We start from the raw sequence: 72,089 nt of genomic DNA on the forward strand, positions 1-72,089 counted from the left end.
TTGATAAAGTGCCTGGATTCGATGGGGATTAGAAATCTTCCTAAACACACACATCAACGTTTACCTTCATTTAAAATGGGGGTGGAAGTCAGAGGAAACTTCCTCCAAGTTCTGTTGACAGTTCATTCCCCAAGGAGTGCTTTCTGTCCCTGAGCTGTCTATTAAATAAACCGAAAAACTGAGAGAAACTAATCTTGCTGAAAAATCTTTCATACAGCCAGAGCAAGAACAGCAGGGTGCCAGGGAAACCATTCTGAAATAAGTGTCACTTCAGAGGGTACAAAATTTAGAAACACCTTTTTTTTTTTTACCCAAGGGTCCGTTTTTCTTCATGGGTTAAAATGGACAGTGGAGCTGCTTACACATTGCAATGCGTGACAGCAGCCCTAGGATATTCAGAATGTTACATACCAGTTTCAAACAACAGACAATGCAACATATTAATTTAGGGCCAATAATACTCTTTTAAATGTTTTTGCTGATACAACGTTCATTCTAGTTGTCCCAGTTTAGCTATAGATACGAAACAAATATGTTCTACATTGACTAATATAGGATAAGCACATTGGGATATTTGTAGAGATAATGTTCTTATTTTTAAAAAGAATGTACAGTATATTACCTGAAGTGTACAAGAGCAACATAAAAAATGCCAAAGCATGACAAAGAAATATATACAGTAACAACCCCTACAACAAGCATATAGTTTGTAAAATAGCTACTCAAAGTACAGAAAACAGAATTATGTTTTCCTTATAGTTGTTTTTTTTACAAGACACACTTACACTATGTATGGACCTTTGATATTCCATTTGGATATGTGTCAGTGAAAGTAAGAATCTTCCTTTATAAGGCTCTTTAATATTGAATACAATAACAATAATAATACATTTTTTCCTGGTAATGTGCTGTACCTATGAAACATACTGAGTTCGACTTTTCAAGATATTAGCAATAAAAGATGAAGGTTGTCCCTATTTTTGGCACTGTACTGTAGCTTGTCTTTTCTTCTTGGTATCATTTAATTGCTTGGCTTCTGCAGTATTTGGTAATGTGTCTTTTTTATGACAGGACCTTTATAAAGAAAACACTAAAATTGCTCTTCGGTATATGACACACACTCACTCCAATTATGTTAGGTAGCCAAGTTATTTCTGAGAGGCAGTAACAAGATCTATTTTACTACCTTTCAATTTGTCCAGTGCCACCATAAAACTGTCCCAACCTCTGTTACCATGGCTACTACCAGAGACTTAACTTGTAAACTTTCAAGTTAAGAAAATAATGAATAAAGGACAAAGAGAGTAACACTCGCATAGAAATAAGTTATTGTATTTAATTAGGACTCACATTTATTCACTATAAAAAACACGTAACTAATACAAATGACTAACCCAAAAGATTCGATATAACATACTCTTACTGTGTTTTATGCATCAAAACACAACATACAGTACATACATAAGTGACAGAAATATGTCAGTTTTCTTAGCAGTTCACAAACTATTTTTTCAATTTTTACAAAGAAACTATCCAACTATTAGATCCTAAGGGGGGGAAAAAACAAAATGCAGTGGAATGCTGTTACCAAATTTGGTCAGACTCCTATCATATTTACAAAGACATGGCTTAAATGGTGCCCTAATCTACAGTACATTGGCCTCCAGCCTTAAAACAGAAGCATGTCATTTAATTGCTCTTGCTTTATGCTGCTGCCAACATAATAAATGAAAAGTCTAGACAAAGTGTTATTTAACAGCTGAAGTAATTTTTTTTTTAAATAGAATGTATGCTGGCACATCCGTCACAGTAATCGTTTTAAATAAAGCAGCCATCTTCTGTGGCTAAATCAAGCTTTTTACCTTATCAGGAGCAAATGGTTTTTTTAACAAATAGGAATTATTATCAAATGCAAAATAATCCAGTTACTCTTCTGAATAAATGTGTGGGTATGTGGAAAACGTACATTAATGAAGGAACTCTGTCCTAACATTTAACATAATTTGCCCGTGATCACTTGAGAGCATACCGTATTAAATTAAAGTTTAATCTCAACATTTGTTCCACAAAATGCGAAACCATTGTACTTAAGTAAAAAACTGCAGAAAAGTAACATATTTCTGTATTATTTTTGTAACAGAAAATAGCCATTGTAACTGAAGAGCTCGTACTGTAATTGGAGAAGGAGCATTTTCAGTACAATAACTGATTTACAGATCATTTAATATTTTAGAAATGTTTCATAAATGAAAGGGCTAAAGAGGTGTTGTGTTTTAGTATATGAAATAATAAATACATGCATAAATAAATATTCTCTCATTTTATAAACCATAATCCTGGTTTAAATTAATACCAATATTTAATTTCCATAAATTGCAGGTGCTTTCTGCTTTTGAAGATAAGCTCTTAGTTTTCATTTTTGTAGACTGAGAACTCCTTTTATTATCTCCTTAATTATTCTTCTCTGTGATTTGGGGCTTTAATGAATAGACTGTCTGCATCTTAATGTTCATGGCTCAGTGTCGGTTAATGAAGGCTAAATCTGCTCTCTGAGAAGCGCTTTCCATACCTTACACAGCCTTCATTTCCAAACCTAAAAAGCTGTTCAGAAGAGAACTGAAATCCTCTGAGGCTTGGTGAAAAATGCTTGTGATTTTATTTCAAAGGTCTCTTTGTCCAATCATTATGTCATAGATTTGTTCCTATTTGTCCACTTTGATTTCCTTACTCCCTAAAGACAGCAGGCTTAGTTTAAAACGTAACAGACATAGGTTTGTGAAAATAATAATAGATATCAACCCCTACCTCAGTAACACTATGTTTCAGTTAAGCAATCTTCAAGCATTATATTTTGGAAGATATTGAAATCCTGTAATATTATCAGAATGTGCCTCAAGTCCTACTGACGTAGCATTGGTGATCTTCAAAATGACCTTACTTCTGGATGTTTCCTGCACTCAGCTTTTGTCCTCTTTGTCCTTTGGGATTAAATCCCTTTGGCCTTCATAAGTATAAACCATAAGTTTTGTATTGTATTGAAAAATAAGTTATAAGATATAATTTTGTATTCTTAATTATGACTTGCTTACGGTATACAGAACTTACAGCCCATCCTGAAAGGGAATACATTCCAGATGTGTTATGTGTTGGCATCTGCTTTGATCCGGCCAGCAGGATGGATTTTTGAATGTGAACTGTGCAAACTTCATTGTAAATATTTTCTAAAGAGATTTTACATCAGAGTTTCATATAGACAAAAATTCCCTTCTCTGTTCTAGAATGATTTTTGATTATAAATTTAAAGATTTAAAGGACCTAAGTTCCTAATACAAGTTTTCTCTTCTTCACTTCCGTTTGTCAATGATTTTATTGCGTAGTCTCATGTAAGCATGCCCAAGTTTTTTGTTTACAGAAACGCAGCAGCTATTTTTGTGAAAGACAAAACTAGCACTAAGATAAAACTTTGATGCATCCAGCACAAATTGTTGACTAATGCTAACAGACAATTCCGTCCAGTCATCTGTTCTCCCTGTTCAAGTGATTATTGTTCTTGGGATCAACATTCAGAAATATGTCACTCTTCAAGACTGTGTATTATTGTATCTGACATGCCACAAGAAAGCAAGGCCAAGAGGTATGGAATGGGTTCATGACTTTATTAAAGTGGATTTCAATGTAGATAAAAATATTGACCACTGTCTAATTTTCTGTTCTTTTTATGATATCTAAAATGTACTTGACAGTGAGTGACAGATTGTGATGCTAACTTAAAGCTCATTCTGCAATAATTGAGATGGGTTTATACAAAGGACTGTGAGCATCTAGAGCAAGCCAGCAGGTCATGCTGATAAAGCTGATTCCTTGACTTTTTCCAGGAAGAAAAGATCAAGCAAATTGTTAAGCAAATGAGCAAAATTGGCAGAAAGGCCTCCTCTCACCGAAGTGACAGATTTTTTTTAAATGTACAGCAGTTGTTGTTAATTGCTATGGGGAAGCAATGATAAAATTTGCTTCAGAAAAGAATGGTTTTCTTGAATATACAATAATTTGTATTAATTTAAACACATCTTGGAGAACATTTCACATTAATTTGGTGGAAGTTTAAAATATCATTTTTTTCTTTATTAATTTCTTTTGGATGAAAAATTAATGAAAACATTGAATATATAGATATGAAAAGTTTAATGTTAAGATTAATATTAAACAGCTGAAATTGGAAGCAGAAGGACCAGAGAATTATGAGGCTGTGATTCATGTTTAGAATTTCTGCATGTGGACATAGCAATGGTAGTAGTTACACAATGAGACAGAAAAGATTATATTATCCAAAATGTGTAGTACTACATACAGTAAATAACTATAGAACTGTGGTGTCCAATTTTGTGAAATTACAAAATGATGCATACACTTTGTTTTAAACTTTATATTTTATTGAAAACCTGAATGCCCAAAGTCTTCTAAAAATTAAATAAGTTACAGTTAATGTCAGCAAAAATTAAGAAGAAAAAAAACTGATGTGTGTTGATTACATAAGTATTCATACCTGTGATCTCAATATTTGTTGGAACCTGCATTTATAGCCAAACGTCTTTTTGGTTAAATCTCTACCACTTTTCTACACCGACTTGGTTTAGTTATTGCCCATTCTTCTTAGAAGATTTGCTCTCCCTAGATGCCTGGGGATCACTTATAGACAGCAGTTTTGAAATCTTTCCACAAATTTTCAATAAGATTCAAGTCAGGATATTGACTTGACCACTCAAGGATATTCACTTTCTTATTCTTAAACCACTCCAGTGTAGCTTTGGCCTTGTGCTTTGGGTCACTGTCTGGCTGAAAGATGAATTTTCACTGCAGTTTTAAGTCTTTAGAAGATGGAAATTTAAAGAACATAAGGAAGTTTAGAAACAAGAAGAGGCCATTTAGCGCATGACAAGCCAGTCTGTATGGAGTGACCAAGATATTATGGACTTTTTTGTCCACATCTCAGCCGTTGAACTCTGTACCTCTTTTTAAATTGTTATTGGCCCCATAGGAGCCTCCCTCCCCATTTTCATCCCTGTCCAGCTGCTCAGTTAGCAGGAGTACTTGGTTCTGGACAGTGTCTGAGTGGCATGATGCAGCTTCCAGTTCTTGATGGCTGAGTAGATTGTGCTCACAGGCATATTCAGATACTTCAGTATTTCTGTACCTTTAACCTGATCTCTGCCTTTCAATGGCTTTATACCTGACTTGCTTTGAAGGCTCCTTAGGTTTCATGGTTGAGGTTTTGCTTGACATTCATCACCTGACCAAGGGACCTCACAGAGACAGGTATGATTGTGCTGAAACCATTAGTACCACTATTACTCTGCACAGTCCACTAAACTAATTTTGTTAACATAATCTGGTGTACTTGACCTAAAATTGACTACAGCACAGGGCTTAAATATTTATACATTCGTGTCTTTTCCATTTTCCTTTCACATTAATTCTGTGTTTACAGTACTTATTCTGTTTTTTGCTTTGAATATGTGAAGAAGATTGTGTATAAAAGACAAATTCAAATTCTTACTTCATATCATGGCCGCAAGCAACAAAATGTGAAAACTGGGAAATGTCTGAATAAGACATAGTATTTGTACCTTGGGAATCATTGTTACTTCTGAAATGGATTTGATTTCAAGGCTCTTTTGCTTTTGGAACAGTTTCATAAAGGAGAATTTAGTATGAATATGAATACTGAAAAAGTATTGATTTAAACCTCTAAATCAATCATAAAAATCAAATCATTTACATTTCAGGTAACCAACTGCAATAATCCTAGGGTTAGTGTTTTGAATGATTTTATTAAGAAAACCAAAGGAAGCTTCTCCATTTAAATGCTGTGATATGATACTGAATGCAGAGGAAAAATTAAGATGTTTGATTTTGATCCAATAAACTAAAGGAAATGCATTATATTTTACATTTAACTAATTTAATATAACCAGTCATTCATATGCTATCAGGATGACCTTCAAAGGTTATTCATGTAATTTCAGTTTCTTAATGAAGTCTCTCTAAAATTCTAGTCTTACTGGATTGTAACCTTTAAACTTTTATAGTGACTGTCAGAAGATCAGGAACATTCTGTACTCTTTGAAAATTATCCAGCATTTCTCAGAAAAAAGCAGACAGAACAAGATAATACCCATAGCTATTTATTTTTAGCATATAACCAAAACAAATAAATCATGTTTATCAGATTTATTTAACTTGTCAATCACAGTCTGTTATATGCTGAAATGCATGTTTGGAAGCTTTTTTGAGTCATATAGATTTGTCATATGACAATCAAGTAATGTAATTTTGGTCTTGTATGTCTTTAGTCTAAATAGTATTTCCATTAATGCAGCTGCCACTCATGAGATCGAATGCTTTATGCTTGAAGAATTGAATGAAGGTATTCAAATGTTCCAGCTAGCAATGATATTTATTATTCTGCATGTTTTCACTTAATCTTTCAATAGCACCCATTATTTGGCAACAAAACTACAATATTTATAAAAAACACAAAACTGCTTTTCAACTGCTTGAATCAGAGACAATTTAAGGCTTGGTTTTACCATTTTTGTTCTAAGAGGTCATGAACATTTCATTGAATTTTAAAAGGCATTGCATTTGTTCAACGTTAATGTTGATATCCATATCTGCAGAGGAACTTCTGAAGATCCCTAAAATATTTACATGCTTTTAAAGCATTAAAATGCATTTTTTTCCTCTAAAAATAGGCAGCATGATGACATAAATAACACATATCAATCTTGCAGGATTTGAGTACAAGCATTTTAGTTTAAATCTGTTTAACTTAAAATAATTTAACTTATTCATATATAATGTTTAATAGCTTCAAATAATGAGCCAAAATGTTTAATAATTAATAATATAGTAATTTACACATACTATATATTGATGTTTTCAATCTGAGAGACTTCAAAACACTTTAGGAAGGAGTGGACACATCCTATATACATTATGTGTACAGTGTGCTCTTAGTGCCATCTGTTTGGTATAGAATACCGAGGAATCAATAGTTTAGGTGTTTTTTAAACTTTTATGGCCAAGAACCCCTGCGAAACGGTGACTGAATCTGCACAGTCCAGTCACTTTCCTGGTGTATAACAGATGCACTAGTAAACATGGAATAACTACTACTACTTATAACGGAGACGTTCTTTCCGGACCCTGTGCAGATGACACAATCCAGGTTAGGGTGAGGAAAACACGGGGGAAAAACACATGTAGGAGTCAGGAATGAAAACAGGGGGTGTGTCCATGGTGCACAGGTGTTCTGGGGGGTGAGTCCGGGGAAAACAATCCAAAACAGAGTACAATGGGAAATCCAAGACGAGGCAAAAGTCCAAAGCCGAGCGGTCCATCCGAGACAAAGACAAACAGGATTAAAAACTGGAGCAAATGATTATTGCAGCAAATTCTGTCAGCACTGGAAAGCACTGAAGGGACTTTTGGTGGACACAGGTAGCCCAGAATTTATCGATGACTGCATTGGTGCTGCTACATGCTCTAATGACCAGCTAGAGCACTTCCTGCATCAATTCACTAACTCTCACCCATCCCTCAAATATACTGTACAGTTAACATATCTTCCACCACTCTTCCATTTCTAGACATATTTTTATCTATTAACCATCTACGACTCTACCTTGGTCTATTACAAACCCACAGATTCACACAGCTGTCTCCTGTACAACTCTTTTCATCCCACTCACACCAAAAACTCTCCCTTTTTCACAGGCTACGTTGACTCTGCAGTGATGACATGGATTTCCAGAATGAAGAACTCAAAATGCTTTCTTTTTTCATCAACAGAAGATACTCCACCCAGGTTATCGATAGGGCCCTCAACCAGGCCAAAACAGCCCTTGGATCATCAACTCGATCAGGGACTCCCGGTCTCACAACCGCATTCCCTTGGTGCTTCCCTACCAGCCTAACACACTTTCTATCCCCAGGACCATCATTAACAACTACTCCATTTAACAGGACGATCCCTCCATCGGTACCCTTTTTTCCGACCATCCAATCATCTCTTATCGCCGACCACCCAATCTACGTAAACTTCGTGTTCACGGCTCCATCGACTGCACTTGGCAATCATCTGCCAGGCACCTTCCCCTGCAGCAGAACTTGCTGCATCACCTGCAAATACATACTGTATCTAACAACACGTTGATTCAGATCCCCACAGGTCAATTCCGGATCACCCAGACGACATCTTGTATCTCCAGCAACCTCTACTGTATCTCTTGCAAAAACTGCCCAGCTGCTACATTGAGGAAACCAGAAGGATACTAGGAAACCACTTCAGAGAACATGTTAGGACTTTGAAGATTAAAGATTTCTCCAAGCCCATAGTTTCTCATTTCACCTCAGACTGCCATGATCACACTGATCTCTGTCTCTGTTCTCAAACTCCCACAGCAGAAAGACAAATGAAATTAAACTCATCCTAAACCTAGTTTCGCACCTCCCCCCTACTCTCAATGATAGACTTATGTTCATGCAATCTTCGCTATTCTCATGCAAGGTTTGACTTCACACCCTTCTCCACCCCTCTCCACTTTGCACTTCCTGAGTGGCCTCTCTGCCTCTCCCCTCTCCCTCCCCCTCCACTTTTCCAGCTTTCTCCTGTGCTATTTAATCTTTGCTGTCTACCCAGTCTTTCTCGCACTTGAAGAAGGCTGCACAGCCAAAAAATTGTGTTTCCTTTCTTTTCTTTTCAGCATGGAATAAATCCATTACCTGTTCCTTTGCAACACTGAAAAGTGCTCTGCAGGTTTGTGGAGAGTGACACTGAAGAGAACATCCAGAAAGGCTGACTCAGGTATGCACACTTGGGAATGCTATTGTTACCAGAACCAGAATAAAAAAACAGGAAATGCAATATAAACGAATTAAGTTCTTTTGTTTTATTTAATGCTATGATCATGTCGTCCCCTTTGGTCACTTGTTTCTGGAACCATAAAACACCACCAGCTCATCAAAATTAAATTACTTCAGAAATCTAGCAATATGTTATCTAAACTAGATATACTTTTTGTTTGTTCTTGTCTAGATCTTTATCAGAGATGTACACTACTTAAGAACTGTTTTGTATTCTAAGAGCATTTAAAAGTTTTTGCAAATCCAAACACTACTGTATCATCCTTTAGCTGTATGAATCTTGACTTGGATCTCCTTCTGTCATTCAGAATGTAGACTGCATCAGCAGATCTATATCCATGTCTTGAATTAATTGCCTAGGATGGTGTCTTTACAACCCTTTCTGCATATCTTTCTTCCTTATTGGTAGTCTCTCAGATTGCACAGAAAGAATTATCCTTCTTGATTAACATCTTTTAACAACATAATCCTTAATTGGTCCCTTAGTACAAAGCATTTATTTTAAAAACTATGAGCAGCACTCTTGACCTTAAGCTTATCCTATCTCTGGGCTTTGAAAAAACTATTCTTGCAATTCGGAATGCTCATTCCCCTATTGTTCCACAACTGAATCATAAATAAAATTCTTCTAAACTACTCTGTGTAAAATAATGCTCACAGTGATTTTAAAATATATTTAGAACAAAAAACTATCAGCTGTATCAAGTTTAGTATAATCAAAGACTTATTACATACTGTAACATTAAAAAGTGATACATCTTTAGCAGCTGTCAAGTACAGTTACCCAGTATGTAAGGTGATGTGGTGCACACTCCTGTGCAATGCTTTTTAACAACAATGGATGAATGATCAGTATTATGCTACAAGAATAATTTGATTTATACTGTAAAGTCAAAAACAAGAAGGAAAATAGTAATACTTTTGGATGGAACTACAAACATACAACTGTGCTTAAAAATGTGTAAGGAAATATACAGTATAAGTCATAGGAAAAGATCGGCAGATGTGATCTTAAACTTAAAAGCACTCAATTGCCTTAATTACAAATATATAAAATACAGTATATATCATTTTTCTAATCTGTTAAAAATTAAAATATCTACCCTCTGATGTTATGCTTTGTGTGTTTGTTTTTAATATGCAAGCTCATTTCTATTGTTCTACACATTTCCCCCCATATTTAAATAGGTTTTGCTATGTGTGGAAGTTTAAAATTCTTCAGATCTAATGACAAAAAATTCACATACAGAAAGTTTTAAAATTCAAAACCATGATAACTTAAAAAGTACTTAAAATATGCATGGATAGCTTTTACAAATGAAATAAAACAAAATATTAAGCGCATTCTAAGCAAAACCTTGAAAAAACCTTACTGAAACACAAACAAATATGATATTAAACCTTATATAAACAGAGGGCTTGTACGGTATTAACATTCTGGCTAGAAATACCTACAGTACAGTATAAACCTATACCATAAACTATCTGACTTAGTAATAATTCTAATATCTTAAATATTAATAATATCTAATATCTTAAAAAATCCTTTATCTGGCATTGAATGACTTAGATGTATAGTGTAATTCATGAAAAAAGGAGAAATTCAGAAAGACAATTTCTTACACCTTTCAGAATTTTTCTTCAAACCAACAAATGTATTATTCTAGAGTGGAAAACGTGAAGAAACATTCATGTAAAACTGAAACTTAAATAGAAAACAAAGAGCACATTTTAAGGAAGTTTACTCCGCATAGGTCTTAAAATACTGTTTCATCAATAATTGCTAATACTGACATGTTGTCACCGTATTTGGAAGAGAATTTGGACACATCTGTGAATATGAGCCAAGAGCTCCATTAGTTCACCCTGAATGTCTGACTGCACTAACAAGCACAAACCAGGTAGAGCATTCACTCCTTCAGGTCAGATCTATAAAGTTACACTCCTAGTCTCTAAAGCTATAATTTGCCATCTCTCTTAAATATGAACTCTTGCTTGCCTGCTACATACAGTATGTCCAGGAGTCTTTGTGTACACTGACCTTGTTATCTAGCAGTACTCTTCAAATTTTATTTACTTTTTAAATAATTTGTTTTGGCTCCAAAGCATTTGATCAGTGTTGCGTGTACAGTAGCAAAATGGCATAAAGGTCTTTAGAGAGCCTTGAAGGCAGTGCAGAATATCCTTAATGAGTTACTTATCACAGCTGGTACTTTACTGTAATGACACTGAGTTGGAAAGAGAAGGTCATGTATAATATTACTTTTTTTAAAAAATAAATAAATATTGTGCCCAGTGGCTTTATTCCTAAAAGTAGATGTTCAGACAATTACAAAACTTTACCAATAGCAAAATGAAAACTAGCACTGACATTGAATCACACTTGTTTCATTGCTTAATTCACTGTCCATAAAGTGAAAGCTGTTTCACTTGCTTGTGTCTCCTTGTGATTCTTATGCGCCACCTTTGTGATGTGTTCATTTGATAAGTAAAAGAGCGATGATCCTGATGCCTACATTTTTCACAGTAAGCAAAAAGAGGCAGTCTACCCAAGGTGAATTCAAATCCCTTATAACCTTGTCCACTAATAGTTAATCAAAATAATCAAAGCCCTTCACGTTGTAGTTAACAGCTTTCTGTTAACTAACACCCTAATCGTGTCCATCAATTAATTCATTAATTAGTTAATTAATCTAAGAGCTAAAGAATGGGGTTGGAGCAGAATGAGATAATAATGGAATGACAAGTATTTGAACTATGACTGACCTGCGAGATAAGCCTTTAATATAGTCCTCAATGTGGCTCTAGATACCAAAGAGCAACAAATACAATCCTGTTCACATTGTCAACATTCATGTTTAAAAGTGTTATGTTTTTTCATGTTATGACAACTATACATTTGCAAAGCATTGTGTCTCCACCCTGTGTTCTTTTTAGGTTGACATCTGAAAAATACAAAGTAGTAAATGCTGCGGCAATGTGTTGTGAGAGTTGCACATCTCAAGCCTGGCATTTGAACACATTAACATTTAGAATACTTTTTTAGTTCTCATCAGAATTCCTATTTTATTTCATTTCATAAGAAACAATTCAAAATCCATATACAGCATGTATCTACTGTAAATAGAAGACCGGCTGCCTTAGTAACACTGAGGAGTTCTGATTGAGTACATGCACATACAGTATATACTGAGCATTAAAGTGCACTCTGCGCATTTAATATCATCTTATTTTTTAACAGACTGTTATAGATTTTTAGATTAAATTGATTAAATGTCTTTGGCATCACTTTGATTAATTGATCTCTCATGACTGACCAGGAAGCACTCAAGTGACTTTGACCATTGCATAGGTGCTCACTTAGTAGAAGTAAGAAGCTGCATCAACACGTATGCTGTAAAGGAGCAAGCAGAGGTGAATTAACCTTTTCTTGTTTCTGAGTACTAAAGAGCCTCATTAGTGAGAGAGTTAACAGGGCACGGGTGATGAGGTGCTTTAACCTGTTGAATGTCAAGCCTAGTGAAAATAAAAAAAAGCAATCAACATGCTGGCCTATATCAACAGAAGATAACGTTTGTGTTTGTGCTATTAGTGTGGTGGATGCTGTCATACTGTACGTCACCCAGGCAGACCCTCCAGCAATGAAGTCAAGTCTTTTTTAGTGATGTCTTCAAGTGTGGCACAGATATTCCAAACAATATGAAACCTATGTACAACAAAAGTCCAATTAATGTGGAGATCCAATGGCGATAGTGTCTCGGATGTCGGAAGGAACAAACAGTGGAGAGGCAGGAGAGCAGGAAAAGACCCATATGCGTGGCGGCGGAATGGGGGATTAGCCCGGGCTCAGCTGTTCAGGAGTCGTAGAGAAACCATTGCCCTCAGGCAGCGGACGTGGGGGGACTTGGTGCTAGGGGGGTCTCAGGACATCCGAATGTCAATGCTGAGCGAAGGTGAATCAGTGACCCGGAAATATATAGCCCCAGAGACAGAGACACCAGAAGGACAGCAAAGCACAGGAAACTAGGGACAGGACAGAGTAGGAGTGCCCTATGGCTGCAGAGGGCGTGACAGATAGTCAGGGAAGAGTCTCTAGGTACTATAGAAACCAATCTGCTTGTAGTGTTTAATGGCAACCTGACTGCATGGTCCCATTTTAATCAAGCTCTGGGACCTTATTTTCTGCTATTTTTCTGTGGTTTCAGCCTGTCTTAATTTCGTTGCAGCACAAGTAACTTCATTGCAATTAAACTTTCTTTCAAGACGAGAATGTTTCATTTATACCACAGATACTGTACTTTCTAGAAATAAGCTGGGAAAGACTGCCGGATGATGACAAATGTTACTCATTATTATGAATTTGTGTCTTTTTCAATATTTTGTGTTTTTCAACAAAATGTCAGTGAGACTTGTACAAAAATACTTTTTCATTTTGATGAAAAGAATCTTGTGAATTTGTCTTCGTTATAAGTGACATGGTTTTTTTTTACCGTTTGCTTGCTATATTCTTGGATGTCTAGCCTGTTTGGTTGCTTGTAAGTGATTGATCTGAGGATCCTGTCCTTGAGAGAAACCAGGGAGTTAACTTCCATGATGTGGCTAGAGGGCTTTTTCCAGATTTCCATTCTCTATTGTATAAAGAAGTGCCTCCATTTGTCTTAAATGTACTTTTGCATAGTTCCCACTTGTGTCTTCTGTTATGTACAGTATGTCTGAGGTGACTTGCGTTACTTCAGATTAAAAAAAGACTGGAAGTTTAAAAGAATGTTTGAGTTACATTATCATGTATACAAAAAAATAAGCTGCATTTTGAACTGTCTGATTATTGGAGCTGAATTAAACAAGTGAATACATCTTGTGTTTCTTTCTTTTTGAAAACTTGAGTTCTCTGTTCACCCTAAAGAAATCTGTTAGGCTGAGAACACTGATGGACTTTGATCAATACAAGAATGGTCTCATAGAAGATTGGTAGATTAGTATACCGTAAATTAATTTACTCTTTTCCTTACATCATCTTTAGTGCATCAGTCATGTCTAAATTGTCTGTAACAGGCATATAGAGTACTGTATGTTTTGGGCACATTGTTTCTGTACTGGTGCCTCAGATAATTTTCAAACCAAAAACTAGAAGTATTGGTTACTGAAGAGACTCAGACTTTAATCTACTTACATTGAGGAATAAGAGCTGTATATTGCATATCTGTGCAAACATTTAATTCCCCTTTAAAACCTATGAGAATTTTTTGTATTTGGGTGTGTTCTTATACAGTATATCTATTAAAGGCTGTCTACATTTAGCAACAGTTTAGAGTGTGGGCTTACCAATGGATGATAATGTATTTTATAAAAAAAACTTACTTTCATCCAATCAAGCTTTGTCTTCTTCTAATAATAATAATTCCCTACATTTATATACAGTAGCTCTTTTCTGGACACTCCACTCAAAGTTCTTTACATGTAATAGGGACTTCACTCCTCCACCACCAATATGCTGTATGCACATGGATGATGCAGTGGCAGCCATAGTGCACACAGTGTGCTCACCACACTTCAGCTATCAGTGGGGAGGAGAACAGAGGGATGAAACCAATTGATAGATTAATTACATTATTATTATTATTACATTAGGAAGCCTTGATTGGTAAAGGCCAATGGTCAGGAAATTGGACCAAGGAAATTTGGTCAGGATGCCAGGGTAACACCTCTTCTCTTCTCAAGAAACACCCTGTGATATTTAACGACCACAGAAAGTCACAACCTTGGTTTTACATCTCATCCAAAGAACGAGTGCACTGTCACTATACTGGGGCATTAGGGCCCACACAGACCACAGGGTGAAGGCCCCTACCTGCGCATTTAACACCTCTTCCAACAGCACCCTTAGTTTTTCCCAGGAGTCTCCCATCCAGGTACTGACCAGACTCACACCTGCTGAGCTTCAGTGGGTTGTCAGTTGTGAGATACAGGGTGATATGGCTGCTGGCTGGATGGGCTGGTATGGTGATATGGCTTCTGAGTGTGTTAGGTTAGTTATTGTGAACAACTAACAATAACTGATTCAAGTTTGTGTTTCACTAATGATCCTAAAAAGTCCATTGGGTTCAGTTTGTATGAAGGTGGAATGTGTGAAGCTGGATGGAGTGATTTGTCCTGGGGCAGTCTAGACATTTTGCTTAGTGTGCCTTGTGCCTTATGTGTTAGTTGTATTTCATAAAACCTCGATTTTAAGATATTGTTTATTTGTCAAATACCAGACTGTCCATATAAAACTGAAGAAGAGACATAATCAGTCTTGATATTCCCTGACCTGTTAGATGTATTAATCTTTTAAACATTTTAATGGACTGTTTGTGCTGGTGTCAGAAATGACTATCATTTAAATACTGACACCTTTCCTTTTACATAACTATAGCATAAGCTGAGAAATTATTTCCAACTTCCAATGTCCAATAAAGCAATATTATACTTTTTAAACAATGTATTATGTATGTATGTGTACTGTATCTTTGTCTGATAGAGTTGAAATAAGTCTTATTTTGTGGTCCTCTGATAAAAAATTCAGTATCATTTTTTTTTTGTTCGATTAGATCTCTGAAAGGTTCAAATTGCAGTGTAAACACTATAGTTTTTCTGTCCCACTAAAATGTCCTCTGTAAAGATTCATCCACTGAAAAGGCAATAGAAATTAAAATGTTGCTTTATATCTTATCTCAAAATAATCATTTACAGCAATTTGCTCCATTCCATTTCAGTTGCAGGACTATGCCATTCACCTAGAAAAAAGTGAACAACTTGGAATTCGGAGACTGAGATCCAGCAGTAAATGTGACATACCAAATAGTAGAATATTACACTTTGAATGCTAAAGCATGGAGAGTCATGTATTTGGTGAATATTTCTAGACTATTATTACCATAAACAGTTAATAAAGTAACTGGTTGTGTTATATAGCTTACAAAGAGGTGAAAAAAAGGTTTCACTTATTGGTTCGAAGTCTTTTTCATGGCCCACAGACTGACTTTATGAAAATCTTGGCTTTAGCGTTTTAGGCTTTTAAGATACAAAAAAATACTCATGTATTTTTCTATTTTAAACTGGATAGCACATCACATAATTGGAGGTACGTATTCTCTTGTCAACATAAAAGATACATACTGCATAGAATTTACATTTTTTTTAAATTGCAGAAGGCCTTGAAAAGAAAACAGTTTATTTTTTTCCAAAACGAAAGGCTTTTTTACAATCGGTTTACTAATTATGGTAAATTCATAAATGCGCTGATGCCCTAAGTCAAAATTTTAATTTTTGTTCTTTGTTTCTGGCATGAAGAATAATTGGTATTTAAATTGCAATGATTGTAATAGAATATCCTTGTTAATTTCCATAACTGCCCCCTTAAGGAAAGGTAACTGGATTACCCAGTTTCAGATACCCAGTGACAGGAAAAGACCTTATTAATCATCATGTGTTTACCAAAACATCACTGACACAATATGTAAAATAATTAATTGAGAGAGAGAGAGACTGGATTTTTGGCACATACAGTAATTAAGTAATCTAATACAAGACAAACTATCTCATATATTGAGGAATTACTGGTGCAGCTACATGATGGCTATGACACATTACTTCCAACAGTCTACATTCATATCAGCATCAAACATAAATGTTTTTCTCTAATTCTTTTGCATTAGAATAAATGCACCTCTAAGTACATTCCTTGGCAAGCAAGAGTTGATAATGCAGCTGTATATTAATTTGGTCCTACATAAGCAGCTTCTTCTGTGAAAGGTCATACAATTTGAGAGCAGTGTTAGGATGCGTTTTCAATTTTGCATGGTATTTTCCAACTCACAGGCTTCTGATTTTATTTTCTCAACTTAGTTTTTTTTCTTCTAAAGCATTCAAATACTGTACGTTTAAAGGGCTATTATCCAAAATTCCTGAATAAAAATAATTCACCCATAACACCAGCTTTCTTTTAATTCAGAAATGAATCTATGCAGTTTACACTGAGGGGCTTTACTTACAGTATAAACCTGTATTTCTGAGAGTGAGGAAGTGATATGACCATAAAGCCTTCTAAGTTGCACTGGTCTCTTTATATCCAAGAGAGGTTTCTTTTTCAATTACTATTTTACATTTTCCAGTTGAAATATAGTGAATTGAGGCCATGCAGGAATCACAGATGTCGCCATGATGTTATGCCATTGTTATCCTGTTGTGTTTTGCAATAGGATCCCATTGATCTGTTGGACCAGAGACTGGGTAATACTGGAATGACAACAGTCAGCCACTGGAGATTAATCATCTATTTAAAGTATGTAAATAGATATTATTCTTCACACAGCAAGTGAGAACACCAGAGAAAAATGTAATGCTTTGTATTGCCCTGAAATAACATCCTAAGTCAATAAGAATGTAAATTAATTCAATTTCTTAAATAAAACCAATGCAAGTAATCAAAGAATGGACTACACTATGATAATAATGGAAAAAGCTTTTGTATTTACATACATTATAGGCCGTACTCAATTTTCTAAATAATTAAACATTCTGCACAAAACTCAAATAATTTAAAAGCATACACTCGTGAAGAAAAGATTCTTGCACGTATAGCATGCTTTTAATGAACACTGCTAGACTTGCTTCTTCTCTGCCTATTCAAAATTTAAAGGATGACCCAAATTAAATAGCGTGTACAGTTGTTTTAATCTTATTGATGTAAATTCGTTCTTGTTAAGCAAAGATTTGCCAAGCTTCGCACAATCACACATTATCGGGACTGTGTTTTAGTGTTATTAAAACTCTTTATCATTTAATAGCTGAAAATAATTGATGATATATCTGATGTCTCTGAGTCGTTAGCACATTACAATTCAGGGATTTTGTTCCAAAGATATTCACAAATGTGTTATTAGTAATTTGTTAGGTATTGTAGAAACGACATAAAAGAAATAATAACCCCCTATTGTATCACTTTTATTCTGTGAAATATTTTTTCATTCAGATGCCTAATTGTGATGATTACATATACAGTACTGCAAGAACGAAGCTTCACTGTACTGCTGTCTGCTGAGGGAGAGAATCAGTAGCAGAGGGAATACAATTGTTAGAAGAGAGAAGGAATGAATTAGAGTATTAAAATTCTGTTCAGTGTGTTGTTTCTTTGTTTTTCCCCTTTAATGTTTAAGTCATGTTTTATTCATTATGTTCTTCCTGGACAATAAATGAGTTTAAACAACCCCAGGGCATATACAAGCAGTCAAAATTGGGCATGGAACACACATGGAAAAGTCTTGAAATACAGAAACCTTGAAAAGTATTGTATACGTTTTGAAATACAAAAGAATAGGTATTTTTATTTGTTGAGAGTTGTTTAAGGAGTAGAAAAAGGCACAGGTTTGTCTTCAATCATTAGACATATTAGAAATTAAAGGTATGTTGGAAGACAATACACTAAAGGAAGAGATTCTGTAATATTTTTAGAACATACAACTCAAGTATCTTCAGTAAAATCCTGAGAAAGTTATCCCAGACTCCTGGACTAGTTGTGAAACAAGGACCTGAGCACACAAGTAAGAGTTAAAGGTGAGTGCATTAAGGCTGAGAACAGAACACATGCAATTTGTTACAAACATGTCTTTCATAAATTACCCAGACTGAAGGAAGTTACCTTGGTATTTTCTTGATATTCATTTCTTGGTATGAATAATGTAAACTGTGGAAAGACAAAAGGTGTCTTTATATTTCTAAGGTTTAGCTTTGCCCCAAAGAACTCAATGGATACCCACATAGAAGTAAAACTGACAGCTTGCGGAGCTCAATATTTGATTCATCAAGAAAGAAATGAACTGTAAAGTTGTGACATACAGTACAAAATGTCTCTCAGTTATAATAACTGTGTAATACAGGATGTTTGCATTTGTTAAAAGACAGCACAGACAACATTGTGACACATGTTCCTTAATCACAATATAATTATTAGAGGTACAGCACATTAGGCAGTGAAAAAAAGACATGAAAACATTTCTTTGTTTCTGCCAATCACTTTTCTAAATATGATCAAATGGTAACTTTGTTTTAAGAAACTAATTTGAAATAACAATTAAATTAGTTTCTGAAATACATGTTTTCATAATATTGGCAACTTTTCAGTTTCTACAATATTAACCTATGACACAAATGTGTGCATAACACTACTAATTCATAGGAGTTAATCCAAAACCAAACAGAAACATAAGACAGTATTTTTAAAATCAGAACATAACACAGGAATGTTGAAATTAGAAATACCAGAGGAGTCACATCTTGTTTGTTTGATTTCTAGCAACCTACATGTAATGTTCTAAAAGGGTTCTAAGAATTCTAAGGTTCTAGGTAAGAAGGTTCTAAGAATTCTATTGATTCCCTTTTATAGGATTCAGCTTCAAACACGTCTTCCACAATCCAGTTTGTAAAAATGTGTATTCCGTCTTAACTCTAAACATATTTTTCAGTTGTGTTCCTGGTTCTTTGTATTGTTTCTGATCTTAAAAAAGTTTCCTTGGCCAAGCCTTTTAAGTTTTTGAATAACCGAATCAAATTCTAGCACAATATTCTCTGCTCCAGAATATAAAGATTCCATTCCTTTAGTCTGTCTGAAATTTGACATTCTGTTTAGGCCAGGAAGAGACCTGGTCATTCTCCTCTGTGCTAAGAACAGAATCTTTCTTTTGTAACAGTGACCAAATCTCAACAGTGATCTAAGCAAGTTCTCATTAATGAATTATATAATTTCAATTCTACATTTTTAATATCATCTAAGCATTTTGTTGGTCTTTATTATTGCTCAAATTCTGATTATGCCTATAATGGATATAACTCTTGGACAGCATTTCATTCCTCTGAAAAAAAATATCTACAATACAAAATATATTTTATATTTAGTCAGTGTAAGAACAGTTTCTTTGAGAGTGTCAATTAATTTTGCAATTATTTTTTATCAGTAAATCTTAGAATTAAGTGCTTTTTTTTAGCCTGACTTGGCATTTTCTTCAAAGATATGGTCAATTTTAATTAATATTTCCTTTTTTGATTCCACAGAAAAGAATGAAACACAGTCAGAGTAGTTAGTAGTAGCAGAAAACCATTATTTTAATAAAAGGCTGGTATTGATTTTCTTTGTTCAAGAAAAAAAGTAAATTTCTAGGAAAATAAATTAAGAATATTTAAGGAACAGTTACTGCACTGATCTTTAAGCATGAATTATGCACCATTGGATTACATATTATGTAACAGTATTTGAGAAACAATTTTAGTCATATCTTACTGTATTTTGCAGCACTTCAAACTTCACATGATTGTATGGGCCAATAGGAAGTTAATGAAGCACAAAAATAAAGGGCATGGGTTACATGGTTTGGCACCCATATTGGATGTTTCGTGAAATTGTGACAATTTTTTAACCTCTTTTAGATGACACATGAAACCTGGGCCAACAATATGCCACAGATATACTGTAAGACAAATTCAAGGGCAGTTGATTGGTCACATAATGCAGGCAAATAACTGCAAAAAACATGGCTACTGGAAGCCAATCAAATTTAATTTAATGTCAATCTGTACAGTATATATTTGCATATGTATGAAGTAAAACATAATAATCTCATTAATGTTAATAGAGTAGTACAGACCTGTCTGATACAGTATAATGTGCTTAAGTGAAGTCAATTGATTGGGATGTCCTTGAGTTTGACCTTTGACATCACCTTTGGCTGAATGCACAACTAACTTTTAATTCCTTAGGCTCAGAATGTGCAGATAATTGTAACAGCCTTGGCTGCAGTCTTGGAGATCCCTTGAGCAGAAACAATAGGAAAGTTTATCTTAGTATACCTAGGCAAATTGTGGATTAATGTTTGCAAAGGAGAAGGGCAGAAAGACACAGTATAAGCTCACCTTAAGAGCACAGGGGAGAGAGGAGAGACAGGAGGAAGAAGCAAGGAGAAGCAGGGAGAAGAGAGAGCAGTCCAGAGGAGTTGGGACTTGAAGCTTGCGCCAGGCGAGAGCCCCTACTTCATGATCATCCAAACAAAACCTGGCTGGAGCTAAGTATTTGAACCTTGTTAGAGAGAGCCTGCTATTCTGTGTTTTTAAGGAACTTGGTTTTCCTGGTACAGTTCCTCAGTTAGAAATGTCTTTCCTGGTTAGGGTGCATTTTATGGAAAGGGATATAGGCTGCATATAAGGGATATAGGCTGGGATCCAGGGTGCAAAGAGAGAGATTTACCTGCAGGTTACCTTTTATTTAATTAGAAGGCAGCTCATCTCTTGTGTGGCCTCTGTAGTCACATTAAGAGTTTAGTTCTTAATAGCAGTCTGGGGTTTTCTGGGTGACCAGGATGTTAGGCCTCTGAAACACCTTGTCTGTAAATACTGTACATAATGTAACATGTTTTGCTGTGTGTTGTGTCATTGTTTTAAAATATCTGTCCAGCCCCATTTGTAACAATATAATGTAACATGGTGTGTTATATGTTTTGTGTCTTATGTACAGTAGTTTATTGTAATTAATATTTGTTTTCAGCCAAGTGAGCCTGGATTATTACTCCTCTCAACAAAGCCGTGTTGATTATTACTTCTCTCAAGAATTCATGTGCCTCTAATTGTACCAGCCACTTGGGTATAAAAATCACTTACAAGTTGGGGGTTATGAATAATGATTTCACTGATTGACTAAACCGCTCGGTCAATTCCTGATTTTCACCAGTTTTGTAACACCCCATTTGTAACATAATGTTTTGTTTAATATGAAAAATGCATAGTAGCTTACGTCCTGTAAGAGTGCAGATAGGAATCCATGAATGTTTGGTAATGAAATACAGTACTGTACTGTATGTATGCCTGTTGACCAGTGACCTATCATAAAGATAGGCTTTCAATACATTGCACATGTGTTGGTGATGCCATTTCTTTTGTGTTTCCCTTTCTTCTAAATTCTAAATACAATTTTTGAATGCAATGCATGGAGTAGTTGATAAAGAATTACAAGTAAAGGCTTTCATTATCAATGTTTGGAAACTTTGTCAATTTCAGAATAGCCCCCAGAACAAAATTCCACATGTTGCTTGCCATAAATAACAACCTAACTTTTTTCTCTCCTAACTGTTAGTGTCACAATTTTATTTTTGTTTTGGTGCATCACATTTTCTTTGTTAAGAAAGGCAGAGAGAAACAGGGCAAGAAATGTTTCAAGTTCAGCATGAATTAACACATCACTATATACAAGTATACACAGACCTTATCAGTAGCTTTCCAATTCAGACCTTTTGCTACACAAGATAGAATACATTTTGTGTGTACCGAGAGTCAATATGCTGAAGTTACTTGTCCAATGTCTTTTCAGGGTTTTTAAAATAACATTGCTTTACCATCTCTTTGCCTTCTGATTTATGATCTGTCAGACTACTGTATCTATCACTGTCCTGGCCAGTGTAAGATTTTCCGGACTGCTTTTAATGTAGTCTTCTTATAGTGTCATTCTCAATCTGACCATGCACCATTCAGAGATTAGTAACCTGCAGAAGGAAATTGGTGCTCAGCACAGTCATTTAAAGAAAGCTTGATTAAACTCAGCCCAATTTGTTGCTGCCACAGAAAACTCCCTAGAGAGGTTCTACTCAGTTCCCTTTGGTCTAATCTCAATTGGAAGCTGGTGGTATTATCTCAAAAACAACCACAAACCAGACAGAACAGACACTATAATTAATGAGAAAGTAGGCTTTTATTAGGCCTTTTACTTAATGGTTGTTGTGTGATTGAGTGAAAATGTGAAAATGTGATTTAAATGTGATTTAAACTGGAGCTTAAAAAACAAAAATGAATTATTACATTGTTTAAGATTTAAGCACACAGTGTTTAGTGGCATATGCACATGTTCAACAGAACTTCTATTTTTTAATCATTTGTCACATAGTGTGAATCACCATTGTTTATAGGTGGAACAAGATTTCATTTCCACATTTGGAATAAAGTTGTTCTACTGTTGCTTACTTCCTATGGTTCAATCTGTATGGAGAAAGCTATTAACCTATAAATGACTTCAAATATCTGCTGGGGATTAATTTAGAAAAATACAGATATTTGTACTGCTAAGTATTCTATTCCCTGGACCCAAAACCATCCCAACAAACGTATTACTCAAGTTGAGACAACAAATTAAGAAACAAACATAAATCCTCACTGTAGACAGTTACTGGAAGAGGTGACAGAAGATGACATTTAAACACTGTAAACATAGTGTGGTACCCTCTTTTGGAAAATTTGCTTTGCTTCCTATGTCCCCAGATCCTCACTAACTTTTACAGATGCACTACAGAAAGCACACTGACATGTTGCATCAAAGTGTTGTATGGCAACTGCAGTATTGCTGACAGCAGAGCCCTACAGCGGGTGGTGAAAACTGCCCAGTCCATCACTGGGGTTACCCTCCTACCATACAGGACATTTATGACAGACGGTGCTTGAGGAAAGCTTTAAGCATCATCAAAGACCCCACACACTCCAGCTACAGACTGTATGACCCTCTACCATCTGGAAAATTCGGGCCCGGACTACCAGACTCAGAGACAGTTTTTACTGTTCCCCCGCACTATGAAACTATTAACCTCCCAGCCTCTCTCACCTGTGATCTGAACCTCACAGTGTCTTCTTTCTTACCAAAAACTCAAACACACATTGAAATCAACCTCTACCTCATATGTGAAAAAGCTCACTCCCCATAATTTTCTATCCTTTATTTCATTCTGTTGATGTATGTTTTTTGCACATTGCCTGTTGTTGTTTTGCATACTGCCCGTTGTCTCTGTCTTTCTTTTATTATACAATTATTGTATACTGTATACAGTAATGTTGTTTTTTTGTACTACTTATCGTTTGAGAGCTAGCTAAATAACATTTCGTTATACCATATACCTATATATGAGTATAATGACAATAAACTTGAACTTGAAATTTAAGATTGCATTGCATGTCTGATCTAAAATCTGGAAATCATGGTTCTGTTTTGGGTTTGTGGCTGATTAATGTCTGTGCAATGGTTAGTGCTTGCAACGCCAGGGCCCTGGGTTTGATTCCAGACCTGGGGTGCTATCTGTGTGGAGTCTATGTATTATTGCCAGGTTAACATGGGTTTCCTCCAGGTCCTCCTCCAACAGTCCAAAGCCATGCTGGTACCTTAATTGGCTTTTATCAAACTGGCGCTGGCGTGGGTGTGTGCTTATCTGTATTACCATCCTGTGACGGATGGCCAGGCTTTATCCTGCCTAATGCCCGTTGCTTTTCGGGATAGACTCTGTTTCCCCCTTAACCCTATATGAGATATGCTGTAGCGGTAAGAACATGAAAGGATAAAAAATGTTATAATGTAATATTCAGAAATTAGATAAAATTCTAGGTTACTTTAATCTCATAGTAAAAAAGTCCAGAGCAGCATGTTGACTTCAAGTCCATTTCTATTTCCTAAATTGAAGCAGGAAAGAACAGGGCAGAAGTTCATGGTCCTCTAATGGGAGGTTGCTCACTCCAGTGAACTGATTGTGATTTTCCTTCAGTTTACTTACGGTAACTGTTAATGTGACTATACAGTAAGTAACAGCTGTCAAACTGGCAGCAGATTGTTAGTGCTGATGTGGCATTCTCAAAAATGTCATACTTTATGTATTGTCACAAAATACTTCTCATTATAAATATAAATTATTATTAATCATTGTACATACAGTAGGAGCACATCATAACATGTCCTTAAACTGATTTGGACCCAATAATCGATCATTTTGTGTAAAAAATGACTAAGAGTGTGGGAATGTGAACCCTAACTCTAACTGGGGTTTCAACTGGACAGTTCTGCAACCTTTCTCTGAAACCCTCCAGTCTTCAGATTTGCAATGCTCTCAAACCAATCAAAATGAGATCTGAAATTATCAAAACATTTTCAATAATCTTCTTTTGGCAAGTCTTCAATCAGTTGACAAATGCTGACAATATGGTATTTCAAAGACAATGCAATTTAGGCCAATGTACTGTAGGTTTAGGGTTAAAAGAACCATTACATGTTGATAACATTTATACTTCTAGTCACACTTCAAATGACACACTTGAAAGAGTTTACTCAGTCGAACACGTTTTCTTGCCATGTTTAATCCCACCCACGTTTGGGATCCAGTTACTAAATGGTGCAATGATTTGGGCCCAAAAATTAAGCACTGAGTGTAAAACATGTCTAAGTACTGTGGGAATGCTAAACCTAACCCTAGCTGGGGTTTCAATTGAACAGTTCTGCAATCTGTCTCTGAGGCTCTCCAGTCATCAGATTTCAAATGTTCCTCAAACCACACAATATGAGTCTAAAATAATCAAAACAATTTGTAAAACCTCTAGGTAATATATTTCCTTCAATAATCTATCTTCTTAAAACACTTTATTTAATTCAATGAAGTATCTATCTATCGGATGTGTCCGGTTAGGATTTCAAGATCTATGGAATGTTGACTGCTGTTACAATATTAACATGTTGACAGCAATCATCAATCAAGACAGCAATCATCAACGTACTAAGAAAGCAGATTTCAAAAGGTAACAAAAGGTAATTAATGAATGAGCCCAAGAGTTAATCAAGGCATCAGGTTTTGTTGAAAAGTCTATTGAATTTTGATATAGTACAAAATGTGTAAATATGAATTCATTAAAAGTAGGTGTGCACACATCTGTCTTCATCTTAGGAGTCCTTCTATAGAAGCTCATAGAGTGGTTCCACTGATAGCTGGGGAAAAGATGGTTGTGTATTGTTCTCATTTTCTTATTTCTCATTTTATTATGTTTTTATTTATGTTAAAAAAAACATACTTAAAATAAGTATTTCAGAAATATAAATAGGTGTGCACATGTTTTGTTCTCTTCTAAGTTGAAATCATTCCTGAAATCAGTAGTAGTTCAGGTGGGTAGCTGCGTCAGCATGCGTAGGCTGCAAAGGAACAAGTAATAGGTATTACTATAAACTCATTCCTGAAATCAGTCCATTCAAAATACGGTGGGACAAAAAAACAAATAAAATACAAAATACAATTAAAACCATGATTCCGATTCTAGCATTGCATTACAAATTCAGACCAAACTTTTTGCCTTTTATATAGCAAGCTTATAACAAGAGTGTCATTCACTTTGTTTCTTTAATTACGGAATAATGTTCTTTGAACTACATTGCTAAGACATGAATACCTAACAACTCCCTTTGCAGGAAACTAATTTATGATAATTTATTCTTTTGTGCTCAAAATCGAGTAATTACCTTCTCTTTTTGTTTGGAGACATGCATTTCCATTAGGGCAGATAGCTGGGACAATACAAGGCCAGTAAAAAGTAAATGACTGAAACAGTTTTCTTTTACAATGTCGAAGTACACTCATACTCCAATGAGCTTGTGAACTGATTGTGCCTCTAGTATGGTTAATTACATCTTCCAAACAAGACATTAATAAATATCTTCATTTGTCTGCATTACGGTTTATAAAGTCATACTGTACACCCACAATTAACTGCTGTATATTCATAATGTATAGCATTAAAATGACTGATTTATGCAGTTTGGTCAATTCTAGTAATTTTTGTGTGATTTAAAAAGATAATGAGGGCTAGGGATGAGTGTCTGTTGTTGCCTTAATATTATAATTTAAAGCAAGCATTTAATTATGGCTCTTGTACTAAGATGTGATGATAAAAATGATAAAGGTCATTAGTATCATTTTTGTTTAACATTACTGAAGAGGACCTGGAGGTTAGACCTATTGTTGTACTAGTCATAGCCCTATTGCCTCAAGAATACACAATTCTGTGTAATATTTAATTAAATTGTCTCTGATCTTAATGAACTATTAAAACCTAAAGAGCTTTAATGCCTTAGATGTATAATTGGTATGATACAAATGGACTATACAATATGGGCTCAATAGCCTCCTCCTGGTTGTAACTTTTCTTATGTTCTTAACTGACATTTATAGAGGGACATTTTCTACACCTAAGTATTATCCTGCCATTGACATTTAATAATAAGAATGATGAAGATGATGCTTTGATCCTCCCAATATATTGATTACTGAATTGATCCTTAACTGGCCTAGGGTGTGAAAATTACTGCAGTAATTCAGGGTTAGCTAGACTAAACACCTGTGGTGGAATAGTAAGAGTCAAGGCCTACTACTCCCCAACCTAATACTGCGATCAAAAACTACAGTAACGTGAGGAGTTTTCGCCCAAGACCTCCTGTGACCCAATTTTTCACATATCGACAAAATAACTGTTACAGAATGCCGAATTAGAGATATGTGGAAACCAAAACAGAAACCATAACCTGGTTTTATCAATCAAATTATAACCATTTCAATATCTTTTGAACATATCCCAGCATTTAAGCATCACTGTCTTGACGCCCATTCAAGTTCATGTCAAATTCAAAATTCTGCTCCTGACCTTTAAGGCTAAATAAAAAAATACCCTCAACTTATAACCCTCCACACAGTATTTGATCCTCTAACTCTACTGTGCTTTTTGGACTTTACACCTACTGTATAATTAAGCATCAATCGTTCTATGACCGAGCATTCTGCTGGTTTGCCAAAGGGATATGAAACAATCTTACAAAGAACATGAGGGAGAGTGACACCATTAGCACTTTTAAATCAAAATCGAAAACACACTTACACTGTATACAGTATATGTCTTGCCTTTTACTGTTTTGACACCATTAACACTTTTAAATCAAAATTGTAAAAACCCATTTTTATGCCTTGGCTTTTACTACTTGATGTGTTTTTATTATTTCTATGCCAATTTTTTGTTTTGTCTGTTTTATTCTTGTGAAGCATTTTATGATGTTTTTTAGTCATGTAAGGCCAATATAAAATACCTTCAGTCACCAAGATGTTACAGTTGAATCCATGCAACCTTTTATAGTTTGGGAAAACACTAAAATTGAACATTAGTTGGTTTTGTCTGGCTTGCTGTACTCAATTTTCTCTAAGGGACAAAACTAAGGAAAAATCAATTTTCTAGACTGATGTTTCACTAAGGCCATGTATGGTGTTGGGGAAAGTTATCTTAAAAAAATAATCCATTACAATTTTGCAGGTCCACATGCGAGAGAGTAATTTTTCAATTAATAAGACGATGAAGGAAATTAATTAGGAGTTAAAAGGAATGTGTTATTTATACACACAAAATGGTTCACCATAGCTAAGATCTTAAAAAATCTCTTACCTTTTACCTTTTCTTTTTTTTCTTTAAAACTTATTATTTACACAAGCAACTTGTAATTGTAATAAAATACTTTCCTAAAAGTAATTTTCCACAGAACTGGTGATGCCAAGCTATTTTTTTCAGCAAAGTTCATTTTGTCCCTCTAAAAAAAGGAAAATGAAATGTTAAAAAATATTAAGCTTTGTAAGTAGTCTATTATGGAATTAAAGAAACATTTTGTTTGGACAAATTTGAAAATATATCTGTCTATTTTACATGCACAATATCAGAGTCACCAGAAGGGCTTGTGCTTATATTATCAAAAATATGGTTGGGTGGAAAAATAGTCTTGTCACTGTTCTTAAATTATAGCAAGCATCTTATGAGAGTGGAGGTTAGCATCTTAAATCAAGTGATACAAGCATTAATCCATCTCATTCTGTCTTAATAGTCAAGCCAAAGAAATTTTATTTGCACTGTTGGGCTATCGTTCCATTTCTTTGAACACTTTATATGTATATATCGTACAACATTAACTCCTAAGGAAAGACTTTAATTGCCTGAATGCCTAAAAGATGAACACATTTGTTTTAAGGTTTAGTTCTTCAGTAAACACAGCATGTGGACACAAGGAATCATAAGAAAGTTGCTTCAGTTATTCATAGAAAAAAGCTCTCCTTAGATTCCTCCTTTCTTTTGTCTGAAAGATTCAGAAGAAGAGAGACAGCGAATACAACATAAAGGGTGAGGACATTAGGACTCATAACTCCTGATAATTACAATATATATATATATTTTAAAGATTAATACAGTATGTAATACCTGAATAATGACTCAAGACATTCACAAAAAGAACAGTGAAAATGCAGTTACATTTTCCAATGTGTCCTCACATTCCTAAATTGATGTAACAGCAGTAAAAGACTGTAACGTGAAAGGAAAAAGAGAGGAATCTGTCTTATAGGAAAATTCAAAGGGCAGACAAGAGTGGTGCTGTATGCTAAAAAAAAGTTAAATGTAAAAACATCTTATAGGACACAAAAAGGTTTTAGGAAACTTACAATAAAAAAGAGATACTGTATACCATATTACCAATATACTGTATTTATATTACCTGTATTTATATTACATTGGTAAATTGGATGCTACTGTATATTCTCTGTAAATATTCTACTTCATTAACTGCAGTGTATAGATCGTATTAGTCTTTCTAAGGATAACCAAGAAAGAACTTGGAATCAATAGTTATTGTTGTGTTACAACTGGGAAACTTGATAGTCTCACATCTTTTTTTTCACATTTTGAACTCTACTGTATCTATACAATGTCTCATAATTGACATATCATACTTCATGAGATGGGAGAAACTGTGTGTGAGTCAACGATAGTTCAAGTACTCTGGGCTGTAAATCTGGGCTGTATGGTAGAGTGGAAAGAAGGAAGCCATGTTGAAAAATGTTCACAAGAGAAACAGTCTTATCATGAATATTCAAAAGAGCATGAAGGAGCTTCTGAAATGTTATAGAAAAAACTGTTGTGGACTAATGAGACAAAAATTAAGCTTTTTGCCCTTAATGCCAAATGTTACGTTCAGCAAAAGAAGAGCATTGCTCATCACTCACGAAACAGCATCCCCACATTGAAGCATGGCGCTGGTAGTGTGATGTTGCGGGTTTTCTTTTCATCATCAGGGACCGGTGAACTTGTCACAATACAGGGAAGATTGGATGGAGCAAAGTATATGTACTGTAGATCCTGGAGCAAAAGCTGAAACAGTCTGCAAAGGACCTGAACTTGGACCAAGATTCATATTTAACAGGACAATGACCCTAAACACAAAGCCAAAGCAACACTTGAGTGGCTTTAAAAGGAGGAAGTGGAAGTCCTTGAGTGGCCCAGTCAAAGTTCAGTCTTAAATAGGAAATCTGTGGCAGGAACGGGAGATTGCTATACACCACCACTCCCTCTATTACCCTGCAACAGCTGGAGCAAAGAGGGGGCTAAAATTAAACTTGCAAGATGTGAAAATCTGGTTACAATACACAAAAGACTTGTAATTGCTGAAACTAAATATTAAATGCTGAAGGTCGCAGGGGGGTGAATACTTGTCCAAGTTGGATTTTTCAGTTTTCTATTTTTTATAAAATTCTTTTACAAGTAAAATGATTATGCCCCATTAAAATGTTAAGTATGTTTTGTTAATCATGTTGCAAACGTGTTGCAGTTCTAAGGTTGTAACACAGCAAAATTTAGTAGAGGACAAAGGGGTGTCCATCCTTTCTACAACCTCTGTACAGTACATGGTAGGATTGGTATCTACAACTGAGATAGTTTGTGGTTCTTAATTTAATAACTCCTAACAAACTGACGAAAATATTTCTCTTTTAGTGTATATATCCTAAATTTGAATATGTGGCTGAATTGTTGCTAATATGTTGCTAATTTAGTGATTGCCAGTTGTATAACTGTTAGTTAGAGCACAAACCAGTGCCCACATTAAATCAAAACTTGGACCCGTATGCTAATTGTAAACTTCGTGCCAACTGTAGAAGTGGGATGTCTCTGGCAAACCAAATCAAGTACCAGGATTGTAAATTGTAATTAATGAATGAGCCCAGGAGTTAATCAAGGCATCAGGTTTTGTTGAAAAGTATTGAATTTTGATGCAGTACAAAATGTTTAATGTTTAACTGAATGATTCACACAATGAAACATATTTCAGAATCAATAATGAACTCTTGCAGGGATAAAAAGGAGTAGTAAATTGTATAGAGCAAAAATGCTTTCTGGAATGTATCTTGTTGCAATTTATACGATCTCGCTTTGTTTTAGATTTTCACATAGTGCATTTTTAATTTGCAGTATGTACTGTATATTAGCAATACCATGAAACCATGAAGTTGGTTACTTATTCACTTGTTCTCTTCCATTACTTTTTGCAATAATCCAGTGGTCTAAAATATATATATTGTCTGGATTTCAGAGGTACTGTATGTGACATCACTTCTGAAACCTGCTCAGTGCACTGTACCCTGGTACATACACATCTTTACAGATCTGTGAGTCACATTCCTACCTTCTACAGACACAGAAAACAGCACCCCCCTTGAACCATATACTGTAGGAAAAAAGAGCGGAGGAGCCTGTATCTGATTATCATATAAAATATCCTTTTCAGTACTAAATAACTGTCTAAAAGTAAGTCTAAACAACTGTGAACCTATTATTTATTCAATATGCATCACCAAGCAATGAAAGATATGTTTTAGCCTGAAGGATAACACAAATAAGGAATCAGTATTTCCAACAAATACAATACAGCAGCCTATGACAAAGTCTACTTTTAGTACTCAGGTTACCTGTACAGATTCTGCTCTTTTGGAGAAGTTACTCTTTTCTTTATAATCTACCTTTCCTTTCCAGTGTATTCCCCTGTGTCTGTGTTGTTTCTACTTTTTTCTCTAGTGGTGTTCTAGCGCAAGTTAAAAATTATTGCAGTTCTCTGATGTCATCTGATTTACATCTGATGTCAGATCTGACATGTAAATCTGATGTCAGATTAACATCTGACATGTAAATATTAGGCCATTGTCGGTGCCTCAAATGAGATGATCTAATAAAGGGGCAGTTTACACAAATACTCTTAAAGGCTGCCCATTGTGTTATCACAGACTGGCTTCCGGTCAAATTCCGTGTAGACTTTAAAATCCTCATGCTCACCTATAAGGCTCTGCATGGCTTGGCACCTCAGTACCTGTCTGAACTATTATCGCTCTACTCCCCACCTCGCAACCTTCGCTCTTCTAATTCTGCTCTCCTTACTGTCCCCCAAGCCCGTTTGCATTGTATGGGTGACAGGGCCTTCTCCTGTTATGCCCCCAAGCTCTGGAACTTTCTGCCCAAGGATATCAGAGAGTCACCTTCTCTAAACTCCTTCAAATCCAGACTCAAAACCATCTTCTTTAGAAAAGCCTTTACTTAACTGGTTCCATTCTTCACCCCTCTGCTTTTCTTGTACCACCATACTCGGTCTCCTCTGTGTATTGTCATTGTGTTTTATCTTGTGTATTCTTTTTATTTATTGTTGTTGTCATTCTGTAAAGCGCTTTGAGAAGCCACCTTTAAAGGTGCTACTGTATGTAAAATAAAGTTTATTATTATTTTTATCTTTTTCGAATGTAGTGCTTTTGTGGGCAATCTAAACACCGTGATTTAATTTTCATCTAATAAAAAAGTGACATTTTCTTAACATTGACTCAAACTGGTATAGGAGAAATATAGACACTTGAAATGACATTTTCTTGATGAAGATTGCAACATCTCAACAGGAAATACTCCCAACCTTGGTTCTGTTGAGCTCTTAGAGCCTGTTGGTGTGGAACGTCAAAAACAAGCAGAAATAAATAACTCCCTTCAACCACCCACGATGTTTCTATAAATTCATCTTAATCGACTTAATAATTAATTAACTTCAATCCATTTTTATGTCATATGTAATGTACTGTATTGTAAGACCTAGACAGCCATTACAAGTGCATTTTATAAAAATGGCAAAATAACTGTACTTCATATACAGTAAGTATGATTGTTATTATTACTGTGTTACATTCCTAATTAGTTTATGACAATTGTGAGCCCAAAGGGCAGTGATTTCATTTTTAACCTATTCCATTATTCATAGTAGAAAGGGCTGGGCCTTTGTAGGGTATACTGTATAATAGCATTTTGTGAGTAATGAGGGGCTGTTGAACAGAGAACAATTTGTATGTTTTCTGAGATAGATAATGAAAGGGAGCTGTGTATTGTGTTACAGTATTTTGCTGGCGAAGCCAGCCTTTTTTTAGCCTTGTGAAAGAAAAATAGTTTTTCTTGTTAGTGTTCTCACGGTAGAGGGGCAATTTCAGACCCTTGAATCCAACCGTGACTTTAGTTTTCACTATTTGTTTCACTTTTCTGGCATCACTTATTCTGTTCAAGTTTCAATATTGTTTTGTTCATGTCGGACGTCAAAAAGTCCAGCAAATTCTCTATGTTTATTGAAGCATCTTAAAGTGCTTAATGGAAAAATAATAAACTGTACTTAACTTTTACTTACTTAACTGTATATGCTCATTTTAAAGCAAAATCAACACCTTTTCGGAGGAGAATGGAATTGCTTGGAGTTTATTGTTTAATTTAAAGGTTTGAGCCTTTGGAAGAGCATAGAAAATACTTGTTTTAATGTTTATTGGCAATTGTGAATTACTTTCCGGATACTCATTGACTGGTGACGATCAAACTAAAGAACTTCAGAAAACAAATGTGCACCATTTAATTGGTGGTCGGACATTTTCATCTGCAGGCAATTAATTTATTATTTTTGCTGTGTTTAAGGCATCTCTAACTTGTTGATTTATGTTTGGACTGCTAAAAAGATTAATATGAAACAAGTATAAAATATAGGCATTACTAGGTATAGATCTGTGTATAAATTACACTCTTGTTCATTGACATCAAGCTAAAATATTCACACTTTGAACCCAAACATCTGCATTCAGATTTTCCATCAATTGGGTTTACTGATTTTCCACCAGCATGAAATGATACTTCTCAAACAGATCAGTTTGGAAAGTAGTAGGTAGCTTATTTTAGAACATCTGAGAAAGTTAGGGATACAAAACATCACTGTTTTCATTATTTTGAAAAGACAGCTTGAAGGCACACACAACTAAAAAAGGTTTTAAAATTCTGGATGGCAGGCCATTAAAAGCCAATTTGTTATTTGACTAATCATTTAATATATTTGTCAGAACTCTGTCCATTTTAATTAATCAGCCTTGTGTTGTCTCTATTTTTGCACCATGTCTTCTCAGTTTGCTTTAAAAAATAATGAGTGAGCAAGGTTTTAGAACATTGCATGGTATTGATGCCCCTGACCTTATCAAAATTTCACCTCATTGTGAACTATTACTTTATTCTAAATTAATTGAACTGCTTTTTAAAAGAGTATGGAAAGCCAAGGGATAAAAATCAGGAAAAAGAAGCAATATGTTAAGCAAACTTAAAGCTGAAGGATGTATTTCACAGGAAATTAAATTTATATATGTTATAGAAGACATAATTTCTATATCAAGGGTTCATCACTATAGTACATCAGGAACCCTCATTCAAAAATGAAAACAGAAATGTGTTCTTCCAAAACTAACTTAGTACATTCCATAAAACACTGTTTAAGAAAGTCGAATCCATAAAAAGTGACTGTAAGATAATGGATAATCTGCACTCAGTGGTGGACAATGTCTGGCATCAGTCTCATAGAAGCCTCAACATTTGTGTGAAAATGAGAAGAAAAAAAACATGACATACACTTGATATTCTCTCAAAAAGAACCTTTTATTTTTAGTTTCAAACAAGAATCCTTTTGAAATTTAAAAAAAACAGGACATCATATATTCAGAACAGATTATTGAGGCTACAAAGCATCCTTTTGAAATGTAAAAAAAACAGAACATCATATATTCATAACAGATTATTGAGGCTACAACGCATGCAACATGGAATGAAAACTTTAAAATCTTTAAGAAGTATTCATAGCATTGTCTTTTATTTTTTATACATATGCATGAACGAAACCAAGTTTTGTTTTTTTTTCTTTTTTAACAAAGGGGTACACTTCAAAGGTTATGAAAGAAGAAAGGAATGGCAGTGAAACAATGACATTTTGGTTTAGTGAACTGGAATGTAAAGAACGCTACAAAGGTGAATAAATAAATAAATTTAGCCAAAAAAATAAGGATGGGTTTTTCAAAGAGTTATTCAAAACATTTACTCCAGATGGATATGCACTGACTTTGGTCCTTGTCTTCAAATTACTGCTCTATGAATTCTCAATACCTATACCTATCTCAGGTAGTGAATGATTTATGATCAATCTTTATTTACTGAGCCCCATGAAATTGGCACCCCTGCAAACAGAAGAAAACAATGACACCCACCACATTCGTTAGTGCTCCGTTCGTATTTGTGCTACTTTCGTACCCAAGTAGTAGTAGATTATTTCTTTGGGGATTAACTCCCCCAAAGAACAGTGCAGGAGAACCAAACTGGTCTCATTGGTTTGTGCTGGTTTGTGTTGTTGAAAATGGCATCTAAGGTGCTTTGGATCCTGAGATAATACAATTGTATCCTCCTTTTTCAGGGTGTGACGCTACTCAGCCCCCCTACAAAGTGACGAGAATCATCTGACTCCCCCCAAAAATGAAGGCATTCACTAACAAAGGCATCCAATAATAATAATGAGGGTATCAACAAACCAGTAAAATATAGAATTGGTTCATCATTTAAAGTTCATATTGAATATTTAATCTGGAAGAAGGAGGTACATAATTACAACTGAAGCAACAAAAAATTCACATTTTTGGTAGCCTCATCTCCGTTGTCTGAATTGTAAAACCGAACAGTTGTAACCTTTTGGCTGTTGAGTATTTGTATCATCCAGTAGTTTTGTGTCTTCCATCATAAGGGAAGCTTGTTCAGAGTTAGACAACCCACTCTCCTGGGAGGACTTAATGTGGATTTTCATCTTTTGTAATGCTCTGTGTTTAACCACATGATTTGCTTGTTCTTCCTTTTTCCCATGTGCCCTGTTGTATTTTAGGCTTTATAATGCTTTGTGTCCAATCCAAGCTGCTTCCTGTCACTTGCTGCAGCAGTGTACAACAAAATAAATGAAAGGAAATACATTTCATTTAATATACATTTTATGTACAGGTATACATGTATAAGTATCTACAGGTATATACTGTATCTGTTTTGGTTTTCAGTATAAATCCACATACAGTATGATAGTTGAACAAATGTGTGATCTCAGTGTTTTAAGGGGAATACAATTTATATTTCACAAACACAAATACAATTTTAATCTGGTATGCATAAAATGAAAAGATAGGTTACATGTAATTATGAAATGCACGGAAATATACATACAATCTATAGGCAATGACACTTTATATTTAAAATCTAATGAAAACCACAAGACACATAATTTCATAAAATGCTCCTGGATGTTTCTTTGGTGTCACTATCTGTTAGTAAAACATTTTTCATAATCCTTTTATGTAAATACTCAGTACTGCCACAACTTATATAATACACAGTAAACAGCCTGACCATATATTCTACTATTTCTGTATACATTGTTTTAAATGTACAGTACAGTAGGCTCAGATGGGAAAGGAGAAATGAAAAATGTTATTTGAAGGTAGTGTCACAGTTTGAATGACATCTAAATTCAGACACCGACTACCCCACCTAGCAGTTATAAGGTTTCCAGTATCCTTTTTCACAACAGGTTCTTTTCATGTTCCAGATATAACAGTGCATCCACAAACCAGACAAGACAGTTAACATATATAATATTCCATTTCATTATAGTATTTCAGTCTTCCCAGCACATAAATGTAACCCTATAAACCAGTCATACTCATAGAACAGCCCATGAACCCCAGTTCCCACATGTCCATATGAACAAAACAGCATTGATATTCTCTGGAATCAGCTCTGGGTGGTAACCTGGCGTGTCTCCTTACGCCACAGCAAAGAAACAGTGAAGTTCCAGGCATCTTCCTCATGCTGGGCGTGCTGAACAACGTGTCCCTGTCTGTCTCTAAGTCCAGTTTTGGGTAGAGGAGGGAAGATGATGTCTGGGTTTTCTTCTGCTGATCCCAGTCCCAGGTCTCTGAGTCAAGTCCTTTCCAAGTTCTCTCCAAGCCTGCAATCTCTCTTGCTATCCTTCATTCTCCAAAAGTCCTGAGTTCTCTCCTGACTCTCTCCTTTTTACCGCCCTCCTAACAGTGTGTATGGCTCAGCTGGGTGGAAGTATCCTAATGATGTCTTGAGTGTGAGCTGAGTTACCTGCTCAGGGCACATTGATCAGCTGGCTGTAGTCAGATGGCCAGGTTTAAAAATGCACTGTGTATTCGCACCCTATTCCAGAGATCCCCTGCCAGTCCAGGCACAGTTAAACCTGTCTCATAACCCCATGTGTCACTTCCGAGCTGTGTGGTAATTAGTGGGTGTCTGTGTGAAGACCTTGGTTAAAAGGAAGCTTATGGACCCGAGGTAGCAAATACAAATGCACCATCCTCACAGAGCCACTTAAGATCAATCAGCCCCAGGCACCTCTCATCCCAAATCCATTATTTTTCACTCTGTGACACTAGCTTTTAGACTATACTGGTCTAAATAGTGAAAGTTTAATATGAATAACCCATATGTGTTCCTTAGTTTTCTATGAAGAATATGAACATTTCCATAGAAATAGGTTATGTTTGTGAAGTAATTATGACATAGAAAAGTGTTCATAAACCTAATATTATTAATTACATTATTTAAGTCCAAACCTACATATGTGAGCACTCTTCTTACCCACTACATAAAAGGTGTGCAAGCACATTCCAGGCAGTAGACATTCAAGTGCATGAATAGCAATTGTGAGCACAGTGAACCTGGAACCAAAGGTCATGACGCAGATTTCTTTAGACTAAGTGGAAAGCACATGACTTCAGAGTTCAGCAAAGCACCTGAGCAGTACAATCAATAGAAAATATATTCTGAAAGTGTTACTGGTGTGACTTTAATCATAATAATGCTCCCCCTCCAGTGTTATCCTTGCTTCAGATCCTTTCTGGTTTTTAATCAGGGCTAGCACTTGAAGACAAATGCGGTTTTCCATTCTGAAATGTCAGCTTTACTGCAAGTCATCGGTTACTCCGTTCCATTTTATTATGAATATTAACAACAGAGTGAAATGTGGGCTTGCTCTGGTCAGAGAACTTTCCTGCTGGAATCGAAGATTAGTCTGGCTGTATTCCCAATGAAGGAGAGAGTGGGAACTCATGCTTTATGATTCAGTGCTATTGCAAGTAGAGGGAATGCACAAATATATTGGTGCCTCTTCAGGAGGATTTTCAGTGCTTTATGTTCCAGTGCCACATTTTCTCCTCATTTACCAAAATTAATTGCAAAAATGTACAGGCACAGAATAAGCAACCAACTAGGTAAGTAAAGAAAGGAACACCATCTTACCTGAGTTTATTTAGCACTACAGAAAGTATAAGAAAAGGCTTTGAAATGTGTTTCCAAAATGTCCAGTTTCCTACATCTGTATAGCACCTTTTATCCTATAGGATCCAAGGAGCTTCACATAGAGGAGGAGACCTGCACTACTTCACCCACCACTAAAGTGCAGTAACCACCACGGGGACACTTGAAATCGATTAGCGACCCGCAGCTTTGCTATTCATCGGATCGGGTAGATAGAGTATGTGGTAAATTGTTTCATCAATTTGAATTAAGGGAGAACTTTATGTAGGCCATGTTACTGTGTGCACATCTTTCAAATGGTAACATTACTACGGGAATTATTATTTGGGGAATTATGGAATTTCATATTCAAAGGCATGCTAATTCTTTGAATGGTTTGTAAAGGCATAACATTATGAAAATAACAGAAACTGCAGAGGAATATGACAAAGGTTACACAAAAGAGCAGATCATGGCATGCAGTTTGTCTGACTCATTTTGTAATTAATTAATCTGAGCACCTAATCTAGCCATTTACTCAAAGACGTCAAGTTATCAGCTTCAGCAACATGGCTGGATAGTTTGAGTCAGACCCCCACAACCCTCTGTATGAATTAGGGTGGCTTGAATTCCATTTTAAATTGCATTCCCTATAATTTCCTATAATCCTCTGACATGTGCTTCACTGTTGATTTTGAAGAAGTCCACTGGATTGACTTTGTCAATATCTTTGAGGATTTTTCATACTTGAATCAATTCTAATTTATAGTCTTCTATCTTCAAGAGCAAAATTATTCAGCACTTTTATCCTGTCAGTGTAGTATAGTTCTGTAAAGCTTGGAATGTATCTGGTTGGTCATTTCTGGAATGATTCTAAAGTAGCAATTACTTTTTTGTAACATATTGACAAATGTTGCATATGATATTCTACATGAGATCTTATTAGTGCATTACAGAACTTTAACATAACACTGAAGGGTTTTTAATTAATGTCTGACCCATACAGTTTTAGAGATCTTCAACAAATCTATGTTAATTTCCTATGCTGGAATGGTGTAATAGCTGTTTAGTGCTTAAGCTCCACCTCGTATTGAAGTATTTACTGAGTGGCTCTCATTTAAGCTATGTTTCTTTGCTTTTAGTTACATCAAAATCATCTTCATCCTGATGCAGTAGCTCTTCAGCCTTTTGCATTGACTGCTCCTGGCATTTAAGTATAACCAGTTAATTACTTGGTCTTTTGATATTTTGTTTTTCCTTGGGCTCCTTTTTTGACTCTCCCTTGCACTTTCTACTTTGAATTCTCTCCCACTGCTTTCTGTCTCAAATGTGTTTGAATTTCTCTGTAGATCCTTGGCACTGGTCGACCGATGCCCACTTCAGACAGATGTAATCCATCACGTTCATACAGATGGCCTTTGGCACAGAAAGGTTTCCAGAAAACGAAGAAATTGAAGCCTTCCTGAGCACACCATGTCTTCAGCCATAGTGTGTTTATGGATTAACATTTATAGTTGTTCACCTTTGCAAACTGAAGGCAAGGTCCCTGAGACCATTAATTTGGTTTTGCTTTTCATGGTGGTGTGCTTTTAATTTCAATGTGGACAACAGGAATCGGGTCTTCATCTGTCTTACGCCATGAAGGGTGTCAGCTACCTCAGCTCCAAAGAGACATCTAATTAAATTAATCAAAAAGCTCATTTAATAAAATATGTACTAAGTCAAATAAAGACCAAAATTATGTGAATTTTGATGGTTTTGAATGGATGCAAAAATAGTCCTAATTTCCTCATTTTCTTTATGAATCTCCCCAGAAATAAAAACATACGAAGTTTCAACAAATGCTGAGACAGCCAAGAGAGGAGTGTGAGATAAAAAGGAAAGACATGCAAAAAGAGAAAAGGCAATGTGGGCAGTATCACTGTGGGATTAGAATCAGGCGGTGTTAGTACAGCATAATCCAAAAGATCAGCAGTCACTGGAGCATAACAATATAGCCCATTGATGTATTTTGTATTCGGGTATTTGAGACAGCCTGTCCCTGGGTGTCAGCAGCCGCATATTATCAAAGAGCACATGTAGGTACCTCAAGAAGCCCTGGCTTATCTAAGAAACAGTTCTCACACCTCCTCAAACCTGGCAAGGACTTGTAATAATTGCAGATGCTCTGTGGTTTGCAGTGCCACATGCTGCATGCTTCTTTTGAGGAACAGGGATGCTGAGTGAGGGCAGCACAGCTGAATAAATGCGTTCAACATGGGGGAGGGCACTGCCTAACGTCACTAAGAAGAGCTCAAGGTTTCACATACAGCTGAACAGAAGGGGCCACTTGAATATACCAGAAAAGACCCCGGCGTTCTCTTTTGCTGGGTTAGTTTTATATTTTAGTTTCTGATTATTTTTCTTTCCAATGATAAGATAACCTAAGATATCTTTAAATGGTATATGTCAGAGAGGCGGCTGATCACTTCGGAGCTGGATAGCTGCGCTGGTTTCATGGGATGTAATTTGTCTGTTTTAGTACCATCTCAGATGTTCATGTTCAAGCTTTTGTGCAGAGCTGCATTTTTGTGTTTTTTTTTACATAAAAATGACTTTACAACATGCTTTTCCCTTCTATGTTCTTCATCATTTGTTTTAGCTAATAAAACCTTCTGAGGCACCAAATCTGGTTGGCATTATACGGTACCATGTCAAAGATGTTTGTGATTACCCACGAAACAAAAATATCTACACCACTTTAGAGTCTTATAACCTGACAGCTATAGATCTATGCTAATGATCAATTGCATTTATCGGCAATTCAGATGATTCTCGTATATAGGTCATTCATATTTATCAATTATTCATATTTGAATGAATGTTATTGGAAGTGCCATTTCCAACTCCATTGTTTAATGACAGTGTATCTACAGTATATCCTTCTCTTTTGCTACCTTGAAATAAGTTGTAGGACTGCACAATTGTAAAAGCCAGCATATCAAAGCTGCCCTGCAGTCAACTGTAGCTCTTGGCTTTGGTACAGGTAGCTGCTGTAATAAGGCAATAGATTAGCTACAAATGCATTTCTCGCCCGAGCTCACACATAGTATATAACAGAGCCTGGCCATAAGCACACATTCTCTGGTTAGTGTTAAGGTTTGGAGTAGGATTAGGAAATAGATTTGAGGTACAGTATGGTTAGGATTTTTGGTGCCATATTTACCCTTCTGACCAGAGCCTACTGTATATCTTTGTGTTAAGACATTATCTTTTTTTTTGCATTTGTGTATATTGAGATGTTGTTTAAATATATATTTTTAGCATCTTTTTCACTGGCAAATGTCCATGTATCCCCGAGCATCAAAGTACTCTGTTTTTAAACTTTTTTGCTCCTTGAAAATTGCTTGCTTTCGACAAGTTTTCTTCTACTTCTACTTCTTTTTACTGTGCTACATTTTAATTTTACTGTTTAGATAAATATTTAATCCCCCCACAGTACAAAAAGACTGTTTATAAGAAAAAAGTGGATAGCTGTAGGTGACTAAATCGATAAAGGCACTTGCTCTTAGTGCGGGGTCAACTCTTATGGTCCAGACATCACAAGGTTGATACTGTTTTTCCAATTCATACTGTACCTTATGATAACTGCCTTCATTAGGTGCAAATCCATACAATGTGGTTAAAATGTTGATATTTTGAGTGCTTTGAAACATTAAGCATTGGGTAGATTGAACAAAATCTCAAGCTTTTTAAAAAATAAATTGTTTAAGGAAGTGTGTCCCATCTGAGCAGGGTTTTCCTTTTTATTAGCTATCCTGAACTGCTGTGCTCCCTCTTGGAATTTACCATGAAAAGTCATTCTGAAAGTGAAATGTAGCACACAAATGGATATTTAATCAAGCCCTACCATGAATCATGTAATCAATAACCTGGAATATGGGACATTCAAAATAGATATGTCAACTACCATGAAAACTGTTCTTACTTAATGTGTTATGACTTTTAATGTAAAAAAACTTAAATATTTTTTTGGTAACATACTGTATAAGCTTACTGTCTCATTGCTGTTTCTGTGAGTAATTTTTTCTTGGCTCTTAACAGAGGTGGACTTGATGTTTGACGTTGCCGTAGAATCAGTAAGATGCAACAGGCAACAATACGAGAGTGAGCTCAATATCTTTTGTTAATTGGCCTAGCTGCTGAAGCAAGTACTGCTGTTCCAGAATGCCCTGGCCCATATATTTAAACTATTTTTCAAACAGGTTTATTTTCACATCACTGTTTATTGTCCCTTAAGTGTATACAGGTTGTTTAGTCAGAATCAGTTTTCATTCATTTAAATATGTTACTGTGTAACAAGGGTATAACAGCCATATACTGTTAAATTGCATCGTTTTTTTTAAAGTAAATTTTCTTGAAGGCATTTTCTCATTGTTTTTGTCAATTAAGGAATCAAGGTGTTTGCTCAGTTAGATACAGTAGCTGCACTGTCTCAAGAGATACTGTACATTTTCACACTTGTCTTTCTGCTTTCCACACCTCTAAGCGTATAGCAAACATAATGCCTGAAGTGTTACAGAATGGAGTCAGGCATTTACACATTCATCTGTCATCCAAATATGTGCTCCTGAATGAACAACATACAATCTTAAAGGAAATAATGCATTCAAAATTGTTTTTCAATAGAAAAAGTTTAAGAAGTCATTTCTAGCCTTTAGAAATAAGCACATTGAAAGCTGATAAAAGCTGTAGCTATAAGATTATTGAAAGCAGCTACAGTATAAGCTGCAACTTTATCCTGTAGTGATACTCTGTAGTGACAAAACTCTGAAGTGACAGGTATGTACAATCTACTGTATATAATATATATGTAATTCCTGATTGATGAATATATTCATCAACAAATAATATATTTGTCCTTTCCTAAGTAAAAAATAAATGAAAAAAATATTTGGACTGCTTAAGGACCTTGGTCAATGGGGAGCACATAACTTCAGTTCTCAATAAGATTACAGTTGGTAGTTGATCACCACAAGCAGTGCTTGTGATTTTGGCTGCCATCACATCATCCAAGTGGGGCTACACATGGTGGTGGAGGGGTTGTCCCTATTAAAACGCTTTGAGTGGAGTGTCCAGAAAACCGCTATATAAGTGTAAGGGATTCTTGTGATGTGCTTCCTTACTCGCAGATAAGTCTTGTAGAAGTAACATTATTTGAAACTTTCCATAAATCCTGTATGTATAAGATGAAGAATATTAAAAGGAAATATGCCCTCTACTTTCATGACCCAGTACTGAACCAGTGACAGACAAGAATGGAGGAACAGGAAACAAATATGGAAAGTGTATTTTTGAATCTGTAAGCATATCCTATACACGTGCATTTAAAAAAAAGAGAATGCCGTCTGTGTCCATCAGAAAAATGAGTGCTGTTTGACAGTGTCTGAAAAGTAATAGTACTTGCCTGTCCTTCTGTTTTGTAAGTAACATCACAAACATCACATATACTGTATAGTGTTGTGAACACATGGATTATTCTGTGCCTTCTTTTGGAAACACTGTACTTGGCAGTTCTATGATATACAGTAGCGTTATAGACTTCAGATTAAAACATTTTAAAATTTGAATAACATTTAAAGTAAAACCATTAGAACAAGATGTCAAGTTTCACAGACAACACAGACAATGCTAAATCTTTTAATCTCCCAATAAAGTAATTGCCTGAACCAGTGGCACAACAAGCCAAAAGGCAATTAATAGTTGCTCTGCGCTTAGGATCAGCTGTTGTTCCTGCTAAAGTGAGCAGAATGAATGAAGAAAGTGCTGCAATGAGGTACAGTACAAATAGCAAAGTATTAAAGTAATCATTGCTTTTGTACAGTATATGCAATTCTTTTAAGGCCTCATTACAATGTTTTATTTTAACAGTTAAGTAATAATGAAGTCTATTTGCTGTCAGAAGGCAAACTGAATACCAACAAAGATTAGGTAACCTTTGCTTATCAAGAAAAATGTATACTAATCTATTCCAATTCAATGCATTAATGTATACCTACACCTAATTAGTTTTTTTGTATTCAACATTTAGTTTTATGATGGAAAATATGATTTATTAATCATGTCTTTAGTAAAAGCATGGCTTTTAAAATAGGAGATTAGTTGTCGAAGAAACATTTAGCTTCACTCTGGTAACTAATTACCAGATTAAACCAGAGTTAATCACCTTAAACGTACAGTATAGAACAATATGTTTATAGAAGTGAACTTCCTATTCCAAAGTAATAGAAATAGCCCCAATCTTTGCATGTTTCATGATTCATGATGATTGTGAAGTAATAGCAAACCAGGCCATTTACTCAATGCACTGTGATATTAGTGACTATAAGAGGCATGTGGAATTTTTAATGTACATACTGCATGATGTACATACTAATGTTGCTGCTGTTGCTGAAGGCATCCATTCAGACAAACTACAGTGTTTGCAGATTAAGAAAACAGGATGTGTCATTCATGTCACATCAAGGTACTGAGCAAAACATGTTCAACTACTGTACTTCAGGTGGGTAGCTGCATCAGCATGCATAGACTGCAAAAGAACAAGTAATAGGTTTATTCCATGCTGAAAAGAGAAGGCTCCACAGCCAAAACATTGTGTTTTCTTTCTTCTGTTTTCAGCATGGAATAAACCTATTACTTGTTCATGTGCAACTACTATTCTCAGAGTGGTCCCATATCTCCATAGTCATTTGTAATCCTCTGAATGAATCAATAACCCAGTGTATTGCAACTATAATCACCATTGGAGGGATACTGACTGACCTGTTCTGAAGACTACCTTCCAAAACATTTGCTGGACAGTAAACCAGCAAGGAATTAAATCCAATATGAAGTATTATTTGGGTATAAATACTAAAGGTAAGGATGAGAAAATAATCCCATGATCATGCAACCATAGGAACATTTTGAAAATGCAAGCTTTTCACTAGTGTTTGCAACAATGCTTTTTAAACACTTCACTGCTATTCAAGTAACAAACGCTGTGATAAGCATTACATAATATATATTAAATACTTTTTTTTAAATTAAATTTGAACAAAATTAAGAAAGGTGAAAGATTCCACAACTTTGCCTTTAACTTACTGTATAATAGGACCTTAAAAATGTAAGTAAAAAAGCAATACAATTCTGCAGATCTACTACCAATAGATTATATATATGCCTTGATTCAGAGGATTGTGTACAAGAAAGCGACACGGAGAAATAATAGTGTGAAAATCAAAGGGTTTTGTTTGTTTCACCAGAAAAATATTGGCATTCCAATTACCATGACAGCTGGAATGACAATTTCATATAAATGCAAAGTCTTTTTGCAATAGGTAGCATTATGCGTGCTTCTGTATGCTTTTGTTCCATATGCATTTGGAAAGAATGACTGGACTCCAAACAGCTAAATGTTTTTTTTTATATTTTAAAACAAATAGAAAGGATAAGATTTTTGTAATGTACTCCACGTTTTTGTTAATATATGTAGTCTCTAAGGTACTTACAGTAAAACACTGAATTTTTTCTGAATTTGTTCATAAAAAGCAAAATATTCCACATTGAAAAAAAAAACTTCTACAGTCCATACAGTATGTGTAAATCTCAATAGCATTCCATGTTTTGAATAACAGTCTAAGGTTTACCAGATGTTTGAGATCCAGATATACTTAAATTAAGAAAATTTTAGTGCCCTGAAGGAATTGAAATAACCAATTCAATGTGTAATGTCTTATTGCTTTCCTTTACGCTTGGATAAAGGTTTGACAATTCTTTTTATCTGTGATATCATATCCTGAGATACAGAGCTGGGATCCAAGCAAATTATAATTTTTTAATGCTGTACGCTTATGTACCAAGACAGAATGTGTTACTTTCATTAATACAGTTTCAAATCTAAGATATATTGAATCAGAAGTTATTTATATAATCTTTTTTGATGTTTTTCTTCTTTTCTTCTCATCATTGACCATATTTGTGGTAGAAATAGCATCAGATGCAGAAGTGGTGATAGTAATCAAGGTTCTTGATGACTAAGGATAGGCTTTATTTATTGCAAAAATATTGGTCCAGGTAAGAGTCAAATATTTTTGTGGGTTTAAGATATTTAAGCTGCCCATTATTCCAAAATGTAAATGTAGAGGCTAGATAGAATGACGTTTTCTGCCTTAAATGTTTTGACAATTCATTGACATTAATTAATCATGCTTACATGTTAACTATACTATTACTATTACTACTGTATAACTATTACTATTACTATTACTATTACTATTACTATTACTATTGTTTAAAAAACAGGTCAGTTACTTAGAGTACATTTCAGCTCAGATGCCTGGACTAAATGTCCCTATTATACTTGGTGCTGGTTGTAATGTGGGATACAGTATGTTCATAAACAGTAACCATCTGTGACTAGGATTTCCCAGGCCTAGTATGCAGTTAGCTGGGCACTGATGGAACTGGCTGAGCACAGCACACACTACAGCTTTCAAAGACCTTGCAGTGGGTTCCTGAGAGCTGCATTGCTCCAGAGCAAGATTTTGCATACTGCCGTAGGCAGTGTGGAGTTCAGAGTGTGAATATGAACTATAGTATCTCAGTGCACTTGGCAGAAGACAGTGTGTACAGCATGCTCTCTAGTATGGGTAGGTTGGTATCAATGTGTTGTATTAATTAATTTTAAATAGTGAAGAATTATTGTTAAAAAGTATGAAAATGTTATGGGAGATTTCTATGAAACACTCAAAATATACTGTGGTCCATGTAAGCATCTTAGAACACATTTTGACACCTTTCGCCCTGACATCACTGTGCTACATCTTTAGCCGCCAGTGACCAGTGACCAGCGGCCATCCCCCAAGGCAGGGCTGGGCTGTTTGAACCTCCGCTAACATGCTGTGACAGGCATGCTGGTCCCCTAGTTGAAGCAAACTGTTCTGTAAGGTACTGTGGATCACAGAACATGTCAGCTGATGAATGGCCCTGACAGGTCAACAGTAGCAGAGGACTGTATGCATATGTCTTCATTCTCCCCCTACGGCATGCAAACTGCAGCAGTAAACCTAAATTGCTAAACAATGTACTGTATACTATACATTGGCTTAGTTTTAAATATGTAATAGGCAATTACATTTTTAAAGCCATTATAGGGAATATAGCCATGGAAATACACTAAGCAAAATGGAGTTTTAATTCAATATTTTTCATTTCACGTGTAATATCAAAATATCTATTAAATATATAATATATAAATATATAAAAGAACTGAGCAGTACCGCAATGAGGTTATGAGGAAGAAAGGCTGTTGAAAGGTTATTATCTATACAGTGTCTATAAGAAACGTTTTTGAATTCACATTAACAAATATAAGGAAAGTAATCTCTTCACATTTAAGACACGTACTGTATGTATACATGCATACTGTATATTGTGTATGGAAGTACAAGTGTATATGGGTTTTACGCTATTAAGCAGCCACAGCAGTAGCAGTAGCAGTATCAAAACAGTAAGAAACATGATAGAGTTTTTTCTTGAACCACTAAATGAACTAATATAGTAAGGTTAATATTCACAGATCTTGTTTCCTGGGTCAGCAGATTTCTGATTGCAATTTCACAGTTCAACTCACAGCATGTTGACCAAGACGGCATCTCTTAGCCATTATACCCAAGCCATCCATTTTGTGCAAATCCCAATTTGTATTAATGGTTTGCAAACGTATTTTATGTTTCAGATAATAGCATATCTAGCTGTTATACTGCAAAGCAGCTGATGGAGTCTTCCCAGTAGTTTAATTTAGAACATGCAATTATGAAATTCGTTTTTAAAGGAGCAAAACTAATTCTCTTCTATTGATTTTCCATCATTGGTATTAAACACCTGTCACTCAGATCTCATGTCTAAATGTAGCTATTATATCCCCTTGAGTGGCACAGCTCATTTCTTCATTACTTCTTATGTTTGCCATTCACTCATTAAACGGTCATAGTAACTGCTTCAGCTTAAACCCAGATCTGTATGTGTGTGTATCTATATAAAATGTTGCAAATAACTCACAAATTGTAAAACAGAAACATGCTAAAATCACTTTTTTAACATGGTTTACATTTATAGATAGATAGATACTTTATTGATCCCGTGAGGGAAATTGCAGAACAACAGACTGACATTATCTCAGTCTGTGGTTGCTTGCCTTGGCTAAAACATAATTAAAAGCTATAATTTTAATGTTATTTTTAATGAACTTATTAGAACAATATAATTTGCACATTTCCCAATATTCACATTATGTGTATATATATACAGTATGCTGGCACTTCAATATAGAAGGTAACAAGACTTACAGTACAGTATCACTTTTTAAAAAGAGTTACCACAGGAGTTTTGAGTTTGTGTGTAATGAGCCCCTGGGAGTGAGTCTGTAATATTTTCAAGCATCAGCTTAAAGTTAGTTAACTGTCACAAACTAAACTTTTAGAAACCCATTTGCAAAAAATATTCTCGGTTGCCATGTCAGGGCAGCAGGTTGCTGTCAGATAATGTCAGATGACAAAACTCTAGTTATACCGGTGACAATATTAGAGATGGGAGGTGCTGTTCCAGCTTCCTCACATCCCTGACATGGAATCCAGTGACTTCCACCTCTTTGGTACGTTAACAAAGCATGTACTGTAGCAACTGCAGGACTGCCAGCTGAAGACAGCGTGAGGCAGAGAGTTCCAGCTCCAGGAGCTTGACACTGATTTCCAGTCCCACTGTAGTGTGAGAAAATGAATCCTGTGTGATCAGTGACACGTTTATTCACATTAAAAAGCAGAGCTGCACTCTCTCTCAGGGTGCGTTGCCTCATGCTACACTGGCTCAGTTAACTGCTTGTTCCACTGCTTTCTTGCTGCATCCAGCAGTTCCCTCTTTAACTTTATGCTGTGTACTGCATCTAGTCACATACAGTAGCTGGATTCTATTCCTCAAACTGAGGCAGTCTGGTTGTCTTTACCACTGTGCTGCTTCATGAAGATGACCCTGAGTTGGCTGTGACCACTGTCATTCTAATTTGTCTGCTCCAGTCCTGTTTACTGCAGCACTTTGCCCTGGTGAAGGATTTTCTGTTGACTGTGGAGAATATTGCATTGCTCTGGACTAGCTGGGCACCTATACTGTAGGTCACTTGTGTTTGTCTCTAGACAGAAATGAAGGCAAACGATGATCTAGTTCCAGGTTATCTTAGTGATGTATTGCATTAAGAAAATCCATCTGTTAAGAGATCTGCGGATTCAGTGCAGCACCATGTCTCCTATCATTACTCACTGCTTTAATCCATTAGATCCACTCTGTGACCATGAATATTTTCAAAATAAGCGTAAAGATTTATCTTTTCTCTAGAGCATGTGGTATAAAATTTAGGTTTACTCATGGTTACCCAAAGTCTTTTTTCTGTGCTTTATTTCTGTGTGTTATGTGTAGTGTGATACCGCCAAATGCGTTTCTTGAAAAGTAGCAGTTAATAAAATTGTATCATCATCATCTGTGTGAAGTTTGTTGAAACAAGCTGGAGGAACATACAAGTAGCAGAAAACAGAAGCTTAGTTTGCAGTGAAAAATCAAAAAGTAAAGATTCTGATGCTACTGTATATTGCCACCTAGGATTAGATATATTAGGTTATATCTTTCAAAAACATTTTTTAACCTTAACATTAACCCTTATTTTCAAATAGGACAAGAGGTCTAGGGAAAGCATTGTATTTATTTATTCCTTAACTGTGTAAAATAATGATGTTCCATGTCGGTTTGCCTCAAGCAGCACATTTTGTGTGTGAACTCCTATGACTTCCAATTTAAACAGGCGTTTTGTTATTCTTGCTGTTGTTTTACATTTTTCAAAACACTTATCTCTCTGTCAGTATCAATTTAATCTAATCTGTGGAGATCTGAAAAATAATTGGAGATACTTGATAAATAAGGAGTTCTTTCATTTGTATGTCATAGAATAAAATATTAAAGGTATCTTCTGACAGTATATTCCAGTACATGCTCTAAATTATTAAAGGAGAACAGATTTTTTTCATTCTTTTTAACTTCTCTTACGGGATTGCATACATCTTCATATATATTAAATATGACTTATAAATGGTCAGCCAAGAATATACCCTAATAAAAAATGCACTTCTTTAACATTTTATAAGCTCTTAATAGAAACAAAAGTTTGATTGCCATAGAACTTATAAAACAGGGAATTAATAGTACCAAAAGGAATTAAACTTTAAAAAAGTCATCCAGCTATATTATCTATCTTATGGATTTTTTATGACTCAGCATGGCCGGTCATTTTCCCCCAAACTTAGATATTGGTGTTTACGGACTGGATTCTTACTCAGGCTTTGTCTGGGTGGCTCACCAGACTTCTCCACTCCAAGGAAGAGATGAGGTGGAGGAGAGGTTCATGAGATGAAATGTGGAATAGATAAGTTTGTACAGTATATGTTGTATTTAGCTTTGTGGGAATGATGATGATTTGCTGTAGAACTGCTGAGGTGGTTGTGGCTGGGTTGTTGTCACTTTTAACTACATTTGGTTAAGAAGCTCCATTTAGTGTTATTATAAGAACTGGTATAATTACATGAACGAGACTCCTTGCAAGCTGTTATTCCATCCTGTGTACACGTAACTTGACTAATTTGACAGGTTAATTAAAAAAGCTAAAGATAAACCTTGTATATTTTCCTATTATTTGCATTATAATACAAAACACAGCATGTGAACCTACAGTATATAATAAAGTGCTACAGCCTGCTATGGCTTTATGAATACAGAAAGTATGTGACTTAATAGCTTAAATGTAATGAAAGTTTAGTAATACAGTTTTGCTAAGATTAATCTTTAGTTTTTGTTATTTTGTTTGGCAATCACTGTTCAAGACATTTTCTAAACTAAGAAGCCAATATGGAACATATAATAGAATCTATTAATTTCTGTTGAATCTGCCTTATCTTTCATTTACTTTTCTAATGGACCTTTCTACACATGGATAGGCACTGTCTGATGGAATATGCTTGTTATCTATTTTTAAGGAGCACGCTAAATATTCAATTCCGGCACCAGCTTCTCACCAAACCCTGTATGTTTCTAATTTGTGATGTATAAAAGGCATGTTAGTTGGAATGTTTAGTACGTAGGATCATTGGATTCATGCAGTTACTGCAAAGATGACTTTGTCTTGGGTGGCACTGTGGCACAGTGGTTGGCGTTGCTGGGGCCCTGGGTTCAATTCTTGTATGGAGTTTCTGCCAGGTGCAGTTTCCTCCCATAGTACAAAGAGATACAGGTAGGATAATTAGCATCTGGGTGTGAGTGTGTGCGTTGGTGTCTGTGTGTGCCCTGTAATGGACTTCCATCCCATCCAGCGTGTATCCTGCCTTGCACCTGTAGCTTGCTGGGAGAGACACTGGCTCCCCCGTGACCCTGTAGTGTAAAAGGTGAATGAATGGATGACTTCATCTTGTATTGGAAACATTCTAGAAGTTACTGCAGGAGAAGGCACAAGTCTACCGTACATCTTTCCATAGATCCTCACTCCTTTTTTTATGTTTCATATTGGTAAATAGTGATGTCAAATCACAGTGGAAAGCAGTGATGTCAAATTCTTGACATCATTTGGAAAAGTACATTTAGATTACTGTTCTCTTCCAATATGTTTTTAGTTTTCTAATCACAAATGAAGAAAGAATCGGGTAAAAAGCCATTGATACTTTACCTTCACTCTAGAGAAGTAAATCCGTTCTTAAAGGGAAAAAAACATAAGTTATTAATGTAATAATATTCAAACTGGACTTCAGTTTGGCAGTGCCATTTTTCTCTTTTGCTAAGACAAGATGCATTACCTCTCAAGGGCATGATAATAATTCGATTTATTACAACTATCACAAGGCTGACTGGGATGTCTAATGAATAGAAAGCTGGAATGACAGATGCATCTGTGTGAAGGGAGTTTGGACAGCTGCCCTCACTGTCTTCCTGCAAAACCAGGACACACAACTTCAGAGTTCTATGTTGGAGATTACCTTGTGGATGACAGAAAATGGTGTTTCTGTGTCCATGAAGTATATCAAATGGACATTCAAGGTGTCCAAGTGACATTTGTTTTTATTCATTTTTCTGCACAATTAAAAATTATTGTTGTGTGGTGTTCTTAAGCAAATTATTTTTTATTTTCAATTGCAGCAAAAAGTTCTACTGTAAACGCTGTACTCTGAAAACAATTCCCTCGGCATTGGAAAGATAAATTTATGCACATTAATGCATACAATAGAAATGAGCAGCTCCACTGCAGAGAATGGTGACAGTTAAATATAGCAAGCTACAGGGGGTGTCAAAAAGATGAAAGACAAGATCAATTATCGAGCACAAAATGCTCCCTGTGTAGAATATTAACAGTGTGACCTTTTTTTTTACTTCTTTTTTGAAAGTTACAGTACATCCACTATGAGAGTGACTGAGGGGTTTAAAAAAATGGACACAGAGTAGTGACACAGAGTGAGAGGACTGTAATATCATTTAACAAAAGTATTCAGTATGTCAATGAAAAATGAGAAAAGGGACAGCAGATATTGTGGAAAACAAGCTGTATTGACATGCACACTTGAATTTGTCCAAATAAAGGTTCCCTTGGTATAGTTGTGTGGCAATAGAACCTACAGACATATCTAACTTGCATTTCAAATTAACTTTAATTAGGTGTTAAGTGCTCCTTACATGGGAAAGTGTAAACCTATTGTCAGTTTAAACAGCATGGAAACAAATCTTATATAAATATGCACAGCTGTTAACTATCACAAGCAAATTCGAATAAGAATAAACTAACATCATAACCATACTCAGTAGCCTCTTTGGATGTCACACTGATTTGCAATAGTTGCACTCACTGTGGATTTAAGCAAATAATTAGTCAACTGTATTGAAGGAACTGAAAAGGAAGATGTTGGGAGAATTGGGTTATAAATGAGAGACTCATATAGAGCTCATATGGTTTCTAGTAGTTTACTGTAATCCAGCTATTATAAAAACAATCCGTCTAATGAAGGCGCCTCCATAAAGGAAGTGGTAGCGGGCTTATTCCATGCTGAAAGGAAAATAAAGGAAACACAACGTTTTGGCTGTGCAGCCTTCTTAAGGTGTGAGAAAAACAGGGTAGATGGCAAAGATTAAATTAGCACAGGTGAACAACAGCTGGAAAAGTAGAGGAGGAGAGAGAGGGAAGAGGCCACTCAGGAAGTGCAAAGTGGAGAGGGGTGAAGAAAGGTGTGAAGTCAAAACCGGCATGAGAATAGAGAAGATTACCCGAAAATAAGTCGGTCATTGAGAGAAGGGGGAAGGTGTGAATCTAGTTTCAGGATGAGTTTAGTTTCTGTAGTCTTTCTGCTGTGGGAGTTGAGAAACCCCTCTTTGAGAACAGAGACAGAGATCAGTGTGATCATGGCTGTCTGAGGTGAAATGAGAAACTATGGGCTTGGAGAAATCTTAAATCTTCACAGCCCTAACACGTTTTCTGAAGTGGTCTCCTAGTCTCCTTCCGGTTTCCCCAACGTAGATACAGTAGATGGGCATGTTTTGCCAGAGATACAGTAAATGAGGTTGCTGGAGATACAGTATGTCGTCTGGGTGATCCGGAATTGACCTGAGGAGCCAATATGTATTTGGAGGCGATGCAGCAAGTTCTGTTGCAGGGGAAGGTGCCTGGTGGGGATGACCGCTGAGTGCGGTCAAGGGAGTGGTCGATGGAACCTCCATAATGTTCCATGCTGAAGATTCTAAGTCTGCTACATACTTAAAAATCAACTCTTTTTCTTTTTCTTATCTGTGCTGCAGCTTTGTTTTTTGGGGCAGGTTTACCTTTCAAGCATCAATACAGTCCGTACATACTGTAAATTTGAAACAATAAATTGTTTTTAGTAGTGGTTCATTTGACACTTTGCAAACCTGTCAGGACTGCAACAATGAGGAAGACACTCTGAGGAAGAGAACCTGTATCTAGCAGTGTCGTTGATTTAGCTTGCAAAAATCTTTCATTTGTAGATAATGACAATCTTAATTATACTGTACATGTGTAGTTTAATGGTATTAATTGTAAGGGGGGAGCCTCAGACAAATTTCCACTTTAAGTGGACAATAAAGTTAATCTAGTGTTGCTTTTCTCTTTAGATGATAATATACAAACCCAGGAAAAATGCTTAATGCAATTCTATGGGCCTGTATGGTAAAGCTGTACATGTGATGCTGATGATCTATATAATAATAATAATAATAATAATAATAATAATAATAATAATAATAATAATAATAATAAATTAATAATAATAATAATAATAAACTATTATTAACAACATCACACAATAACAATAATAATTTGTTGTATCTGTATAGAGCTTTTCATCCTGAAGGGCTTTGAATGCAGGGACTCATTTTCTGCCACCAAGGTGCAACAAGCCAGGGTGAAGCACAGCAGTCATTCTACATCAGCAATCCCACTATAAAGCCCTACAAATTCAGTCCTCCCATTCCATCATTTTTTGCATTTGTATTTGTAAAATGTGTGCATATTAGAAAAGCAACAGCATGATCTCAGTGTCTCGCTGTCCTTCCTACATCTGTAAAATGGATGACAGCCTTATCTCCTCTCTTGCCTTCATTTTATCTAATTTCTGTCTACCACCAGCTATTCAGGAAATATTCCCTCCCCATCTTCAGCTAAAATAAACCTCAACCTCACTGAGAGCTGCCTTCTGCTGGCACACAAGGAAGGATCTGGGGTTAAATGTCACTTTCCATTTTCCATTGTCCCATTCCCTGAATTATTATTACTCAAACTTCACATAGAAATTCTACAGATATTATGATTTTAATTCTACAGCATTGCTACTATTTTTAAGTCTCTTTATGTTTTCATGCTTTATTTCCATGCTTCTAAATGTGTTTTTTTTTATTATTTTCTTGTAAAATCCTTCTTCTTTCATCTGGGCAGCTACACAGTGCTACTGGAGAACACCAAACCACAGACCGTGTGATTACATACAAGCAATTACACCTATATGTCACCTTTATATGTGATCATCTATAACTCTGAGCACTGAATCAGTCAAGATGGAAAAATAATAAAAACACATTGTAACATAATCACTTTTTAATTCCCTTTCCTGTTATAGAATATAGTTTTTGGACAAACAATATTTGTTTTTAAATTATTTTTTTTTCCTTTCTGTTTGTTGTTTTCCTGCCTTCATTGCATCTGTTGTGTAATAAACCACATAATGCAAAGAATTGATGATGCCCATGATTGATGACTAAATCAAGAAAAAGGAATACAATTCTTTAATCACTAGAAAGTGCCTTCCCTTGCCTGCACCTATCAGGACGATACTGAACAAGCCTTGGAAAGTGCTTTTTCAAGAAAGTCCTTAAATTACACTCTAAGGTAAATAAGACTAATGGGAGTAAACCCAGTACAAGATGTTGGTACCATATTTGTGATGCTGTCAATTCAATATTATAAAACTGTGCAAAGCAAAATATGTGTGAAGATAGAGATTACAATTGGTTTATGTCACAAAGAATATATATATATATGTTTGTCTTTGACCATAATAAGTGTTTTAGATCTTTTCTAACAAGAACAACTATTCCTGGTGAAGTTGCTTATCACCAGGTTAGAATTCTGCCTTTAGTGAGTAGAACATTTGCTTTCCAGTAAGTGAGGAAAGGGCTTTTTCTGTGCGCATTCAGAAGTGTGTGATAGTGACATGTTAACATGCATTGTAAAAGCAAAACAATGGTGCAGCTTGTCCTTTTAAACCAGGTGTGAGGAATAGCGGTCCCTATGTCTAAAATACAGTGAGCTTGAAAGGTTTGTGCAAAGCCTAACATTCATTGTTTAACTAGACAGAACATTGTGCAGTAGTCAGTATTAGATGTTACAAAAAACATAAAAACATTAACATAGCAACTGAAAAGCAATTTCAAACTGCTCTACAATACATACATAGCAAATAAATATAATATATAGAATAATATACTGTGTATAGAAAACATCAAAATTACTAAGCTGTACATGAAAACAAAGTATACACAGATAACAATCACAAGACAACCTTTATGAAAAATTAAGTTTTCAGGCGACATTTAAACCAAATTACATGGCTGAGACCCTGATTCTGGGATGAGCCCAGTAGCAACAAAATGCCCTGTCAACTAGAGTGTGAGCAAAAACTGGGAACACCAACTAAACCAGAATCACTTACATAAAGGTAGCACAGAGGGCAGTAAACAGATAAATATCAGACAGATACTTGTCAGCCAAGCCTTGCAGAGCCTTAAAAATAAGCAGAAAGATTTTAAAATTAACTTGAGACCTGACAGGAAGCCAATGTAAGTAGTCCACAGCAGAAGTGATGTGATCACTCGCATGTGACCTACAGTAGACAGGATTCTAGGTGCTGAATTCTGAACACAATGTAAACTAAATGTAATTCTATAGACTTGGCAAAGTAGGGCAGATAAGGATCACATAATTACATGAAGATAATAGTTTTTTTTGTGAGATACTATCATACATTTACCTGATAAAGATCACATAATTACATGATACATACTATATTGCTTTTCTATAATTTGTTGCTCTGTTGGAAGGTTACATGCTTTCAGTGTTAACTTGAAATTATATCTAAAGAAAAGGGCCTGTTTTTCATGAGACCTTCAGTTTAGCTTCATAAGTGCTTGATTTACTTCTATTGCTAAGTGAAAAGGTGATACAGTACTTTTGTTTGAATCACATTATTTTTAACATTCTTCAGGCAACTTCAGATTTAAAGTGCTACCTTCAATCAAGATTCAAACTTTTAATTAAAAAAAAAATTTAAATAAAAAGATCTGGCTTTGGACAGCTATCGCAAGCATTACTACAGTTATTATTCTTCAAATAAATGTATTAGAGCAGAGTGTCACCATGGGTTGATTCATTCTGGTAAATTAATACATTATTAAAACGTTTATTTTTAAAAGCACCTAATTCATTTATCTTTTATTCTTCCTTTGTTATTCTTCACTCTCTTTTTTTACTCTCTTGCTTTTTGGCAATATAATGAAAGTGTAAGATTCATTATGTCCTGACTGTCTCGCTTAATTTCACCTGGTAAAACGTTTATGGGATAATTTCTTGACTATGTAAATAGATGGTGGTTTAGTGACAAACGCAGAAGAAATATTAACCCAAAAGTTTTTTGTTTTGCTACCGTTCTTATTGTTACTGGTGACTCCGTTTACAGATCACCCGAGTGACACTCGTGAGGTATCCACACGTCCTGTACGCACGCACACACGCGCACAAACCATTTACTTTCTACCAACAGGCAATAAAACTGACCTCTAACGCAAACGCACACAGAACAAAGTAAGGGCATTCACAGTCAAGACTAAAACAAAAACCCAAACCCTACAACTGTAGCATTTGTTTTCACAAGACAAGTGAAACACCAATTCAGAACTAAACCACGACAACACAGACCGGCGTAGTAAGCCTATCCCGAGGCTGCGCATGCCTGACTCGCTATGTGAGGAGATACCATTACGTGGGGGTGGTATTTTGAACATTAAAAAAAAATGTGTACATAAAAGGAATAATCGTATTTTGTTTTCTGTCAATAATATGTGAATGGTTAATTGTACATGCATTGAGGGGATGATTGAATCGGAATTCTTATTACTATTTTGTATAATACCTTTTTATTCTTTATAAGTTTTTTTTTTTCTGGAACCTTCCTAGAATAACGTCTTTAGCTATAAAAGAAGTTCCTCTGAAAAGGTTGGGGAAAACTGGAGGAAACGTATGCAGTAGCTCAGAGCAGGAGCTGTCTACAGCAATTTTTTTTAAAGAATGATATATTTTTGTAAATATATTTGGCTATTTTCCCCTTTGGTTAATTATATTTTGTGGACTTTGGGAACACAGTTCTTCACAATAAACGTCTTTGCACTTCTATGCAATTGTGGCCGGGCCTTCATTATTGCTGTGCTTCGAAACTATGACTGAGACACACATACAGTATGTCATACAGATACAAGATTTAATTTTGTTCCCCTTTACACTTGGCAATAAAGTACCTGTCCCTAGGAGATAATGACTCAAGTTGTTGTGAAATGTCCAATATGATGTCAAATGTATTGTTATCAATATTTATCAACAAGAATTATAGCTCTTTGGAACGTTTTATGTAGTGCAAGCTTATGATTATGTCTTGATTGACAACTTGGTAACTCATCTTTCCATTACAAATACCAAGAGGAAAACTGTTTCTGAGTAATGCATAGATTTTAGGGGCAAGGTCTTACTTTGTGAAGGATAACGACCTTAAACATTCATCTTCTCTTCACAAAGGTAATATTAATGGAATTGCCAGTCATTCTGGGCACACAGGGAGGTTGTCATAGACAGGGTGCATAATAGAATCAAGAAGCTATCAATTAGTGTCTACATGCCAAAGGGAAATTGAAGAACACCTTTTTATATACAGTAGATCTACTGAGGGAGATTCGGACAATGTTGCTAAAGTATTATACTGTACCATATGGAAAGTAATCACAAAGCTATTCTGTAACAGAGGAAATAAGCGATGAATACAAGTGAAGTTTTAACATGGAGAAGCTCTTGTCAAATAAGAAAGGTTATATGCCAATAACAACGCACATAAAATAATGCATTTAATAAAATGCAGGCCTGTCAATGATCTGGAAATTCTGGTTGTAACTGCACATCATTAAAATTGAAAAGAACAGACAGAGTTTGATGCTTTGTGCAATTTGGGCACAGATTCCCCCAAAAAAACTACACATAATCCTTTCAAATTTCATGTCAAATGCCAATTTGGGAAATAATTAGCTGTGAGAATAATAGTCTTTCCGAGAAAAATGAACTATGCAAAATTTATCAAAGGAGGAGTTATCTAAAAAATCATTTGCTCCTTGAGGTTATAAAAAATCACATCTTAGTTTCAACCTGTCAGCACCCTGAGGTTATATGATTGATGAGCCCCACAAGAGTGAAAAAATATAAAAAAACATCTGTAATTAATATTTTGCTGCCAATCAATGAGGACCTTATGCCAGGATCTCAAGATTTCTTACAGATGCCACATATCGTATAGTTTCATCTCACTTTATCATGTTAAATCATGAGGTATTACCAAATAATTTTCAGATCTCAGACAAATTGAAACAATTTCATTATTTACAGTAATTGAATGCACGTGAGCCTTGAATGAATAAGACAACCATTAATATGAATTTTTGATGAGGCATTTTCAGCAGTGTGCAGCTGAAACTAATAGGTGTTGGAATACAAATTGCTGTTTTTTCAACCATGACAAATTTTCTCTTGCTTTCTGCGACAAGAATGCTACTGGAAAAAGATTTAAAGATCTGAGGCAGATGGTTTCCTTTTGAAATGAATCAAAAAGGAATTAATGACGCTGCAGGTCTACTCTGATATAGTTTTAGCAAATCATGTGGATTCCAATCTGCTTCCCAGCGCCATGCACATTTGTAATAGTGGGTACATCTGGATTTAGTATTAGTTATACTGTGCAATGTAAGATCAACACAGGCCTTGTATTCAACAGAATACATGACATTTTAGTACACTGTTTAACTTCAAGTATTTTTGTCTTCAAACAATTGTTAGTTCCTAACCATACACACAGCATTAAATCTTAATGTTTTTTTAAGCATAAGTAAAAAGTGAAAATTTAGTCTGTCTCCTTGCTTGATATACTGTACATGGCCCAAGATAAAAAGCAAAATAATACATGGGAAGGATTAATTGCTGCTTCAATTCTCAGAGAGTAAAGTAAATTTTACAATAAAACGTTTTAATATTAGTGCAGAGTAGAAATTGAGTACTCGGGATTATTTGTCTGTCATACAAAATGATCAACACAAAACATAAAATCTTATTTTCTTGTGTTGTTCATCTTACTGAAATAATGATCATGCATTAAGTAATAGCATGAATGAAGGTTTAGTAGATAATAAATATTCTATTAGCCATCAATTTAGTATAAACTACAGTTATATGGAACATTAAGAACACATCTACAGACATCCTATACAGTATTTATAAGGTTTGTTAAAGTTTAAGATTGTGATTATTTTTAGGGTTAGGTTATGGAATGAGGTTAGCGTGAACATTGCTTTGAATGTACTTAAAAAATATTCTACAAACCAGTTTATTCTAATTACTAGAATATCTGTTAAAATGTTATTCAATCTAAAGCAAATTGCAATATAGTTATTATTTTACTTTTAAAAAATTAATGTCTATGGATTTTTATCACATTTTAAATGAATACAAAAAAAGCAGACTAATACATTTTTCTCTATTTATTTACTTTAATACTAAATGCACTCAGGGTGCACTGAAAAATGCATTAACACAACTACTTAATTAAGTCAAAAATCAATAGCACTGCAACTCTTATGATAAATGCATAAGACCATAAAAATAGTCTCACATTAAAAGCCTTCACATCACTGTAAATGAAACCTTTAGTATTTGTTTACACTAGAAATAACAAACTTAAAGTTATTTTTTTCTTTTACGAGAACAAAGTGATGCTCTTTCGAAGCATCCCTGTACGTGTTGGTGAAATTACCTTGAATTTCCAAAGTCAACATTAGCACAATCAGTTTGACCATTTTCAGGGTTCTTCAATTGTAAATGCTCGCCACCCTCAAGCACATTGAATTAAATTTAAATGAGTTATTAATCTCATGTGCACTGAAAAGAAACTGTATGCCACTGCTCACTTCCTATCAGAAGTCAAAGCAAACTTGCCTTTTCCTAACAGTTGACATAATGTATTTTTCTGCCAATTATTTGAGCTACTCAATCAACATTATAAGATGCTACCAAAAACCAATTTGAAGAAATATATATAAATCGTTAGAATGAGATAGGTGTTGTATGTTGCTGAGCATTACTAAGCAATTATTTCTTACAGATGACTCAAGCATTTCACACACCATTGCTTCACTGAGAATATTAACCTGTACGATTAAGAAAAAAAAAGCCTTTTGACTTCAGCATTCTCCAATTGGGCTCTTGAGCTGATTATTACAGAGGGTTCACACCAGAGCCATTTAAACCTTCAATGTCTCTACTGCTTATTATCAGGCTTCTTGGGTTTGAGTTAAACCTGAACAGTTGTTTTGCTAGAGTGGCTGAAATGACATGCTTTCTTCACACATCAGCACAGAAATAATTTTCTGAACATGGAGGTGTTGTGTGTGAGTGTCAACAGCGCTATCCTTGTGAAGGTTTTGAATGTAGTTCCCCTATGAACTGCTGTATCCTTTATATTATAGTTTTCAGTGAATAACAACATCCAATAATCAGATGCTTTAGTATAGTAAGTTTAAGCTTACTTCATTAAGGAGTAGCCTCCTGGCCATAGGATGAGGAGGCTCACAACCCCATTCAGAGAGAGGGGATAACAAATTAGTAGCTGCAGAGGTGGAGATGGGGTGGAGGAGGAATGAATGCAACAAAGATGCAAGAATTGGTGTTAGCAAGAGATACAGTATATAGTGAAAATTGGTCATGATTGTAATTCATTACCAAGATACCAGGATATGCCAGGATACCCCGGCATCCTGGCCAAATTTCCCATTGACCCTTACCATTTATGGCCTCCTAATAATCCCCATGTATGAATTGGCTTCATTACTCTGCTCTCCTCCCCACTGAGAGCTGATGTGTGGTGAGTGTTCTGGCACACTATGGCTGCAGTCGCATCATCCAGGTGGGGCTGCACACTGGTGGTGGGGGAGGGGAGTCCCCATTACCTGTAAAGCGCTTTGAGTGGAGTGTCCAGAAGAGTACTATATAAGTGTAAGCAATTATTATTATTATTATTATTATTATTATTATTATTATTATTATTATTATTACTACTATTACTTCAATACAGCTGGGTGAAATTGGCTGTGTCTGTTGTTACCCCTCCCAAATTTCAGTTAGGAACTTCCATTTCAAGAGGAATAACAATATCCACGAATCAGATGTGCGTGAATGTTTATTCATTAAGTTTTCATTAAGATGCAGAGAGAGAGAGAACCCACTGCCATGTTGGTGCCTGGAATATAGGCAGGAGGAAAGGTGGAATTTAAAAGTGTAGAATGCCTAGTGACAGAGTTGGAGTAGGACAACAAACACATTATGGGCCAAGAGGAAGAAACGAGGGACTGCATTGGACACCAGAGGTAGCTGCAGGATGAAATTCAGAATCTAAAAGCTGTAGGATGCCTACTGACTGAGCCAGAGTTCGTAGACTGAAAGAACCAGGGACCAAGCAGGTGGCATCAAGACCAACAGATGCAGACAGGGAGGAATCCTGGACCATGCTGAATGCAAGGATATACTATAGGCAGGAGGAAATGCAGAATTTATAAAGCTGTAGGACGCCTGCTGACCGAGTCGGAGGTAGGACGCCAGACAGACCAGGGGCCAAGGAGAACGTATTGGGAGCAGCAAATGTCAAGTGGAAGGTACCCAGGGTCAAAATCACTGAAGGCAATGCAAGTTGGCCACTCTGGATCCTGGTGATAGAATCACAAGAGGGCACTCAGATGTCATTGACTTCTGTAGTGTGTATTTTGAACAAACTAATGTCTCTCTGTGGTGCCCTAAGTCGTCTCTTGTGCCTTATGTGACTATTACAGGCTCTGCCTTTCTGCAATCATCACTGCCATGAGCAATCTTCTGATGCATGAACACTCTAATGATTCTAATGATTCTAATGCATGAACAAATTAATCTTTGTACACATTGAAAGAATTAATATTTAAAATAAACATTATTTTTGTTCCTTCCTCTGTTCAGTATAACCTTTCTAGTGGAACTAGTAGTTTCCAGTCCAGACTGTTTTCTTCTTTATTATCATATGGACATTTATTCATATGCCCTACTTTAATTACAGTTTTAAATTCTTAATTATTGTTCTCAATTTTATCTCCATACTGCATTTTACCCTTTTCTGCTTTGTTAATTTGTCCTTGACAAAATCTGCCCAGAAAGAAAACTGTGTTTCCTCACACACACACGGATGATCCTCTGCATTAAGTCCAGAGGATTTGCTTTTCTTTTTCAGTTCTTGCAAACCCTGCTTTCAAACCAGGTCATGTTAGACCAGGAACCACTATTGGAATGTATTTGTATCTTTTAAACATTCTTGATGATAAATAATTTAAAATGGGCTAGTTCTAGTAGGTGGTTATGAGTAATAACCAGAGATGATAAATAATGCCTGTTCACTGTTCTAATACAGATATTTTCACATTTACAAGAACAGTAAATAGCAATAATTGCAACTTCAAATATAATACACTTCGCTTCCAATGTCTTCCCAGCTGTTTCTTTCCACCCACCACATTCGCAGAGACATGTTGCCAAATTAAGGATTCCAGAAGAGAACGTTACCCCAGCCGGCTTCCACCTGCCTTCACTGAACTCTGCCAGAAAGAGTTCACCGCAGCACTGTAAGGTGAATCAACCTTTCGTTCATTTTCCCTCCACAATAGTCATAAGATAACGAAAGCCAAGCTCTCTTGGAGCCCAATATGATTACGTATGCATGGTCCGGACCAGAACAAGCAGCTTTTGACTGTACTGTATGTCACTCTTCACAAAGAGTGCCCTCTGCCAGATCACTTTTCCCACACAAAAAGACAAGCCAGGTTTTCCTGCAAAACAGCTTTCTGTGAATTGACTGGCCTTATAGCACAGCAGTAATGATGAATGCTTTGCTTTGGTGAGTGGGATAATTGAGCAGATACAAAGCCCATAAAAGCATGTTCCGAGATGAACATTTAAAGTTCAATACTGGGCATTATGTTCTCTCCAGTAGTAAAGGAAATGGCCTAGTGTGTAGTTTAAGAATAGTTTAATAGTTTACTTAATGTCAGATACTTTGAATACAGAGAAAAGAGAATCAGTTATGAAGACCTGAGTAAAATATATAAAGAGTTGAAATAACAACAAATGTTGTGACAGCCAGGAGGACTGAATGTGCTACAGTATCTAGTCAAATTGTGTTTGTGTAACACTAACAGTATTGAATATTGACATATAATGAGCGAAAATGTTGGTATAAAGTATTTTACTGTTTGATAACTTCTTTCTGTTCTCTTAATTTCTATTATCCTGATTTTTGTTTTTTTCTTTATAGATACAGAATTGCACATTTGCACACTGTATCTCTGAACTAAGGGGAATGGAAGACACATATATTGTCCGTGGCATGTCAGAACAGTTTTTTTTTTCATGTTCGAAGTCTGGTCCACAAACAACACAGCTTCCTCATCAGTTAGAAAGCAGACAGAGTTAGTAGGTGAATTGTGGCTATGAAACACATCAAGGGACCCCCTGTTGATTTAACCCTGTCAAAGTGCTGTCAAAGTGCTGTCTCTTGCTGGCTGTTGTGATACCTTGGATTTGGCAGTGCAATTCTGTACATTATATTTCACTTTATTGTAATTTTTTTACAGTGGTAGTTGAATTTTGTTATGTTTACTGCTCCAAGTTAAACATACTGCATATGAGGGTCTATTATAATGAGATACAGCCCCCTCAGATACAAAGAAACAAGACAAAAGTGCTTTATTTCAAATGGTGATAAGAATGGACCCTTAAAATGTGATGTTCTCGTTTTCTATTATTTTGATTTTATTTATTTTTTATGATTTAAATTGCTTGCAGAATCAACCTTGAAGCCAGGTTTCCTCCCGCAGTCCAAAGACATGCTGGTTGGTTAATTGCCTTCTGGGAAAAGTGGTCCAGGTGTGTGTGTTTGTGTCGGCGTGACTGCCCTGCAATGCACTGGCTTCCAGTCCAGTTTGTACCCTGTCTTGCTTGCCAGGACTGGCTCCGGCTCCCCTGTGCTGGAGGATTTCCTTCCTGAATTGGAAGAAAATGGATGTAATATAGGGAACACTGTGTGCTCCTTTAGTTTCATCCATGAGCCCCGGAAATATGTTTAAAAAAAAACATAATCTTATCAGATGTCTGAAACTGTATACAAATTGTGATTTTCAAGGTTGTTTTACATTTTTTTGTGATAGGAGCCAAAGGACACTAAATGCAATGCCTGGGGAAAAGACATACTGAAATCAAAACAAGTTGGACTTCATTTACTCAGTGTTAAAAGTCACCAGGTTAAAAGTCACTTTTGCACTGTTTTTGTCCTGTTTGTATACTTTTCTCTGCGTATTTGCACAGTTTTTGACAATTTTGCACTGGCACCATACTGTTGTTTACACTGTTATTGTTATTGTATTACTGTCTATTGTCTTGTCTGCTGTTCTACATATACAGTATACTGCACCTGAGAGACTAATGAGAAATACTTTTCACTATACTATGCACTCGTGTAAGTATAATGCCAAATAAAGTTGAATTATGGAACCCTCTTGTGGCACTTAATCTTTTAAACGGTTCTCTCCGACGTGTTGAACTTACCCAAAACTCCAAGAGAGTTTTTAAAGTCACTCGGGGACGGGAATTTACCTCTTTTAATATATGAGAGATCGTACAAATGGATCAAAAATGGATGAGCTAATGTTCCGAAAAAGCTCTACATTAACTGTTGACCTTCAGAAATAAACATTGATCTTTAAAACTGCCATCATTGCAGTAAGCAACCTTATCTCCGTCTGAGCGGTAACATAAAAAATAACCAAGGCTACACTGGATTTATTTGCTTGACTCTTTTCTGCTTTTTGAATTCTAAAAAAAAGTAACAAGTCGCCCGAAGCCTTTAGAGGCTCTGGTGCTGCACAGTACCGTGAAAGTTCTTAGGAGCAGTTCCTCTTATTTAACCACTAGAGGTCACCACTGTTTTTACTTCATCTGACGGACAGACAGACGGAAAGACGGATTGAAATCATCCTTCGCAAGACCTGTTATGCAGGGCACTGCACATTGCATGAGAGTCAAAACACACAATGACTGACTCACAGTCATGATTTATAGCTGGATAGAATGGTAGGCTGTCAAACCGGTTTTCCAGGATACACTTACTGTATGAAAACCACAAATAGTGGTTTTTGAAGCCCTTGTAATATTTCAGGGAAGATTTAGCAAAACGAAAGCACCAAATCTGCTGCTGTTGTTATTGGTTATCTCACATGTTTTTAAGAAATATTTTGATTTGAAAGCAGAGATAAATAAATAATGTTCCATATAATCATATCATTTTGCAGCCATATCACCCTGCAACTCACAACTGGCAACCCACTGAAGCTAAGCAGGTGTGAGCCTGGTCAGTACCTGGATGGGAGACCTCCTGGGAAAACTAAGGTTGCTGCTGGAAGAGGTGTTAGTGGGGCCAGCAGGGGGCGCTCACCCTGCAGTCCATGTGGGTCCTAATGCCCCAGTATAGTGATGGGGACACTATACTGTAAACAGGCGCCGTCCTACGGACGTAAAACCGAGGTCCTGACTCTCTGTGGTCATTAAAAATCCCAGGGCGCTTCTCGAAAAGAGTAGGGGTGTAACCCCGGTGTCCTGGCCAAATTTCCAATTGGCCCTTACCAATCATGGCCTCCTAATAATCCCCTTCTATGAATTGGCTACATTACTCTGCTCTCCTCCCCACTGAAAGCTGATGTGTGGTGAGCGTTCTGGTGCACTATGGCTGCCGTCGCATCATCCAGGTGGATGCTGCACATTGGTGGTGGTGGAGGGGAGTCCCCATTACCTGTAAAGCGCTTTGAGTGGAGTGTCCAGAAAAGCGCTATATAAGTGTAAGCAATTATTATTATTATTATTATTTTAAAAAATTGCAAGATACGGTATAAATTATTCCTTTCGAATCTTGCATTTTCATGCATTGCATCCTAACTCACCACAATGATCTAATGAATTAACTGCAATTCTTGAAAGTAATGAAAGCAATTAGATGTACATTTTCACATTTGCAAACCATCCCTTTTTCTACTGTGCCTCATGTTTTATATAGCAGGCAGTTATCCAGTGTAGCCTTGGTTATTTTTTATGTTACCGCTCAGACAGAGATAAGGTTGCTTACTGCAATGATGGCAGTTTTAAAGATCAATGGGTACAGGTCTGAAATTGGTCTTGTCAAGTCTGGTGTCCCCCAGGGCTCAATACTGGGCCCCTTGCTCTTCAGCATTTACATGTTCCCACTTGGTCAGCTTTTAAGATCACATGGCCTCACCTTTCATTTTTACGCTGACGATACTCAAATATACATCCATACTAAACCCGACACTGATGTGGCTGTCTCTATTCTATCTAATTGCATCTCTGACATAAAAATTTGGATGACTCAAAACTTTCTTCATCTTAACTGTGACAAGACTGAAGTCATGCTTATTGGTACCCCCCATCAACTTCGTAAAGCCAGTCCTGTAACCCTGTCTGTAGATGGCTCTGTACTTGAGCTTCAATCAAAATTGAAAAACCTTGGGGTTATATTCGATTCTGGCTTAACATTCGACCCACATGTACAGCATACTGTCAAAACATCTTTTTTTCACCTTAGAAATATCGCAAGACTACGCCCTATGCTATCATTAACTGTGGCTGAAAAGCTGATCAACATATTTGTATTCTCTCGAATTGACTACTGCAATGCTCTACTCCCTGGGGTATCTAAATCTACTCTGAACAAGCTGCAGTATGTCCAAAATTCAGCTGCCAGAATCCTGACCAGGTCTAGTGCAAGTGTTCACATTACTCCTATCCTGGAGTCCTTGCACTGGCTTCCGGTCAAATTCCGCGTAGACTTTAAAATCTTCATGCTCACCTACAAGGCTTTACATGGCTTGGCACCTCAATACCTGTCTGAACTTTTATCGCCCTACTCCCCACCTCGCAACCTCCGCTCTTCAAATTCTGCCCTCCTTACTGTCCCCCAAGCCCGTCTACATTGTATGGGCGACAGGGCCTTCTCCTGCTATGCCCCCAAGCTCTGGAACTCTTTGCCCAAGGATATTAGAGAGTCACCTTCTCTAAACTCCTTCAAATCCAGACTCAAAACCTTCTTCTTCAGAAAAGCCTTTACTTAACTGGTTCCATTCTTCACCCCTCTGCTCTTCTTAATACCATCTTCCACGGTCTCCTCTATTATTATTGTTGTATTGTTGTAATTATAATTGTGTCCTATCTTGTGAAATTTTCTTATTTATTGTTGTTGTCTTCTTATTTATTGTTTATTGTCATCCTGTAAAGCGCTTTGAGAAGCCACCTTTAAAGGCGCTATATAAAATAAAGTTTATTATTATTATTATTATTATCACTATTCTGGTATTTCTTTTCAGAGCTTCATAATGATGAATTAGCACCTTCTAGCTAAAAATGCATTCCTTATTAGATATACCATTCTTAATTTGTTTTCTCATGGCAAAGACAATATGTCTGATAATGTCAGATTTATGGACTTGCTAAAATCACCATTTTAGTCTTCCACATTAAATGATGATCTGGCAAGTAAATATTCTCTAAAATCTTCGAGTGGCTTACTATTTTACTATAATACAATTTATACAGAGGAAGATCACAAGGTCAGTTTTCTTTTGTTAAATTTTCCTTTACTCCCACAACATTTTAAATTACATTTCAAGGCTGGGTGACACCAGATGATGGAGATCTGGATTAAGTTTGAACCCTTTCCAGTTTCTTTCCCAAAGAAGAAGAAGCTGAAAGAATTTGATTCTGTGGAAGTGTTTCCATGACTTTCCAGGATGCTGAGTTGTACAGTATCTTTCAGGAAGATGTGAGGTCAGTTCTGGATTATATTTGCTTAGAATCAGGTTTCATTAACATGGTTACATTTTTAAAGGCTAAACCCTTAGCATCGATGCTTTTAGGTAACAATTGATGTTCCCAGTTTGCTACTATGACTTAAGGGAATCTTATCAGCAATGCCCTTGTTCGATCTTTACTGTTTGAGGCTGTTTGTACAGTAAATCTACCATCAACCATAACAATCCTACAGTACATCAACCTGAAGAATGTCTCTTTACATAGACCCCAAGGTTTGATTTATATTGCTGTACCTCATAGACATTGTGGATTGTGTTTTGGCCCCATAATATGCACTTAATTAAATTTGTCATTCAGTTGAAAAATTACAAAAATCCAGAGGATTTTCCCTATTTTCCACCATCTTAAATGCAGCATAGTCCATTCTCCTTTCTCTTTTTCACATTGATGTGACATTGCACATCTTTTCTCATTCCAAGACTTGAAATCGCAATACAACCTTCCAGGCTCTTCTTTTTGTGTATTTATGATCTCATTCTGGGTTGCGTGCCTATAGTTTCTCCTAGACGACAATGTAATCTATGGTTTTATCTTTTATTGCAGGCTTTCAACTCTTAGCAGCAGATTGAATCTGGAGCAATTGTCTTGGGTCATTCTTAATATAATATCCTATAATAAATTTGATTAATTAATAATAAAACAATTAATTCTGCATACCGTCTGGGCACACTGTTATTCTGGGGGTGTTCCAAAGTGGTCAAGCTCTGGGAACAGGTCTTTTCTTGCCCTAAATAAGGACATTCCCTGCTTGTTCGTGGTACTTTTGCTTGTTACTTTTCGATGACTCTAATCTGGATCCCTTGTAATTGAGGATAACGACCTGGCTGGCTGATCTGATTGCAGCTAAAAAGTTGCTGTTGTTAGCAAGACATTGGAAGCTTCAGCATTCTCTCTCTTGGCATCACTGTATCCTGGCCTATAGTGCTATTAATTATATGGAACTTTCAACAGCTGGGTTCCATGGTGCCAGTGGGGCACATTAGATTGCTGCTGCTGACACAGTCAAAGTTTTGTTGCAGGGGGGCCCCACTGTATTTGCTAGACTGTATTTTAGAGGTCCTTGGAACCATGGAGGTTAAGAGGAATGGGAGATGAAGGGATGTTTCTGTGTGGAGCAAGGAAAAACTGTTTTCTTGTTTTTGTGTTGCATTACGTCGGAAAAAAACCCCCACAAATAAAACAACGCATCAGAAAAAATAAAACACTTATTGTATATGCCAAGCAGGCTACTAATGAAGAAAGAACTGTATGCTTCTTGCTCAGAAGAGGCCCATGAAGCTACACCAGCAGCCATATCACCCTGCAACTCACAACTGGCAACCCACTGAAGCTAAGCAGGTGTGAGCCTGGTCAGTACCTGGATGGGAGACCTCCTGGGAAAAACTAAGGTTGCTGCTGGAAGAGGTGTTAGTGGGGCCAGCGGGGGGCGCTCACCCTGCGGTCCATGTGGGTCCTAATGCCCCAGTATAGTGACGGGGAAACTATACTGTAAACAGGCGCCGTCCTTTGGATGAGACGTAAAACCGAGGTCCTGACTCTCTGTGGTCATTAAAAATCCCAGGGCGCTTCTCGAAAAGAGTAGGGGTGTAACCCCGGTGTCCTGGCCAAATTTCCAATTGGCCCTTACTAATCATGGCCTCCTAATAATCCCCCTCTATGAATTGGCTACATTACTCTGCTCTCCTCCCCACTGATAGCTGATGTGTGGTGAGCGTTCTGGCGCACTATGGCTGCCGTCGCATCATCCAGGTGGATGCTGCACATTGGTGGTGGTGGAGGGGAGTCCCCATTACCTGTAAAGCGCTTTGAGTGGAGTGTCCAGAAAAAGCGCTATATAAGTGTAAGCAATTATTATTATTATTATTATTATTATTATTACAGTACAGATATTGATGGGGTACATAAGCTCAGCCTGAGAAACATTGCATTGGTATCAGCTGTGTACAATGTAACTCTATAGATTTGTGAATCTATCACTTCATATCAATTTAAAATGGCCACTGTTTAAGATGAGTTTTGATTTCAAATACAGCACTGCATATGACATTTAGGTTTCTTTTAAAAGGAATTTAATTTAAAACATTAGCCAAATACTGTATATACATGGATACATGCTGATTAAACTGCCTTATTAAAAATGCCTACAGAGACCATATCCCTCATTTAAAAATATGTTTTATTTCAGTCTCCGCACAAAGGAGTTGAAAGTTATTCTATTCCTGTTTGTTGCACTGTTACTCATTTAAATTACATGGAGAATTGTTAATATTTGAAATAAAAGTAATGACAGCAATTCTAGTCCAAATTGAAACCTTTTTCTAAAACAGACAAACACAATGATTGCAACCATTATATTGTATAACTGCCATTAGAATACAACCTCATTAAGCATGGTGTGGTGAAGATTAAGTCACAGCTTATCAATTATGCAAACTCAAGAATGGATGATCCCAACACACTGTGAAATTGCATTTCTCGAATACCTCTCCATAATGATTTCTTCGGCTAGAAGAATAACCCCTTCTTAGGAGATTCTCTTTGATTTCGATCCCACAGGTGTCATGACCCCGCATAATATAAATGGAAGCAGCACACTTCACTTGTTCTTTCTTCAGCTACATTCAATTATCAGGATGTAAAAACCCATAAGTGGTTCATTAGATCATCGGTCACGATTGCTCAAATACTTTTGCTGCAAGTCATTAAAAGCTAAATAGGAATTATAAACCAAAATATCAGAGACAAATGCAGCATGTTTACTATTTTTATAATAGACAGTATTTATCACTTGTGAACAAAAATGAAAGGCTAACAAATCTGGTTGACAGATTTTTTTTTTGCTTGCGTGCTTACACCACAGTAAATGGAGTGTTGCCTACTTTGTGTTACAATTCACAATCTTAATGCTTCATTGAAATAATCCACT

At 35.9% G+C, this 72,089-nt stretch overlaps 1 long non-coding RNA gene across 2 annotated transcripts; it reads left to right on the forward strand.

Moving 5' to 3' along the window:
* Window positions 1-8,658: 8,658 nt before the first annotated feature.
* LOC148650608 (uncharacterized) lies at window positions 8,659-35,920 on the forward strand. Of its 2 annotated transcripts, XR_015926165.1 has the most exons (4): window positions 8,659-8,866; window positions 17,163-17,245; window positions 34,839-34,932; window positions 35,372-35,920. It is a non-coding gene; the product is annotated as an uncharacterized LOC148650608 (long non-coding RNA). The 2 variants fall into 2 exon arrangements; XR_015926166.1 differs by lacking the exon at window positions 17,163-17,245.
* The last annotated feature ends 36,169 nt before the right edge of the window (window positions 35,921-72,089 follow it).

Source organism: Lepisosteus platostomus, chromosome 13 (genome assembly GCF_059453375.1).
Source record: "Lepisosteus platostomus isolate fLepPlt1 chromosome 13, fLepPlt1.hap1, whole genome shotgun sequence".
Classification (NCBI taxonomy): Eukaryota; Metazoa; Chordata; class Actinopteri; order Semionotiformes; family Lepisosteidae; genus Lepisosteus; species Lepisosteus platostomus.